Source organism: Cavia porcellus, unplaced genomic scaffold (genome assembly GCF_034190915.1).
Source record: "Cavia porcellus strain 051 isolate PalLab524CR breed Dunkin Hartley unplaced genomic scaffold, mCavPor4.1 scaffold_1, whole genome shotgun sequence".
In the NCBI taxonomy this organism is placed as follows: Eukaryota; Metazoa; Chordata; class Mammalia; order Rodentia; family Caviidae; genus Cavia; species Cavia porcellus.
In genome coordinates this window covers 129,986,496-130,058,584 of record NW_026947484.1, presented here as the reverse complement: position 1 = coordinate 130,058,584, position 72,089 = coordinate 129,986,496, and the positions used below count along the sequence as shown (strand labels likewise).

At 43.0% G+C, this 72,089-nt stretch overlaps 1 protein-coding gene across 3 annotated transcripts; it reads right to left on the bottom strand.

Annotated features, from left to right (window-relative positions):
- Nucleotides 1-35,601: 35,601 nt before the first annotated feature.
- On the bottom strand, nt 35,602-52,898 carry Csf1 (colony stimulating factor 1). Of its 3 annotated transcripts, none has more exons than XM_013143085.3 (9): nt 52,616-52,898; nt 49,399-49,521; nt 48,222-48,284; nt 46,559-46,729; nt 43,190-43,337; nt 41,164-41,294; nt 40,576-40,628; nt 40,193-40,251; nt 35,602-37,692 (listed from the first exon to the last, which is right to left on the bottom strand). In XM_013143085.3, the coding sequence occupies exons 1-8, from the start codon at nt 52,652-52,654 to the stop codon at nt 40,206-40,208; spliced, it is 774 nt and encodes a 257-aa protein (XP_012998539.1). In that variant the 5' UTR covers nt 52,655-52,898; the 3' UTR covers nt 35,602-37,692; nt 40,193-40,205. The 3 variants fall into 3 exon arrangements, with proteins under 3 accessions (XP_012998539.1, XP_003479261.1, XP_012998537.1); XM_003479213.5 differs by having other exon boundaries at nt 41,164-42,167; nt 52,616-52,888; XM_013143083.2 differs by lacking the exon at nt 52,616-52,898 and having other exon boundaries at nt 41,164-42,167; nt 49,395-49,521.
- Between the last annotated feature and the right edge of the window lie 19,191 nt (nt 52,899-72,089).

Here is a 72,089-nt window from a genome sequence, read left to right as displayed (position 1 = left end):
TTTTAAAATTTTGTTAAGGAATACCATTTGTAGAGTTATACCACATCAATTTAAAATGCATACTGCTATGAGTTTAAAATATGTATATATTTGTATAACATCAAGATGCAGAATATTTACATGATCCCCCAAAGATTCCACTTGCCCTTTACCCTCCATTCTTTGTTCAGGCTCCTGGCAACCATTGACTTGCTTTCTGTCATGAGAGATTAGTTTGCATTTTGTATAAATGGATCACATAACATGTACTGTTTTGTATATGGTTTCTACACTTTACCTAATGATTTTGATATTTGTGTTACATATCAATAATTGATTCTCAAAGAGTGTCTTGTTATGAATGTTCTACATTTTGCTCATCCATTCAACTGTTGATACATTTGGGTTGTTTACAGATTTGGACAATGTAACTAAAGCCATTATTAACATTTATTTACAAGTCTATGAGTGGAAATAGACTTTAATTTCTTTAGGTAAATAGGAGTGCAACTCCTAGATAGGTGTAGGATAACTTTGAAAGAAATACTAGTTTTTCAAAATGATTGTACTATTTTCCATTCCCAAAGTGAGAATTCCAATTACTCTGTAATCTTACCAGTTCTTGGTATTGTTGATCTTTTATTTTTATAGTGGATGTGTAGTGGTGTACTAAATATTTTTAAATATATATTTAAATATACATACATAGATAATTACTTGCACCTTGCCCCCCGCCCCACATCTGTAAATAATAGTATGAAAAAGTTGAATGTTAAACTTTCTTTCTTTTTGACCTTGTTTTTTTTATCTAAAGAAAAAAAAACAGATAGAAACAATACAGAATTTCAGAAAAATAAACAGTAAGAAATCACCAGTCGATGTTACATACCGTCATCTTAGAAATAGTTGCTTCGAGTTACAAAATTAAAGCATACAAAGTGATAGTCAAACAATGACACTGCAAGCAGTTCTGCTCAATGATCCAACAAGAACTTAGTAATATGGTTATCAGTCCTACACACTTGTTTTTTTTATCTTAAAGAGGGTAAGATTAAACATAGCAAAATAAAACAAAACAATTTATAAGGAAACAATTTAAAAGAAACAAGATTTCAAAGCAAGTCCATGGGAGATCTTCAGTGTCAATCTTTTTTTTTTAAATTTTATTTAGGGGCTGGGGATTTAGCTCAGTGGCATACGCGCCTGCTTTGCAAGCAGGCAGTCATGAGTTCGATCCCTGGTACCGATAAAAACGAAAAAGACAAAAAAAATTTAAAAAAAATAAAAATAAAAATAAATAAAATTTTATTTAAAAGGAAAAAGAGAAAAAACAAAACAAAACAAAGCGGTGTAAGGGTACAAGTAATACAGAACTACAAAAAAAAAAAAACAGTAAGAAATCACCAGTTAATAGATTATACATTATCATCTTAGAGATAGTTGCTCAAGTCACAGTATCAAAGCATACAAAGTGGACATTCAAACAGTGAGACTGCAAACAGTTGTGTTCAATGATCCAACCAAAAACATTAATATGGTCATGTATTTAACACCCCTAAACACACTTGCAGTTTTATCTTTTAGAGCAATTTTTTTCCGTTCTTTTTTGCAACAAAATTTACACATTTTGGGTTTTATTACTCTTTAGTTCTTATTACTTTTTTTTTTTTGGAAGAGAATAAAGTCAAATACGGCAAAACAGAGCTGTCAGTCAAAACCAAGGATAGAATAGCACATGATGTAAAAACAGAGTACAAGGTTATCAACAATGGTTACCATAATGCCTCTTGCTTCCTTAAAAAGAATTGTCTATCTCATTAGGTATTATAAAGTTGAACAAAACAGTAGAGAACAAGACCAATAAAACTTAAGCATTGTAAACATTACAGGACTTCCAAAGAAGATAATAGTCAAACCAGAATGGGCATCATAGTGAATCTTATTGCCTTCAAAGTAGTTGCCTATACCCTCAAACTTGATACTATCCAACAGAACGGAACACAGTCTAATCAGTTAAAACAAGATGGAGTATTACAGGACTTCAAATCAAGTTAATAGGAAATCAAAAAAGTTACTATAATATATCCTGCTAATTCTTTTGATTTTTCCCCTTAATTAAAAAAATCATAAAAAATAACTAAATAATTTTTTTAATGAATAAGGGAGAGATTGAGATAGAAGAGGACATAACAACATAACAATACAGGTCAAAGCATGACAGTTTCAGCAACCTAGTGCTTCACCACCAAATAACCCGACTTAATAGTAGTTACCATAGTGTCTTTTTCCTTGAAATATTTGAATATAACTTCATATACTATAGTTTCAAACATATCAAGTCAGTGTAAAACCATTCAAGTGGATGAAAGCATTGTAGGGTATTTAGAACCAGCTAACAGAAAACGAACAATGGTTTCTATATTATCTCTTTGCCTATAACAATTTTTGTTTATATTATCACATATAATAAAATCCAGCAACATACATCATGATAAAACCAGTGGAGACAGAAGAGCCATAGTTTGGTGGGGCTTCAAAACAAGATGATAGTAAATCAGCACTAGCTATTATGATGACTTATTTTCTTCAAAATAGCTGTTCATTTTATCACAGGCAATAATATCAAGCAGCCAAGAATAAAACCATTCCAATTAATAAGTGAAAACTTTATAAGGCTTCAAGGCCACATAATGGGGAATCATGATTACCATATACTTTTATATATTTGAATCATTACTTACATTAGGGAAACTATTCGGTATTCACACATGTGAGATTGATTTATTTCACTTATGAGCATGGTCTCAAGCTGTGCCCATTTATTGATAAATATCTCAATGTGATCCTTATTTATAGCTGAGTAATACTCCATTATATAGAAATACCACAACTTTTTTATCCATTCCTCAGTTGATGGACACTTGGGTTGTTTCCAAGATCTGGCGATTACAAATTGTGCTGCTATAAACATAGGTGCACATATATCCCTGTGGTATGATGCTTTCATTTCTTCTGGGAATATGCCTAGAAGTGGAATAGCTGGAATAAATGGGACTTCCAATCCCAGCTTTTTGAGAAATCTCCAGACTGACCTCCACAAAGGTTGTACCAGTCTACACCCCCACCAACAGTGTAGGAGAGTTCCTTTTTCTCCACAGCCTCTCCAGCATTTGTTGTTGTTGGTTTTCTTGATCCTGGCCATTCTTTCAGGAGTGAGATGGTATCTCAGTGTGGTTTTAATTTGCATTTCTCTAATGACCAATGATGATGAACATTTTTTCATGTATTTATTTGCCATTTGTATTTCTTCATCTGAGAAGTGCATATTCATCTCAGATGCCCATTTTTGGATTGGATCTTTGAATTTTGGGGGTCTGAGTTTTTTTAAATTCTTTATATGTTTTAGACAAGAGTCCCTTGTCTGAGAGAGAGTTCACTAAAATCTTTTCCCAGTTTGTGGGTTTTCTTTTCACTATGCTGGAGATTTCCTTTGACATGCAGAAACTTTTTAATAAGAGGTGGTCCCAGTTATTGATTCTGGGAAATATTTCTCGTGCGGTTTGAGTCCTGTTCATGAATTCTCTACCTACCCCTATGTCTTCAAGGTTTCTACCCAATTTGTCTTCCAATAGATTTAGTGTTTCTGTTTTAATATTCAGATCTTTGATCCATTTAGATTTTAATTTAGTACATGGTGATAGGCTTGGGTCTAGCTTTAGTTTTCAGCAAATGGAGAGCCAGTTTTTCCAGCACCATTTATTAAAGAGACTGTCATTCTTCCAGTGAACCTGCTTGGCTCCTTTATCAAAGATAAGGAGCTGGAGTGTGTTTGTAATTGTGGCTGTATCTTCTAATCTATTCCATTGATCTTCGTCTCTGTTTTTATTCCAGTACCATGTTGATTTTACTACTGTTGCTTTGTAGTATAACTTCAAGTCAGGGATTGTGATGCCTCCTGCCTTGCCTTTGCTGCTTAGAATTGCCTTTGCTATTCTAGGTCTCTTCTGGTTCCAGATGAATTTTAGGAGTGATTTCTCTAGATTTATAAGTTATGTTGATGGTATTTTTATGGGGATTGCATTGAATCTGTATAACAGTTTTGGCAGAATGGCCATTTTCACAATGTTTATTCTTCCTATCCAAGAGCAAGGGATGTCTTTCCATTTTCTGAGATCATCTTCAATTTCTTTTTTCAGTGTATTATAATTTTCCCTGTATAGGTCTTTCACTTCTTTTGTAAGAGTAATACCAAAATATTTCATTTTTTTGCTTGCTAGTGTTAGGAGTGTGGTTTCTCTTATTTCCCTCTCTGTGATTTTGTTGTTAGTGTATAGGAATGCTATTGATTTCTGGGTATTGATTTTGTATCCAGCTACATTCCTGAATTTATTTATTATATCTAAGAGTCTTTCAATGGAGTTTAGGGGGTCTTCTATGTAGAGTATCATTTCATCTGCAAACAATGATAATTTAACTTCTTCTTTTCCTATCTTTACTCCTTTTATTTCTCTCTCTTGTCTAATTGTTCTGGCTAGTACTTCCAGTACTATATTAAATAGGAGTGGTGATAAAGGACATCCTTGTCTTGTGCCTGATTTTAAAGTAAAGGCTTTCAATTTTTGGCCATTTAATATGATGCTGGCTGTTGGTTTGTCATAAATGGCCTTTATTATATTGAGGTAAAGACCATCTATTCCAATTTTCTGTAAAGTTCTTATCATGAATGAATGTTGGACCTTATTGAAGGCTTTTTCTGCATCTATAGAAATGATCATGTGATTCTTACTTTTGGCTCTATTGATATGGTGGATTACATTTATTGATTTACGTATGTTGAACCATCCCTGCATTCCTGGGATGAATCCCACTTGGTCATGGTGTATAATCTTCTTGATGATTTGCTGCATCCTATTTGCCAAAATTTTATTGAGGATTTTTGCATCTGTGTTCATTAGGGAGATCAGTCTATAGTTCTCTTTTATAGTTGGGTCTTTCTCAGGTTTTGGTACTAGAATAATATTTGCTTCCAGGAATGACTTAGGAAGGATTGCTTCCCCTTCAATTTCATTGAATAGTTTAAGGAGTGTCGGCATTAGGTCTTCTTTATATTTCTTGTAGAATTCTGCAGTGAATCCATCTGGGCCTGGGCTCTTCTTTGTAGGTAGGGACTTAATTACATTTTCAATTTCATTAATAGAGTTTGGGTTATTCAGCAGTTTTACATCCTTTTGATGTAGCTTTGGTACTTCATATGTTTCTAAGAATCTGTCTATTTCTTCTGTGTTATCAAACCTTTGAGAGTAGAGGTTTTTGAAATAGGTGTTGATGATCTTCTGTATTTCTGTAGAGTCTGTAGTGATTTCACCTTTTTCATTTCTTATTGCATGAATTTGAGCTTTTTCTTCCCTTTTTAAAATAAGGTTGGCTAGGGGCTTATTGATTTTATTTATTCTTTCAAAGAACCAACTCTTTGATTCATTGATTGTTTGGATTGTTTTCTTAGTCTCTATTGCATTGATTTCTGCTCTGATTTTTATAATTTCCTCTCTTCTTTTGGCTTTGGGCTTGACTTGCTCTTCTTTTTCTAGCTGTTTGAGGTGTAGCATCAGGTTATTTATTTGTATTCGTTCTGTTTTCCTGATATGGGAACTCAGTGCAATAAATTTTCCTCTGAGGACGGCTTTCATTGCATCCCACAGATTTCAGTAAATTGTATCTGCATTTTCATTTTCTTGTAGGTATTGTTTAATTTCTTCTGTGACCCACTGATTAGTCAAGGGTGTGTTTTTCAGTTTCCATGTGTTTGCGGGATTTTTTGCAGTATCTTTTATCATTAATTTCTAATTTCAGAGCGCTATGATCCGATAACATGCAAGGGATGATTTCAACTCTTTTGCATTTGTTTAAACATGTTCTGTGAGCTAATATATGGTCTATTTTAGAGAATGACCCATGTACTGCTGAGAAGAATGTGTATTCTGATGTTGTTGGGTGGAACATTCTGTATGTCTATCAAGTCCATTTGTTTGCAGGTGTGATTCAGTTCTGTTATTTCTTTGCACATTTTCTGTCTGCTTGATCTGTCCCTTGGTGTCAATGACATATTAAGGTCTCCTGTTACAATTGTGTTACTGATAATTTGAGTTTTCATTTCTGTTAATAGTTGTTTTATATAACTGGGTGCTCTGGAGTTTGGTGCATATATATTTAAGATAGTTATCTCTTCCTCTTGGAGTTTTCCCCTAACAAGTATGTAGTGACCTTCTTTGTCCTTTATGGTCATTGTTGGTTTAAAGTTCACGTTGTCTGCAAACAGAATGGGTACTCCTGCTTTTTTTGGATTCCTGCTGCATGAAGTATTGTTTTCCATCCTTTGACTTTCAGTCTGCAAGTATCCTTCTGGGTTAGATGGGTTTCCTGTAAACAGTGTATGGTTGGATTTTGTTTCTTGATAGAATGTTAAACTTTCAAGGGGTTTGGGTTAATCAGCTTTCCATTACTATAACAATACCTGAAAAATTAATTTAAAAAGAGAAAGGGTTTATTTTGGCTCTTAGTTTTGGAGGTTTTAGTCTGTGGTTGGTTAGTCCCATTGCTTTTGACTCTGTGGTAAGGTGGTTTATCATGGTAGAAATGTGTGGTGGAGCAGGCTGCTTACCTCATGGGAGTTGGAAGCAAAAGAGAGAAAGGAAAAATACCAGCCTCCCTAAACCCCCATCAAAGTCATGCTCTCATCTCTGAAATGTCTTTCTGTGCCCCAGTGTTTCTGAGCTGATGTCTAAGCTTTTACCATCTTTAGGAAGCATTTCAGATCCAAACCATGGCAGGAAGAGTATTAATTTTCTGTGGCCATGTATCAGATTACAATAGATTTAATGGCTTAAGACCAAGTACAATTTTTATCTCGCTGTATCTGTAGATCAGGAGTCCAGGCATGGTTTGTTGGGTGCTCTGCTCTGTCACAAGGTGACAATCTTGGTTGCCACTGAGTCTATATTCTTCTCTGGGGCTTGGAATTTTCTTCGGTATACAGAATTTGGTTCTATCCCCACACTGAGACCCAAGGAATCCATCTGAGGGCCTGAATTCCACAGCAATGTCCTGCATGAGTCCAGCTGAAGACCTAGATCCCATGACAGTGCCTCCTATGAGTACAACTGGAAGCATAGAGCCCACAACAATGACTCATGCGAGTCTGTTTTACAGTACACTGAGAAGGCCCAAAGGTCAGTGGTGGAAGCTAGAAAGTCCATGCCAGCTGGGAGAAAGGATCTGTGCCAGTAGATTGAGGGTTCTACACTGGAGCCAGGAAGCAGTGCTCAAAAGCATAACAGCATCCTCAGTTACAATGAGGTCCCGAATTCCTCCTATGATGAGAATAGCTGAGTTCATACCAGGAAGCCAGCGTGACAAGCTTCTCCTGGAGATTAAACAGCACACATCTTGCCTTCCAGAACCAGAAAGTGATGCTCAAAGTAAGGACCAAAGCTCCACCAAAGTGAACCGCAGCCACCGTTAGCAACAAGGTCCTGAGCTCCTCTGATGGTAACAGCCTAGTGCTTATCAGGGAGGTCAGCATAAGAAACTTCTCCAGAAGTGCGGCTCCAAAGAACGGCTCCAGGAGGACAGCTCCAAACAATAACACTCTCTTCCTCTCCAAGTCTCCTTTTTATGCTGGCAACAGTCCTCAGGAGGGTCATCCATGCTCAGTGCCACGCTGATTCAATTCAGCTGATGTTAATTTGACCACCGTTTTTTTTTTTTTTAATCTGCAATGTAGTTGTTGCACAGATAGTCAGTAAAGCTTAATAGTTGTTCCTTATTAGATTTTCACAATTAGATGTGATTTTTTTTATTCTCCCATGAGAAAAGCCATGTAGTTAATCTGAAACTCTGATGTCATACTTACGGCAGGTGCAAGCAGATGCCTCTCCTCAAAGGTGAAACAGATTCTTCATTGCTATTCTTCTTAACGGGATAGTAGAAATGGTGGTAATAACTATTTGGGAAAGACATAAAAATATATGATGAAAAATAGTACTTCAGAGGAATGATTATACGCTTAAATGTTCCAAGAAAATCATCCCCTAAATGACTATAAATAATAAATGAGTTCAGCAAAGATGTGAGCCAAAAGAAACCCACATAGAACAATTATATTTCTGTCAGTGAAATATAGCTGCTTATTAATAAAAATACAAAAAAAGAAAGATTCCACTCATAACCACAAACCAAAAATAAATTGCTTGAAGATTTTCCTTGAGCCACAAGATTTAGTCCAAGAAAATTATTGAACCATAACAGGAAAAGTAAAGAGGACATGAATAGATGGAGAGGTATACCAGATTGTTATTGGGGAAAAAATCCAATGAATGTGTTTAGAGTAAATAGATTAATGGATTTAATGTACTATCAGTTAAGGCCTAAGCAACTGTGTATAAAAACCAAATAATTTATATCAATGTTACATATTAGGAAAACATAGGACTCTGCCACAGGACTTAAAATGGATTACCAAAAACCACATTTATCAAAACTTTAGTTTTCTAAGTAGAAAAAAAATCAGCATAACAAGTCCACTCATTAGAGTATAATGTTTTAAGCTTGCAAGGACCTACTCCAAATTCAAAACTATTCTTGAATGGCAAAACTCCTACTATGGTATGGATTTGGCTTGTTTCACAAGGTTTGATGTACTCGTCACTTGGCTCTCATGGAGCTGATGTTGAGCTAATGGCAGCTTTAAGAAGTGGGTCCTGGTCATTGAAGATGCTGCCTTTGAGCAGGAATAGAGGTCATGCGTGCATCTCTCTGACTTCTTGCTTGTCAGTGTAATCACTTCTTCACACACAGACTCCTGCCGCTGCAACCCATTATAATGTGATACACATGGGAGGGCCCCTGCTTGAAATGAGCTGATGCAAGAGCCATGCTCGAAGCCTCCCAAGCTGTGAGATAAATAAATCTTTACTTTATAAAGTTGCCTCACACATTTCTTTATAGTGACAAAAAAGCATAACTAGCCTTCCAATTACCTGGCCAAAGTTCAGACTCTACCACGACACTACCCCAGCTTAAGCAACCGTCACTTCTTGCCATATTACAACCAGGGTCCTCCTCACAGATGTGCCCCTCTGTTACTCTCCTGTGGTCCTTCTTAGCTTCAGAGCCACAGTGGCCCCTGGCAAGATTTTAAATCAAACCATGCTTTCCTTTCGTGCAAAATCATCCAAAGGCTTCCCATCTCCCTCTGAGTAACTGGCAAAGGCCTTGCCGTGTATGACTTGATCTACTCCTTCCCTCAGCTGTCCGACCTCCTCTCCCCTACCCCTGCTGTGGACGCCCTGAGCTCTTGCCCTGCCTCTGGTACACTGATAATGGAACTTGATGTGTTTGCACACTTCTGTTTTTTCTACCAGAGCCTTCTTTCCTCCAGACATTTGCATGCTTCTCCCCTTCCCTTCCTCAGTCTCAGTCAGACTTATCTCCTCAATGAGGGCCTGTTAAGCCCCCTCTAAAAACTTCAGCTTTCCACTTCTGTAAGCCTCCTTATCACGCCTTGCTATCTTGCTTTGTACTTACGTTTCCTATTTTTTTTATCACTTTTTTTTTTTGTCTTTTTTCATTTTTATCGGTACCAGGGATCGAACTCATGACTGCCTGCTTGTAAGGCAGGTGCTTATGCCGCTGAGCTAAATCCCCAGCCCCACGTTTCCTATTTTTAAAACTGTTTTCCCATTACCAGAATTTTACCTCCAAGAGAGTGTGTTTGTTTGTTTGTTTATAGCTTATCTTTAGTGGCTAGAACAGTGCCTGGAACACATTAGGTGCCAAGTTCATATTTTGTGGAATAAATTAATGAGTGAAATTGAACAGAAATTCTTGTAACACAGCTGTTTTATTTTATAAACTTAACTTATGAAAACAGTAATGCAGAATGATTTCACTGCTTGTTTGAGCATTAGCACAATAGTGAGGAAGTGAATAACTTAGAATAATACATGCCATCTTTAATAATATCTTAGTATTTTTTTAATTAAGGAAAAATAGCCTGGCCATCTCATATTTAAAGAGGACATAAATATCTTTAAAATATATTTTTAAAGAAATGAAAAATATTTTAAAGGTAAGATAGAAAATATGGATATATCTAGATTGCTATGATGTTTATAGTTGATACATATTACACAAAGCTGTAGAAATTAAAGATATGTGAAAAATATTAGAAGTTTATTTTAGAATAGGAAAGATCTGATAGAAATGTGTAGTGAGTGTCTTGGATTCCATTTTACAAATTGTCAAAAAGTGGTAGTTTATTCCCATATAAAAAGGAAGAACAATAATTTCATAGAAAAGTACATAGCTTGAAAACAAAGAGCCAGACATGGTGGCACATGCCTATCAGCCCAGCACTTGGGAGGTTGAGGCAGGAGGATCACTGTGAGTCTGGGGGGAACCTGAGCTACACAGTGACATAGTGAGTTCAGGGCCAGTCTGTACTACATAGTGAGAACTTATCTCAAAAAAAAAAAAAAAAAAAGCATATGCAAACATCTTAATGTTATCATTCTAGAACTATTAAAAGGCAAACAAAAATAATAAACTTCATGTTAACAGAACTGTGAGGAAACAGAAACTTACATGTTTCTGATGACAGGAAAGTCTGTGGAATCTCTTAAACAAACAATAAAATGATATGTATCAGAAACTGTTAAAATTTTTCATATCTTGTGGACAGTGTATTCCACATCAGGAAACTTATCTACAAGGAAGTAAATAAACCAAAGCAAACCAAAAATAATCTATTTTCTACTCTGTAGAAAAGTGAAAAACTGGAAAAAATGCAAATGCCAAGTAATAGAGGAATATCTAAGCAAGTTTTCTTCAAAAACATGTTGGAGCATTAAAAATGACAACGCAGGACTTAACACGAGAGAATATAAGTGTCAACATAGTTGATCTACCACCTGATACATTCAACTTGAAATGTTATTTTTCTGTAACAAATTCAAGAGGGGACACTCTCGGAATAAGAATTTGAATCTTTGGGAAAATATACAGTCTGGAACTAATTGTACAAGATGAAAAACCACCTTACACGACGTCATGACACTCATCAGACTGAAAAGTCTAAGAAATTCCCTGTGAAGCCTGAAGCTTACAGTTAGGATTTAATTCGGCCTCATGGATGCTGTCAATCCTGCCTCATGGACACCCTTGCCTTGCAGGAAGTAGAAAGAGGACAGCTGGGCAGGCAACAGAGAAATAGTCAGAGGCTGAGTCCAGCTTCACAGACCATGGGTGTCCATTGAGGAGTAGAAACAAACGATCTCAGAGGCCCCACGCTTCTGGAAACTAGATAACGAGGGAGCATTAGGCCAGGGAGGTGTCCTCAGGCCATAGGAGTGGCAGATATCAGAGACGGACACACACCAGAGTAAAGGTTCAGTATAGGGGAACTTGGTGTGACCCCCAAACCCTCTGCATATGATGCAGGATGCCTGAAACCCCTAATTAGAACACATGGCAAGCTGAAGGGCAGCTGTAATTTATTTGTTCAACTCATATTCCAGGTCAGCAGGAAGTGGTGAGGTTTTGCCTACCAGTGTACCAGCCTGCTTGGATTTGAATTCTGACTCTTAGCTTTTATTAGCTCTGTGACCTTAAGCAAGTCAGGTTTGGTTTAACTGTATTTCCCCAGGGAAAATGTAGAACCACAATACCACCTACTTCATGGTGTTGATGTGAGGATTAGATGTAGCAAAGCAGGGAAAGCTTCTACTCTGGAACTCCAATAGCTCTTAGCGCACGTTATTCTTATATATTCAGAGTGTCTTGCTCATGCAGGAAAATGCCTAAAACCATGCCTAAGAGACTTGGAAAGGACTGACTTGTGTCAGCATTAGGCCATGGAGGTGTCCTCAGGCCACAGGAGTGGTAGATATCAGAGACAGAACACACCAGAGTAAAGGTGTTATTAGGAGCATCAGGAGTATAAATTGGTATCTGGGACATCAGGACTTTGTAACCAAAGATTACTGAACCAGTTGAGATTTTAACCAGACTCTTAATTTGGAAGGAGGGAGATGGAAAACCTTCAACCTATTTCCTCTGGCGATTATGGGCTAGTGAGGAGGCTGGATATCCTGAGCCTTCACATCTCAGATATGCTGCCAGGCAGATTGTGCTTTATCAGAAGCCTCTTCACAGTCAGCTTGGGGTCCCTTGCTGGAAGCAGTTCCCCTTGAATTGCTTCTAGTGAGGCAAGGCTGGTCCCACTGCAGTCATGGAGCCACTGGGTACTAGACCATGGATACCTTGAAGATCCCCGCGGTGGGGGAGGCAGATCCAGTAACATGCTCAGGAATTTAGGCAGTGGCTGTGCTTTTTTTTTTTTTTTCTTTTTCATTCCTGGTGATAGCCTGACCATTGGCTGAGGGTGGTTGGTGTCAAAATTAAATCCTGATGTTCTTGCATTTTCCCTGGAAACAATTATGAATTTGGCTGTCTGGATGGAAGATGAGCAGGCAAGTGGAGAGAAAGCGTGAAGGGATATGGACTGGAGGGAGAAGTATCTCAAGGGCATTGTTTTGAAGCTTCAATGTGTCATGCGCTGGTGTCCTCCTATATGTTCCTGAGAAAACTTTCATTAAAGACTGACATTTAAAACCTTTTCTTGAAGTTAAATTTCTTTAAAATACTGTGCTTATTAAGAAGCTTTTGCACAGCAAGAGAAACCTCCAACAGAGTAAAGAGACAACCCACAGTGGTGGGAAAATTTTTGCCAGCTGTTCTTCAGACAAAGGAGTACTATCTAGAACATATAAAGAACTTAAAAAAAAAATCAAACCCCTCCAGTTTAAAGACCCAATACAAGACTGGCATCTGAAATGAATATATACTCCTCAGATGAAGAAGTGCAAGCAGCAAATAAACATATGAAAAAATGTTCAACATAGCTGGTCATTCAAGAGATATTTGTCTTTTTTGTTTTTATCGGTATCAGGGATCAAACTCATGACCACATACTTGTAAGGCAGGTGCTTATGCTGCCCCAGCCCCTAAGAGATGCGAATTAAAACAGCACTGAGATTCCATTTCACTCCAGAAAAAATGGCTATTATAAAAAAAAATCAATCAGGGGCTGGGGATTTAGCTCAGCGGCATAAGCACCTGCCTTGCTAGCAGGCAGTCGTGAGTTCGATCCCTGGTACAGATAAAAAAAGTTTAAAAAAAAAAAAAGAGCAAAAAAAATATCAATCAATAGCAAGTTCTGGCAAGCCTGTGGGGAAATGGGAATCCTTCTTCACTGTTGGTGGGAGTGTAGACTGGTACAACCACTGTGGAAATCAGTGTGGAGATTCCTCAAAAAACTAGGACTAGAGGTTCCATTTGATCCAGATATTCCTCTTCTTGGTATCTTCCTGAAAGAATTAAAAAGCATTATAGCTCTGCAATATATGCACATCCATGTTTATAGCATGACAATTTTAATAGCCAAATCTTGGAAATAGTCCAAATGCCCATCAACTGGTGAATAGATAAAGAAGATGTAGGTTTTTAAAATATACAATGAAGGAGTGGGGACAGCCTTTCCATGTGAGTCAGCACTATTTGTGGTCTGTCAGGGGAGAGAACAAGGCCTCAACCAAGAAGCAAGCCCCCTCTGTGAACCAGTGTTAGGCAGGGCTGCCTTGGGCAGGGGGACTGCCAGACCCCTTCTGACATGCTGGCTAGTAAACAAGAAGAGCCAGTTCTGCCCTCCTGCTCTGTAACTGACTGCTGATCCAGAGAAACACAGGCTGTGATGATAGCTATTGAGGTGAAATGCAATTTGATGCTTGTGGTGTTTTGGTGTTTCACGGACCTTGCAGGTCTTGGCCCAGTGGTCTGATCATCTGTTCAGAGGATAGCGGTATACAGTGTGACATCTAGGGGGGGATTTAAGGGTGACAGCCATGGTTGATTCCCTATTGTCTTGTTTTGAAGTCCTGTATCATTTTCATATTTTGTTGGATTGGGCTTATTTCTCTTTTGTTTTGTTTGATTTTGTTAAATCCAATGGCAAGAGCAGCTATTTCAAAGATAGCAAGATATATTATGGTAGTCATTTTGGATGACTACCATATCCAGTAGTAGTCATTCGGATGACTACTATTGTCTTGTTTTGAAGTCTTTATTGCATTCATTGTTTTGTTTTTTATTGTTTCTATTCTATGCTGTTCTATTTGATTTTTACTCTCTGAAGATATCTGCAACTATTTTGAAGACAATGAAAGGCATTATGGTAACTTGTTGATTTCACATCGAAGTCCTGTATCACTTACACTAGTTTGTTTTGATTGGTTTAATTCTGTTTTATTTTCCTTGGATTTATTCTCTTTAAAATAAAAAAAAAATAAAATATACAATGGAGTACTACTCTGTCACAAGGAAGGGTAAGTTCAAGACATTCTAGGTAAATAGATGCACCTTGAGACCATACTCTTAAGTGAAATAAATCAGACACACATGTAAATACCACATTGTTTCTCTGACGTGAGAAACCAAAAGTATAAATAAGGACCAAAATGTGTAGCAGGTATTTTAAAATAGGAAGAAAATGTTCAAATAGGGAGGGGAACAACAGAGTGGAAAGGAAAGAAGGGAAAAGTTAAAAAAATGAGAAAAGGAGGAAAAATGGAAACAAAACTTTTAATAGGCCAGGGAGGAGGAGTTGAAGGGAAGATAGGGGACTGGGATAAAGAAACAAATTATATCAGGTATGGGTACAAATTCTCTATGAGAACAATGATCATTGTGTATGTCTAAAAGGTATCAATAGCATTTAATTGAAAAAAAAAGATGTGCTGAGATAATCTTTAAGGCAGAAGCAAGAGATGTCCATAGATTCAGTTTTGTTTATTCAAACAATAATTATTTAAAAACTGCTCACTTATGTGAGGAGCTATGTTAGGAGATGCAAATATAAAGATAAATAAGGTGCAGTCTTGCCCTCCATTGCTCACAGGGTATCGGGGTTGCAGGCAAATGCACAAATAAAAGGGACATGGTGAGTGCAGTGATCACTGGGTTATACTGAATAAAGCCTCCCCAAATGCCTAACTCTGGAACCTCGGAATGCTATCATATCCAGATAGGCCCTAAATATAATTACAGAATCCTTAAAAAGAGAGATTTGACCGCAGAAAAAGAAGCTGATGTGATGAGAGAAGCAGCAATTGGAGCACCTTGAAGTGGAGGGAGTGGCTGCATGCTAAGGAACGCAGGAATCCCCTAGAACAGCCACAATGAACCTTTCAGAGCTTTCAGTGATAACAAACCGCCTTCGGTATCCCATGTACCCCTACTGCTCTAGGAGCCAAAAAGCCCAGGAAACAGATTCCCCGCTCAGAGACTCCAGAAGAGAGGTCAGTTCTATCTACACATTGGCTTTAGCTTAGAGGAACTGACCTTCAGAATTGTAAGAGAACAAATCGGTGTCATTCTAAGTTTCTAAATTTGTGGAGTTTGATACAGTAGCAAGAAGAAACAAATACACAAGTGCTTAGAGCATTGGAGGCCATAGAATAAAGTGGATGCAGCAGACACACAGTATATGCAGGCCTCAGAAGGGAATCCAGAGAGCAGGTGCCTTTAAATCCTTCGATGAGAGAAGTTAGGGAGCCCTGTCAAAGCCATCTGAGGTTAGGAGAGGTGAAGGTATTATCTGAGATCATATGTATTTACTCACTGAGCAAGCCTTTGAACACCTGCTCAGAACCAGGCCTAGTGTTGGGACTGACAGGGCTGTGAAGATTATTAAGTAGAGTTCCTCGTCCTCTGGGTACTGACAGTCCAACAGAGGAGACTTGGCATAAAAGTCCTGGCTTAGCATCTCACTGGACCAGTTATTTTAACTTTTGGGTTCAGATCCTTTCGTGTAAATAATTTAGAAAGCTACCAATACTGGCTATTGGGAGCACTTTCCCATAATTCTAGTGCTCAGAGAGGCTGAGGCAGGAGGATAACAAATTTGAGCCCTGGGCAATGTGGCAACTTTGCAAGATCTTGTCTCAAAATAAGAAATATAAACGGATAGGATTTAGCTCAGCAGCATAAGCGCCTGTCTGGGAAACACGAGGTTGTGAGTTCAATCTCTAGAATCCAAAAAAAAGAGGGGTGGGGGATGAATTTGTAGTTCAGTGCAAATATGCTGGCTCAGTCCTCAATACCACAGCAAAATAGCTACTTAACCGATGTGGGGTTTGAGTGATAAAATATATGCAAAATTGTTTTGCACTCTAAAAAGCATTATAGAAATAATGAATAATAATATTATATATGGGTACAAGAAAACTAAAACCAGCCCCTAAATAGCTTTGAGGCATGGGAGAAAGAAATAAATGGCATTTGAGAAATCTAGGTAGAGTGACAGAAGAGACCAACATGTAACCAGGAGGATAGAAAAAGCTTTCTGGAAAATAGTGACTCTGAAAGGTGACAACCTAAGTGGTGAGAGCTGGAGGAAAGGCATTGTAAGATGTAGACATGACTGCTGGGCGATGGAGGGTAGATTGGGCCTTGATTGGGAGGAGGTTACCTTCCTCCTTTGTAAATGACCTTGAGTCACTGGGGGCTTAGGACTAACAGTGTTGTGGGGGTTGACAGGTTCAAAGGATTGAACCCAGTCTTCTCATAATCCTTTTTTTGCAGGGGCATCTTTTTGAAAGAGTCTCACTATGCACTACAGGCTGGTCTTCAACTCATTTTGTAGCCCAGGTTGGCCTCAAACTTACAGCAATCATCCTGCCTCAGCTTGTCAAGTGATGGGATTAGTGTACCACCACATCTGGCTTCATAACCCTTCTTACTCTTAAATTATTCCTTGGCTTCTCTGCTTCCACCCCTTCCACCCTGAGAGCAGAGCAGCTTCCCCACTCCTCATTAAAGGGTTCTGAGGGGAACCCAGGACGACGGGATTCGAATATGTGCTCATTTCCCAGCAGCACTGTTTCAACATCAGGCCAGAGTTAAGGACTGGACTTTGTTAGTGTTTTTTTTTTCTTTAAAAAATGCTGCTCAAGTTAAAAAAAAATTATGAGAAAATTTCTCATTGTCAAACCATGCAAAGGATGAGGAGACTAGTCTCTGGGAGAGATATTCTGTCATTGTGAGCCAAAAAGCCAAATGCTGTTTAAAGTATGTTCTATTTGGACCTCTGCTGATATTACCATATCAAATTATACTGTGTTGAAAAGTTGGTGGAATATGTTTGCACTGAAGCACAAGGCTTGGCCAGGGACTTGTTCCTGGTTAAAAAATAAAGAGGGTAATAATTGGTCTGGAAGTTTATTGGTCTCCTTCAAGCCCACAGAGGTCAGCTGAGTGCTTCTCTATGCAGGTGGGTGCTGCATGCTGGGTCCTGGGCAGGCCTGATGGTGTGGGGGGTTGGGAGGTATTTGAACTATGAATGAAATCAAAGTGTTATAATTTTTAAGGAATATTCCAAAGTCCATTTCATGCCTCTGAGCCTCTCTGTATTCCTCTATAATCATTAGCTAGAAGAACTGTCTGTTTTTCTGGCTCTCTTCCTTCCTCATTTCTTTCCCCTGCATAAAAATCTTTTATTTTATATCTCTGAGGATAGTTCAAATTTCAAATATTTTTCACTCATGTTAGAATGTACTAGAAAAGCAAATATTTTGATAACCAAGCAACAACTCCTGAAATATTTCTGTGTTCCTCAAATAATAAAATAGCAAACACTTGCACAGTGACATTTACAGATAAGGAAACTGAGGCACAAAGAGTTTGAATAGCTTGAAGTCAGTTTGTTAAGAATTTGTGGCCTAAGTTTTAGCTGAGAAATATGATCGCCAGAATCGCCTGTCATCTTTCTCCTACTTCTCAGGTGCACATAGGTTCTTTCCTGCCTGGCTAGGTCTAAAATCTTTGTACATGCTTGTCTTTCATCCCCTCATGGGTGGAAACATTGTCATAGTCATGCTGCTGAATGCTCCACTGTGCCTGTCTTGGACCTGGTAGAATCTCAGTATATAATTTGGGGTTGATTAATTAGCTAAAAAAGAAAACAGAAAGTTAAAGAACAGAGGATATCCAGAAGAAACTGCAATGATATGCGAAAATGTCCGTAATTATGCTATTAAGTAAAAAGTCAACATGAAACTATCTACAGTATATTAACCATGTAAAAATTCTAAACACACTATTAAAATAGTATAAGGAAATACAACCGAATGTTGACAGTGGTTATCTCTGAATGGTAAGGTTAAGATTTTAATTTTCTAATTGAAAACATTCTGTGTTTTCCTGTTTACCCATAATCAGTTAGTGCTACCTATATAAAAAGAAAGTTTTAAAATAAATCACTCACATAAAGGAAAGCAAGAATACCAAGGCTGAGACTGGTTGATTGAAGAGTTGCCAAGCTGATTGGTGAGAAACTATTGAGTGAACTCAGTGAATGAAATTTGCATATGTGACATTGTTGCTGCAATCCAACGCTATATATGTGGAGACATATGTTTAAATGATTGCTTACAGTTGAAGAAACATAAAGATCTCTTTTTGTATAGTTCACATGGTCCTTGGACTTTGAAAGAAAACAGTCCCAGAAAAGATTAGACTGTTACAACTGCAAAGGAACCTCAAAGATTTTTAAATCTAATCTTTTCTTATGAATCAATCTGATTCATAAGAATCAGATATGAATCTTATGAATTATCTGATTTCTGTTGTGTTCAGGGCATCAACCTAAGTTAACCTAGACCAGGAAGAAGACAAAGATTGAAATCAGAAATGGAAATCTCATTTCTTTCTCTGTCCTGGTCAAATATGTAGTCTGGCACTGCTGCCCTGGCAGAGGGACCTTAAAGCATGCTGCTACAATAACCTGCTGTCTTGGGCTAACCCTGCTAGAAGTACTTGTCATTATCCCAGTGTCCATAGGATGCCATTTCTGTGGCTATGTGATTTGGAGGAGGGTCCAGGACAGTGAGATTGGACTTTCTCTGAAGCCTGGTCACTGAGCCAAGTGGTCTGCTCTCCTGGCCTTTCTGATGAACTGTTTCCATTCTTATTAATGCCTTGTGACTAGCAGGCTGTATTTTGCCACCAAAATGACCATTTAGAGACATTAAACACTGTGCCCAAATAGCAGTTGACTAGCAATTTGTTCTTTGGTCACGCTGCTTAGTTTGTTTAAATCTTGCCTCAAGGTGGCATTTTGTGGTTCTTTAGATGACTTGAGAAAAATAAACTACAACTTTACATACAGAAATAGAAATTTTACAAATATTTTTGTGTATTATAAAAATAATATAAATGCATTATTAAAAGTTGAAAAATATAAAAAGGGTAAGAAAAATCCTTCATAATTCCAACCCATAATAATAATGTCTACAAACACAATTGTAGAGATCCCTTCTAGTCTTTTTTCTATTTGTTAAGCTTATGGTATATATATTTTCAACTCTTATTTTTCCTTAATATTGTTCAATAAACATTTCTTTCGATGCTATTTAATATTCTTTGAAAACTCTGATCAGTAATGGCTGCATAAAATTCCATTGCGGTGGAGTGACATAACTCCTTCAGTATCAGACATTTAAGCTATTTCTAGCTAGAAAGAAAATGTCATGAAAGAAAAAGGAGGCAACCTGATCAGAGCATGTAACCGCACCTAGGAAACAGTCTTGTAAAAAGTTGAATCTGATGCAGTCTCTAGAGCTAATTTCTAATTATTAGGAAAAACAGATATTACAAGAACATATTAGTGACTCTGTGAATCTCTTTGAATTTATCTTACTGCTGCAGTTTCTAGATTCTGGGAAACTACAAGACTAATGAGCCACATGTTTTGTTTTGTTTCGTTTGGTTTGGTTGGGGAAAGCTTTATTTTAGCAGATAAACTGCCGAGGGGGAAGGAAATGGATTGAACCAGTAGATGAAAAGAGGCTTAAGAAACATCAACCAACAGCAATATATGAATAATATTTGGATTCACGCTAAAAAAACTCTAAAAAGATTTTTAAAGACAATTAGAGGAATTGAAATACTTGAATATATGATTATAAAACAGGTGAGGTAGTTCCCAAAGTTATCCCGGCACTTTGGGAGGCTGATGCAGGAGGATCACAGGTTCAAGCCTAGCCTGAGCAACTTAAGGACTTAAAAAAAAATTTTTTTTATAAAAGGGCTGGGGAGGTAGCTCAGTGTGAAGGCCTAGGTTCAATCCTCAGTACTGACCCCAAAAAAGTATTGTGGTTGTTTTAAAAAATGAATCTTTATAGTATTTTAAAGACATAATGCATTTTTTACAGTGAAAATGGTATTTTTAGGATTTGGCTCAGAATAATGGGTGGAGAAGTAAGAATCAATGTGTGTGGGGGGGGGTAGCATGGGTCAAGATTGGCCATAATCATTGAACTAGAGCGCTGGCTATGCAGGTGTTCATTTTACTGTCTCTTTCCTTTGATTTTTCCACAAGTAAGAGTCATAAAAGCTAACAAAGGAAAAGGAAGCCAGCATCTCACATAGCCAAATTCTGAACTGAGCCGCAGAGGAAGGACTCCCAAATAAGTCAGGCCTCATTCTAATCCCAGCTCTCACACTTACTGGCTGAATGTCCTTGGGCTGCTTACTTATCCTCTCTGAGCCTCAGATTTCTCACTCCTTACACCGACCAAGTTTGTTTCATGGAGTTATGGGGAAGAACCATGATTGTACATGGGAATGTCCCTGTGAAACTGGGGAGTGCTGGGTATCTTATTCTAAAGTATGAATAGAACATGGGATCAAAGGGCAAGGAGGATGCATAACTCTCCTCCTCAGGATTTAAGCCTCCACATTTTTCACTGACTGCCAGAGAGAGAGGCTTTCATAGAAAAAAAATACTCTGGTGAACCATTTTAATTTCTTAGTCATTTCTTTTGTTGTGTAACATTTTGTGTTGTTTTCCTAGTGGTTGCTATAGCGATTACCACTAACCTCTTAATTTACAAGGATCTAATTCAACTCCTCTTTCTTCTTTACACTGCTATTACAATCATGTATTTATGCATTTTTGCCCATTTAGATAGGTATATTTCTATGATTATTATTTTATCAATTTTCTTTTACATTAAATAGAAAAAACCTTTACAATACATTACCTTTAGTAACTTTATGTTTTCATACAGATTCAAATTATTATCTAGTGTATTTTCACTCCAGCCAAATCCCTTGGTGTTTTTTGAAGGTCACATTGGTTTAGTGACAAACTCTGCTTTTGTTTATGAAGGAATATCTTAATTCCTCATTTGTTTCTGAAGGCTAGTTTGCTGGTTATAGAATTCTTGACTGACAGCTTTTTTTTTCTCCTTTAGCACTTTGAATATGTTACACCCCTGTCTCCTACCTTCTCTGGTTTCTTATAAAAAATCAAGTCAGTCTCATTGAAGATTCTTTGTATTGGATGAATCACTTTTATTTTGGTGCTTTTTTTTTTTTTTTTTACCAAGAGGCAGGATAAATATTTTTTAAATTTTTAAAATTTTATTTTAAAGAGATTAAGACAAAAGAGGACAGAACAAAGCAGATCAAAACAGAACAATGTAAGCAACACAGTGCTTCACCACAAGACAACCCAATATTAACAGTAGCTACCATAATGTCTCTTTCTTCGAAATAATTGAGCATACCTTCACATACAATAGTATCAAACATAACAAAATAGTATAAAGCCATTCAAGAGAATGAAAGTATTACAGGGCATTCAGGACCAAATAACAGAATATGAACATTGGCTACTATATTATCTCATTTTCCATAAAAATTTGTTTATACTATCACACATATTAAAATCTAATAAGACACAACATGGTAGAACCAATGGAAACAGAAGAACCAAAGCATGGTAGGACTTCAAAGCCAGATGATATGAAATCAGCAATGGCTATATAATGTCTTATTTTCTTCAAAATAGCTGTTCATACCATCACACATAATAAAAAAATTGTTTGATTTTATTTTGTTGCTTTTAAGAGTCTACTGTTTGTCTTTTAAAAGTTTGATTATGGTATTTCTTGGTGTGGATCGCTTTGAGTTTATCCTGTTGATAGTTGTTGAGCTCCTTGGATTAACATTTTACATCAAGCTTAGAAAGTTTTCAAACTATTTCTTTTTTAAAAATTTTATTTAAAAAAAGACTAAAAACAAAATATGGGTAGAAATAATATATACTTTCAAAGAAAAAATAAACAGTAAGAAATCATTAGTTGATGATTATGTATTGTCCTCTTACAAATACTTGTTCAAGATACAAAAGTGGAACATATAAAGTGGGAATTCAAACAGCGAGACTGCAATCAGTTCTGTTCAACTGTCCAAATAAAACTTAGTAATATGGTTATCAATCCTATACACTTAAACATACATACGGTTATGCATATCTTCATTTATGTTGGGGCTGGCGATTTAGCTGAGCGGCATAAGCACCTGCTTTGCAAGAGCGCAGTCGTGAGTTCGATCCCTGGTACCGATTTTAAAAAAATCATCTTCACTTATGTTGAAATTAAACAAACCAAAGCAGGCTAAAACTGTAGATTCCAGAAGATGACTACAGGATTGGAATCATAGAGAAATATCTCATTTTAACTTTCTCTTTGCATTTGGTTTCTTTTTTAAAAAAACTTTTGCTTTTATTTCTTGATTGTTTTTTCATAAGTGTTAACATGATTTTAGCTTTTTTGTTATGCTTTATTCTTGTTTCTGTTTTTCCCTTCTTTCCCTCTTGCCTTCTTCATTAGTTTCCTAAAGCTTGAGTAATCTTCCTTTGTACTTCAACTTTGTTTCTAATCTTTTATGTTTCTTTTATTTCTCTGTTTTTCCTCTTTTTCCCTTTTAAATTTTCTCCTCTGAAGGTATAATTGCTGCATTGAGTGAATATTCGCTGTGTATAATTTTCTAATTTGTTTTAGGTTTTGTTGTATAATTGTAAGTCCTGTACCTATGATTAAAGGTGGAAAATTAACAGTTGTCACAGTTTGTCATTTTCTAGACTATACTTGATGCTGTCATTATTGCTAATTGTGTTACTTTAGCCAAAGTGACATAGTTGTCATGATTATTTTTTTTCCTGGTAGGTCAGTACTGAGATTGTCTGAGGTCACATAAACAATACCAAAGAATTGAGTACTAGGCCTAACAAGCAGCAATGTCTCTTCCTAATAAATTGTAGAGGCAGGATCTTGGGACAGACTCAAAATCCAAAAGCCAGCTATGCCTCGAAGACATCTCTAAAAAGTAGTCATTTCCGGGGCTGGAGATTTAGCTCAGCGGCATAAGCACCTGCCTTGCAAGCAGGCGGTCATGAGTTTGATCCCCGGTACCGATAAAAAAAGAAAAAGACAAAAAAAAAAAAAAAAAAGTAGCCATTTCCTAGAGAAGTCTTGATACTAGTGATAAAGCTATTTATGAAAAGCAATTTGTAAGCATCAATGCAGTAAACAAACTAAAAAGTAAAAAATGATAAAACACAGATACAAGTTGCAACTCCAGACCTCCAATACACCTAAGGTAAATCTAGGGAGCACTGAGGTGTAAGAAATGCAAAGCCGCCCAGCTGAAATTTCTGAAATGATAGCAGTGGAAGTAACAAAGGAGATGAATGAATCTCTAGAAAAAAGTCAGAAATAATTATACAGATAATCTAAAGAGATGAGGACCATAATGAAGGACATAGTTATTAAATGTAGTGTAGATACAGCTAATAATAATAGAAGAGCTTAGAAAAGTGATGGAAACCATAAATGGTCAACATAGAAAAAAGTTGGATTCCATAAAATGGATTCAAACAGATATCCAGGAAATTTTACTGAAAATACATGCAGCAGAATCAACCAATGTGAAGATAGAATATCAGATCTAGAAGACAGATTTGTGGTTATTGATCATCAAGTGTAAGAATTCTTCAAAACAGCAAAGCACCATGAAAAATCAAGCCAACAGCTGTTAAGTGATTCAAAGAAGAACAACAAAAGATTAATCAAAATCAATGAAAAATCAGAAGAAAACACAAAGAATACAGAAAACTTCTTCATAGAAGTAATAGCAGAAAACTTGCCAGCACATGAAAAGAATTTGATATAAAGGTAAGTGAGGTATATAAAACTTTGATTAGCCATGATCAGAAAAAATATATCAAAGCATATAATTGTCAAGATTCTCAAAATTAAACACAAGTACAGAATATTAAAAGCTGTCAGAGGAAAGAAACAAGTCATCTACAAAGGAAAACCCAACAGAATCACAGCAGACTTCTTAACCAAAACCATTAATTCAAGGAGAACTGGAAGTATTTTAAGCCCTAAAAGAAAACAATCTCCAATTCATATTGATGTGCCCTGTAAAATTATATTTCAAAATTGATGAAGAAATAAGATACTTCCATGATAAAGAACAGCTAAAGAAATTCATGACCACCAAACTAGAACTCCAAAATTTCTGAAGGATAGTCTAGAAAAAGACAACAAATACAATAATACCATGAATCCTAAAAGAATAAATATATCATGCAAGGCAAGCAGTTACACAGACCAATAAGAAAATAATATGACAAAGATAAATCAATACTTATCAGCTGTAATTTATCAGTGTCAGTGATCTCAAGTCACCAGTCAAAGGAAACAGATTGGCAGAATGGATCAAGAAATAAGATTGAACAATATGCTGCATCCAAGAAATACATTTAACTCTGAAACAGATTCATAGGCTGAAAGTCAAAGGATGGAAAACTATACTTGATGCAATAGAAATCCAGGAAAAAAAAAAAAAAGCAGGGGTAGCTATTCTAGTTGCAGACAAAATGGATTCCAAGCCAAGACTGATCAGAAGAGACAAAGGAGATCACTACACACTTGTTAAAGGAACAACCCAAGAGGCAGATATAACTATCAAAAATATATGTGCACCAAATACTGACATACCCAACCATATAAAACAAACACTAATGGATATGAGAAGTCAGATAAACACAAACACAGTTGTAATAAGGGCCCTCAATGCATCACTGTCACAAATAGATCAACTAGACAAAAAAAAATCAATAAAGAAATAATAGCGCTGAATCAAACCTTTGAACAAATGGACTTAGTAGATATCTACAGTGTTCCACCCAACAACAGAATACACATTTTTCTCAGCAGCACATGTGACTTTATCCAAAATAAGCCACATACTAGCTCATAGAATATGCTTAAGTAAGGGCAAAGGAATTGAATTTATCCCATGTATATTATCAGATCATAATGCAATGAAATTGAAAATAAATGGTAAAAACTATAAAAATTACATATACAGATGGGAACTAAAATAACACCCTCTTGAACAACCAATGGGTCACAGATGAAATTAAAGAAGAAATTATACAGTTTCTACAATTAAATGATAATGCCAGTACAACATATTAGAACTTATGGAATGTAATGAAAGCAGTCATATGAGGGAAATTTATAGTAGTGACTTCCCAAAACAGAAAAAGAGAGCAACCTCAAATAAATAACCTAATATTGAGCCTCAAACTTCTTAAAAGAGAAGAACAAGCTAAACCAAAAGCACATATGTGGGGGGTAATTATAAAGCTCAGAGCAAAAATTAATGCAACTGAGATTAAGAAAGTAATACAAAGAATCAAGGAATCAAAGTTTGTTCATTAAAAGAGTCAATAAAACAGACAAACCCTTAGCTAATCTTATCAAAAACAGAGAAGAAAAAGACCCATATCCATGCAATTAGAAATGAAAATGGTGAAATCACAATAGATCCTGCAGAAATCCAGAAAATCATCAATACCTACTTTGAGAAACTGTACTCCAATGAGAGGGAAAATGCAGAAGAAATGGACAGTGTAATGGTTAATACATTGTGTGAACTTGAGAAATCTAGAAGCTTAACTAAGTAACTCAGTTCTGCATCCTAGTATATAGAGGACATGCTCCTACTCCTCTAGGATGTTGTTCATTGCATCAATTTAAAAGTTTAGAAGTTTAAGTGATTCACCAGGGGACCATGGCCCTCACTTGTAAACATCCTGAGCCTGTGCAAGAGGAGGGCATGGAGATGATGTGAGTATTACACCTACCAGGGGAGGGTGGCCTGTATACAATATGAGGGAAGAAAAGAGGTTTGCTCTCTCCTTTTTACTGTTGTTGCTTTTGCTATCTTCTGCCACCTTGAACCCCTAGGCCATGCTACCCTACCTTGGATCCAGCTGATTATGGACTGAAGTATCCATAAACTGTGAGTTTCAAAAAACCCTTCCTTTCTTAATTTTGAGCATTGGATATTTTGTCTCAGCAATTAGAGAAAAGATACATATGAATTACCAAAGCTGAATCAAGAAGATATAAAAGTCCTATGTAATCTAGTATCAGACAATGAAATCAAAGAAATAATTTAAAAACTACCATCACCACTGCCACTGCCACTACCACTACCTACAACATGATGGATTCACTGCTAAACTCCACAAGAACTTTAGAGATGATTTAATACCACTACTCTTCAAACTCTTTAATGAAATTGAAAAGGAAGCAATACTTCTAAACTCATTTCTAGAAGAAAGCATTTTCCTGATACCAAAAACAGAGAAGGATCCAGCAAAAAAGAGAATTACAGGCTAATCCCCTTAATGAAAATAAATGCAAAAATCCTCAATAAGATATTGGCAAACAGAATGCAGCAAATCATCAAGATTATACATCATGAACAAGTAGGATTCATCCCAGGATGTAGGAATGATTCAACATATACAAATCAATAAATGTAATACACCACATTAACAGAACTAAAGACATTAACTACACGATCATCTCAACAGACACAGTAAAAGCATTTGACAAAGTCTGTGTCCATCCATAATAAAAAAAAAAAAATCCTTCAGACAGTTGACTGTAAGGTCTTTATCTCACGTGATAAGAGCTATTTATGACAAGCCAATAGCCTACAGCACACTGAATGGTCAAGAACTGAAAGCTTTCACTGTAAAATCAGGACAAGACATGGATGCCCAGTATCACCCCTCCTATTCCATATAATTCTGGAAACATTAGCCAGAGAATAGATAAGAAAAAGAAATAAAAGGGATATTAGCAGTGTTTTAGTTCCTTTTCTCATTGCTGGGACAAAATATCTGATGCCTCAAATCAAAGGAGGAAAGGTTTATTTAGTTCATAGCTTGTAGAGGTTTCAATCAATAATTGGCTGGCTCCAAGATAGATTGGATGGTAGACAGGCACTGCAGAGGAGAAATAGTTCATACCAGGCAGAAGGTAGGAAAGCAAGCAAGGGGCCTTAGCAGCTTCTTTCTGCCCCTTTTATATTCTAGCGAGGTTACCAGAATCAGGGTGATGCCTAACAAATTTAATTTAATTTAGTATTCACACACATTTAATTTAAGCATCACACACTCTAGATTGAGCCGTCTCTGAGAAAGCACCACCTATGACTATGTGAGGCTTTTGGAGGACATCTAAACACAAGTGATAACAAGGAAGAAGTCGAATTATCAGTATTTGTGGATGACATAAAAGACCTCAACAATTCCACCAAAGGATTCCTGGAATTAATAATCAAATTTGGCAGCATATAATATAGAAAGTCAACACTCAAAAATCAGTAGCATTCTTATATATGAAATATAACAAATTCACTGATAGAGAAATTAGGGAAACAATAGCATCAAGAAAAATGAAATACTTCGGAATCAATCTAACAAAGGAAGTGAAGGACCTATACATTGAAAGCTAAAGTATACTGAAAAAAGAGATAAACAAAAAAAAGGATGTCAGAAAATGGAAGGGTATACTCAGTCTTAGATACACAGAATCAACATACTTCCAAAACTATTATACAGATTTAATGTAATCCCAATCAAAATACCAATAGTATACCTCATGGAACTAGAGAAAATAATCGCATAATCATACTGAACCAGAAGAGACCTAGAATACCAAAAGCAATTCTGGGCAAGGGAGGAGGCATCACAATTCCTGAATTGAAGTTACAGTGCAAAGCTACTGTGGTACTGGCAAAAAAAAGAACAAAACACAAAAATAAACAGATCTGAAGATAAATGGAACTGAATAGAGACAACTCCAAGTACCCTCAGGTATCTTATCTATGTTGTACGCTAGAAAAATAGCTTCATTCTATTTGTATCATAGCAATACCTGTAACTGTATATGTGTTTTTCCTTCCCCCTCTGGATGACCTAATTGATATGTTAATCAACACTCTCTGTAAAGAATTGTAAAATCTTACCTAATTGATATGTTAACCATTGTTGCCCTCTACAAATAACAGATGTGGTGCTAAAGTAAGGTAACTAAGGTTGTTAATTGCTGTTAGACTTCTCTATTCTTTGTTACGGAAAACAAGATTTCTTCTTATCTAAATTTGCTTGTTTGCAGGGAAACTTGCTTGTTAGCACAACCCTTACCTGATCTTGCTCTTCCCAAGACATGTAATTGCCCGTGTGACCAGCAGCTGTTTGTGGATTTACAAATAAAAGCTCTGACTTTTAGCTGTCAGGGGCGCAGTCTCCAAATTGGCTCCTGGAGGCTGTGTCACCAGGCCTGGCCTAAAATAAAGCCTTTGCTCCCCAATTAATTTCTTGCTTCCTTGGATTTTATTCCAGGGTCCGAGTTATCACAGTCTATTCCAAAGGGGCCACTTCCCCTGGAGGAAAGATAACTTCTTTAATAAATGGTTTGTGAAAACTGGCTTCCCACATGCTTAAAACTGAACCTAGACCTATATCTCCATCTTGAACTAAATTTAAATTGAAGTGGACTGAAGATTGAAGAATGAAAACTTCATCTGCTGAAAGATAGACTAGGTAAGACTCTAGAAGATATGGAAGTAGGCACAGACTTTATGAACAAAACCCCCTAATTTCAAAAGAAATATTACAAAGAATCAAACCTGGAATTACATCAAATTAAAAAGCTTTTACACAACAAAATAAGTCACCAATGTAATGAAAAGGCACCTCACAGAATGGGAAAAAATTTTACCAGCTATTCCTCAGACAATGGAGCACTACATAGAAAATATGAAGAACTAAAAAGAAAAAAACCAAAAAATAACCACCCCAATTTTAAAGACCCAATTCAAAATCGGCATCTGAAATGAATTGCACATCTCAGATGAAATACAAACATCAAATAAATGTATGAGGAAATACTCAACATCACTGGTCATTTGAGAAGTGCAAATTAAAACAATACTGAGATTCCATGTTACTCCAGAAAAAAATGGCTATCACCAAGAAATCAACTAATAACAAATGCTGGTTAGGTTGTGGGGAAAAGGAATCTTTCTCCATTGTTGGTTGGAGTGGTGACTGATATGACCACTATGGAAATATATATGGAGATTTCTCAAAAAACAAAAACTAGAGATTTCATTTGACCATCTGTTTCCGTTCTAAATATTTTCTTGAAAATTGAAAACATCATGCCACGGCCACGTATACATACCCATGTGTTTAGCAGTACAATTTATAATATTTATATCTTGGAAACATTTGCCTATCAGAAGATGAAGGGATAAAGAAATTGTGGTATTTATATACAAAGGAGTACTACTCTTTCATAAAGAAGGATAAACTTGAGTAGTGTGTAGGTAAATGATTGCTCTTCAAGACCACAATCTTAAGTGAAATAAATCAGACACACAAGTTTCAAGTTTAAGTATCATCTTGTTTCTTTCGTGTGAGGAAATCAAAAGACAAATAAGGAACATAATGGAGGATAGATACTGGGAAGTAGGAAGAACATATGCAAATGGGAAGGACAATAAAGGAGGGAGAAGAGAGGGGAGGGAAAAGAGAATGCAAGGGAAAAATGGTAACAAATCCTTTTGTAAATGGGAAGAGGATAAGGGTTGAAGGGTTGAAGGAAGGGAATACGAATGGGAAAAAAAGAAGAATTAAGGTATATTATGCACTGGTACAAATTCTCTACAATGAATGTGATCAGTATGTATGACAAATATGTTCCGACTTTTTAAAAAGTTAGAAAAAAAGAAGAAAAATACTCAGAGCATAGCAGCATAAGTCTTGAGCCAAGTTAAGTGGAAGCTTACAGCTCTCCTTTGAGAGAATAGACGAGAGAGGAATCCCTGCATGTGGATGTGAAGCTCATTTCATGAAAAGCAACACTGAATGAACCCTCACAGTGCAGTCTGATAATGCTACCCTTTTGTGGCTCCCTCAAATATCATGGAAGAGGAAAGTCTCTTCCCTCGCCCCCAAGGCCCTCTGGTCCCCAACCTTAGACATGTCTACCCAGAATCACTAGAGAATGCTAAATCTGCAATATTATCTTCAATAATCTTGATCCACCTCACCCATGTATTGTTGCTGGCCCAAGCCTGGATAACCTCCCCTGAAGGTCTGGCTGGCTGTAGGAGAGCAAATTTTTAGTCTCTTTATCAAAGGTCATAATCAGGCAACATAAAGGTAGCAGCTGGAGGTGTCACTTGCACTAACCAAGGGCTTCAAGGTCACCCAAATGTATGGGGAGAAAAGGCATGGGTCACAAAGGATCCAAGCCAAAACAAGCCAAAATGGAGGGGCTGATTGTCAAACAAGACCTTCTCCAGAGGCCTAGATAGTGGGCACACTGCACAGGATGGATCCTCTTCTTTCTTGGTTGATTCAGTGTTAACAGAAGCACCAAGAAAGCAACATTCTGCCATAGTCATCTTTTGCCCATTTAGAATCTGCAATCCTTCTGAAGGGAAGGACAGTAGTAGGGTCTGACACTCTGTCTGAAGACTGTCAGATTGACCTGAGCTGTCCCTTTGTGCAAGAGGCATTAAGAGCCTACTGGAGTGCGATATTATGACAAGAGTTTGGGCTTGATTACAGCTGAAACTAGGTTCAAATACAGGCTTTGGCACTTACCTGCTACTGGGAACTTGGCTGAGTTATTAAGTTTCTCTAAGCCTGCTTTGAATCTGTCAAACAGGACATTAGCACTTAGCTTGCAGGGATGTAGCAGGATGGAATGAGATTGCATTTTTATAGAGTGCCTCACACGTACCAGGTAATCAGTAAACAGTTTTCTACTCTATCTTGTTGGCACTCTTGAAAATGAGAAAGAATGACCATTTCTCACTGCTTGTAACACTTCTATGTCTTCTTTTGCCTTCATCTTCTGCATTGATCTACATTTCTCAGGTCCCCTGTTATAAGCTCTCACAGAATCTGTATCTACATTCATGTTTTATGATAGATACTTATTTGTGTGATTGCTTAACTAATACCTGCTTCCTCCACTGTCTATTTTTCCTACATTTTTAAAGTCTAGAAATGGGAAAGATGAATGAGTGAATGTATGAGTGATAATGAAGCTCTTGCCTTTGTAATCCACATTAGGTGTGCAGGCATGAAGGGACTGCAGTGGAGTAGCAGGGGGCAGGTGTCCAGGACCTCAGGGCAGGGATGTGGCCTCTGGACCACAGTAGCTGGAATCTAACTTCGGATTCTTATCTAACCTCCCTTCAAGAATTTGCCTAACAACTATCCTGACACAGTCTCCTCCATCACCCCCACCTATGACTTTCTTTCTTTCTTTCTTCCTTCCTTTCTTTCTTTCGTTTTTGTTAAATTAAAAAATTTACTTAAAAGCATTCAGAACATCAATAAAAAGCTTCAGTATTTTTTTCAATTATAGAGTAATTTTCTGTTAACAGATTTATTTTGTATAAGCCACATCAGAGCCAAATTAAAAGGGAAAAATAAAAACCCTGCCAATCCCCAATATACAATTAATTTGTACTGTGTATCAACCCAACCTACTTTAAATGTCTATACCAACTTATGACTCTCATCCTGTAACAACCAGTGTAGAGGCCACTGAAAATACAGAGAAGATGGGGCTTTCTAAAGACTCATTTGGTAGTGTGCTATACACAAAAAGAGAACACTCTACCACTGAGAAACAAATCTTACACAGCCTTACATTTAATCTTTTTTTCTTTAAAAAGAGAAACTTGAGTGTGGGGAATAGTTTACATGCTTTATAGATGAGAAAAAATTGTGCTAGAACCCACTTAAATATTATATTTTTTCTTGAGACAGGGTCCTGCTATGTTGTCCAGGGGCCTTGAATTCTTGGGCTAAAGTGTTCCTTCTACTTTAGTCTCCCCAGTGGCCAGTGTGACCAGTGGAATCATCTTCTTTCTTGTCTTTTTCTTCCTCCGTCTCCTCTTCTTGCTTTTTGCAGCTCTCTTCCTTTGTTTGCCTGTATCAGGCTTTCCATTAGCTCAGCATACGGCAATATCTTTTCTGCATTTTTCCATCAGCTGAGCAGCCTTCTGAAGGCAGCCTGTCACCTGCAGCAGTATTATTCCACCACGTTTTACAATTTTGTTTGTGAGAACACCACCAACGGATAGGCAGGAATGCTCTCCTTTGATTAGGGGTGAACTGAGGACAGGACAAGAAGGGTGACAGAGGCCTCTTGCATACCTTAAGTTCCTTGAACTTCTTTTTGCTTTCTCTGAGGGAGTTTAAGCTTTTGTTTTTCTTTCCTCATGGGCCTTTGCTATGTCTTCAGGTTTTCTTTTCTCTTTTGCAGTCCTGGCATGACACCTTACTGAGAACTTCTTAGAAAACTTTGGAAAGTTGATGCATTGACTCTTTCTTCTTGTGCTCCTCATGGCAAGTTTGTAGAAAGAATATACACAATGACACTTTCTCCTCAGCTTTGTAGGCTGTCCTCTGCCCATGTTTCGTTGTTTTTCCTTTGTGAGGCACAGAGCTGCCCATTCAGCCCTTGCTTGCCCTGGAACTGTCCCTACAGAACTCGAGGTGTTGCAAGGGCTGCCATCCATTACCTCTCCTGACTCCCAACCGCCCACTTTTGGAGATGAGTCAGTGCGGATGCTAGACGGTACTATCAGCATAAGCCCACAAGCTTTCCTGTAGTCCCTAATTGAAGATCTGGCTACAGTCTCTGCAGGGGCAGAAAGCAGGTCTCTCTGTGTTCAGCCTCTTTGCTGCGGGGCTTTCCAGACTGGCATAGGTCACCCTGTTCGCTCAGCAGTCCCAGCATCCAAGCCAGGATGTTTCCTGCTCCCACTCCCTGAAAACACAAGAGGCAAACCAAGGGACAAAAGTGCTGCTCTGGCAGAAAGGACATCACTGGGGCAGGGGAGGAGTGCTGGCTGGGAAACTTAGCCTCTTTTCCCCACAGTGCCTAGTTACTCTCCACCTCCAAATAATTTTAGAGCCTTGCTCAGGGGCTCCTGGGATGCCCACCAGGCTCTGCCCAGACCCCAGAGCACTCATCAACCTCTTCTGTGCCATGGCCCACTGCCTGCACGAGGTTAACCTCAGGCTTCTTCCTGGTTGCTTCTGATTCACTTTCCTGCTTCTGGCCGGATAGGGGTTTAGAGGTTTGGCTGGGCCCTTCTGCTTATACACTCCGAACAGGAGTTCCTGATCCTGCACATCAATCTCCTCATCCATTCAGGCTTTGCCACCTTCCACAGAGATCAGCCAGACCCTGGAAGCATCCTCATTCCCCACTGTGTGCCCACAATGAAACTATTTGGCATGGGCACTGTTGAACCACCTGGCAAGGGCAGCATCAGAGCACATTTCATTTACTACAGCCCTTTGGAGTCCACTAAGAGCCTTTGGGTTTATCATTTTATTTGAATGTCAGTTTAAGTACATTTGGTGCATATTTTAAAAGTAGTTCTACAGAGGACAAGAAAACTGAGGCTCAGAGGCTAGCATCTTACTAAAGATCACACAGCCAGGCAATAAGACATCAAAGTCAAGGACTTAAATTCTCATTCTAAATCCCGTGAATAGTGCTTTAAAGGTCTGATGCTTCCTAAACAGCATCTGCAGCAGGTCAAGCCTGAGAAAAGGGCTGCCGAGAGTCTCTGGGACTTCTGGGATTTCTGGAAAGGGAGATAAGGGGTAGGATTCTGTTTTTGTTTGTTTTCCTGCAAGTGTTGCTTAAAGGCTTTAAAATATACCTCCTATGCATACATGTCTCTGATCGAGCAGAATTCTAACCTAGTTCTGTCAGAAGATAGAAAGATCTGTTTGCTTTTAATGCTTGCCCAGCTTGGTCATTGATTGTAGTTATTAGGTATTAATTCCATTGGTTAATACTTGTAGGAGCCCTAGGAGATGGCATTGATGAAATCTGGTGAGAATTTGCATTACCACTCTTTAATCATGTGTTCATGACCTACATTTACTTAGTACCTCTGTGTGCCAGGGTATGCTCAACCACTGGGATATGAAGAGGGGCAACACAGTCTCTGCCACATTCTATGGCCTGAAGGGACAGAGGACAGGAGGATAGGTGCTAGGTCTAGAAAAGCACAGGGGAGGAAGGACCAAAACTTGAGGCCTGGGGCCTTAGGGGCCTGAGTCAGGCTGGGGAGGCTTCTCAGAGGACGAGAACTTTTGAGTCAAAAGCTTGAAGGAAAAATGTTTCTTCAAAACTCTCTCTTTTGGGTAGAAGGAGAAATAGGGAGGGATGAGGTAGGAGAGCAAACACACAGGAAAAGTGGACTGAGACACCTGAAAACTTAATGCTGGTCCTATTTCTACATCCTTGGTCCTCTAAATGCAGGGACCCAGGCTTTCAGGTAGCACTGTCCGGTAGCACTTCTGCAGTGATGCAAATATCCTACCTTTGTGCTGTCCAGCATGGCAGCCATATGTGGCTAGTGAAGCTGAGCAGCTGGATACTTATTTTTATTTGATTTTAATGAATTTAAACTTGCAGAGAAGCTATATCCAACAGTGTGGTTAGGATGCTTCTCACCCTGGATCCCATTTGAGTCACTTGAAATGTCTTACAGAGTCTAATGCTTGGTCCCTGCCTGAGACCCTGGTGTTCTGATCTAGTTGTAGGGCTCAGATATCAGTATTTTTCAGGACAGATGATCCAGAACTTTGTCCACTGCATCTCAGAGATGGGGAGGTCCCTCTTGCCTCAGCTTTGCCTGAGGTGTGTATTTGGGGCACGTGGACTTTCAGTTGCTTTTCTCTCATAACATCCCTTTCCCCCATCAAAGGCCACATCTTTGGTCTCCTCTCCACTTCCAGGGGGAGGATCAGGCCTGGAAGTCCCTCACACAGAGGGCAGGCTCATCCCTCACTAGCCTTGTCCCTTTCCCAGGGTGGAATGAGCGCTCACCTCGGCACCCGGTGAGTACCTGGCCAGCTCCTTCTCCCATGGACCAGAAGGTTCAGTGGTCAAAGCCTCCTCCTTGCAGGCCCCTAGGGCCTTTGGATAGAGCCCAACCAGCCATTTTCCCAGGCTGGGCGAGGCAGGGCTGGAACAAGGGCCAGTGGCCAGGCCTGAGGTTTGGCTGCTTTTTGCCAGATTTCTTATTACACAGATACGTAGATGCATGTTTCGGACAGCAGCAATACATGAGGTTTTAGTAACAAGTCTAAAACTTGGGAGAGAGCTCTCCTTCCCCATGTACCCTGAAAAAAATTTTCTGAGCTGGGGCTCACCCAGCAGCTTATGCCTGCCCACCCCTAGATTTGCCACCCACATCCCAAAAACAACTTTTCCCAAGACTCACACGTGGCAGCTTGTGCACTTCTTTTATTATTAAATATATAAGCAGCTTCCTATTTTTTAAATAGATATTTAAATGACCTTATATAAAATAATTCACCACTTCCAAGTATAAAAACACACTCTCACAGTTCGTGAGCCAATGTTCCCTCTGGGCTTTCTCAGAGGGAAGTAAGGGATCCTGTGCAGGTAGCCAAAACGGGGGCACCCAGAGGAGCATCTTCCACTATGGTGTCACCAAGTGCCCACAGAGAGCTTCTGCAATGGGTTGAATTTGCTGTTTTGATTTTTTAAATAATATATGTTTGAAACTGATGGGTATGGGGGAATATCTTTTTATCTGTTTTCTATCCTTCCATTTTAAAATACATGTTTTCTAGCATGGAATATGGAGTCTGTGACTAGAAGGATGAGCCCCATAAGAAAGTTCTCAGCTGCCCTTCCCTCAGCTGTCATCATCAGGATGGGGCAGTGGGCCAGCAGACCCTCACTCTCTGGCAGGGAGAGAAGGTCACAACCAGGGAGGGCAGGATCTCTCAGTGGAGGGCCCAGGATGGCAGAAGAGGAGGGACACAGCAGCATAAAGGGACTGAGGGTCAAGTGACAGCCCTGTCATCTGCTGCCCAGGTCTCAGAGCCATGGCAAGGGCCAGTCCAGGAAGCAGAAGTCCTCAGAGTAGAGTTGGAGGCAGGTGCCTGGTCTAGTTCCTCTCCAGCTCTGGCTTGCTTGGCCCAGGACGGTGGGCATGGGGTTAGAGTTGGAGGGTGTCATTGCTGAAAGGGGTCAGGAAAAAGAAGGACCAAAAGAGAAGGAGAGCTGGGGCCATGCAGGTGGGGCTGGAGTGCAGCCCAGCTCCAGGGCTCCTGATGGGAAAAATCTGTTTAGCTGCAGGTGTCTGCTGGCAGCAGACAAAGTAGACTGGACTGAGGGGTTGGGGTGCAGATGTCTCCCCAGGCTCAGAGGCATATCCATACTTCCAAATCGCTCTCAGTCAGAGCTTTCCCTGTACCTGTCTGCCTCCATGGCCTCCCCTTTCTCTCCCTCCCACTAGTCACTTCCCACTTGGGAATGTCAAAGTGCAAGATGCAGAAATCTAGGTGAACACACAGCCTAAAGACCAGCTTTGGCTGGTGGCCTGGGTAGTTATTACACCTGCTCCACCCGAGGAGTCAAAGGCTGGGTCAAGAGAAAGTTAGGGCTTAGGGGCTCCCTCAGTTGACAGGTGAGGCCAGCTCAGTGCAGGAAGCTGGGGAGAGGCTGGAGAGGTCGGGGATGTTTGGACGGATGCTTACTCATGGGGATGGATGGGGCAGGCTGTTCAGCAGGCAAGTTCAATTTTCACAGTGCAATGGCTTCCTTCATGAGGGGAGCTTCTGCCCAGCCTCCAGGAGAAGCTCTGGCAGGGGCTGGAGGGAAGGAGGTGTACAGGCCAGAGCTAGGTCTTCCTCTTGGCATCATGAGTCAGGGTAGGCAGGTCCTGAGGGCAGAGCTGGCCTCCTCTTGCCACCTGGCCACCAGTGGAGGGCACTCAGGTGAGTAGAGGGTGTAGATCCTTTCAAGCTGTTAGTGCACACAGCCAGAGGCCTCATTTTTTCCTATCTTTGGGGCTGCTCGTCTTTATAGGAAATCAGGCTGATTCTGCCCCACCCTGATCAAAGACGCCTCTCTGGAGACAGGTCCCTCTGCGTCAAAGATGACATCTCTTGGCAACAGGTGGCTCCTCAGCACCCACTCTTGTCTCCCACGTGCCACAGGTGAGTGGACTCCTGACCCAAGTGCTGGCATGGAGAGGAAGAAGCAGAGGGTGCAGACCCTGAGAGAGAAGGTCCTGAGCCAGCTCGCTAGCCTTCCTCAAGCTCACGGAGCCTCCAGGGCCCACAATAAATAGTGGCAGTGTGCAGGGCGTCGTCTGGCCCTCTCTCAGTCGGTTGAAAGTCTGAGTGTCAAGTCGTAGGAACTCCAGCCTGGCTGCTCTGGTCCAGTCCTGGCAGGCAGGTGCTCAGGTGGTAGAAAGGCCACATTTCCAGAAGAGCTGGGGAGGGTAGTGGCGGACAGCCCCATCATCTTCTCCCATGGAGAGACAGTCCTGTGTGCTCAGCTGTAGGGGAGAAAAGGGGATGCTGGTCAGCCGAGTGGGAGTGTGGAGAGGGTCGCTGAGGACGTGGCTTGGAGAGGTATGGCATTCCTGTGGGCTTCTGGCGGTGCTGCAGGCAGGATTTCCTCCCATCTCTTCCCTTACCCTCCCAGCCACTCCAGACACCGCAGAGGGAAGAGGCAGCTTTGCCTGGCAGTCAGCCAAGCCTCTGGACAGACTGGCCTCACCTCCTACTTCCTCCTGGGAACCAGGGACCACAGGAGGAGGCAGTAGGGCCTGGGGGAGGTCAGGGTGAAGTAGGGGGACGAGTCATTGCCCAAGCAGAGACGCTTGGGGGGAGTGGTGCAAGAATGCGTTGGTGTTTGCAGACCCTTCCTCGGACAAGATGGGCTCAAATGTCAGATGAACCAATAGAGATGCCTGCTATTTCTAGCAAAGAATTGCATTTGCACCTTCACGCCCTTCATCAGAAAGTATCTTAGCAGATGATATCGAGGCAAAGGTAATGGAGGCCAGAGGTGCACAGTTTTGGGACAAGGAAATTTTTGCCTGTCTCATATATGCTACCCCTGAGCCACTCAGTCACCCAGATGGGCCGAGGTATTTGCCTCTCGCATCATGCGTGGGAGCCAGGGCCCTGCCCTCTCTCCACCCCCCCTCCCCCTTGTCCCCTTGCCTAGCATCCTTAGAACGCTTTGTTCCCAGAGCAGAAATCCCCTGGACTCCATCCAACAGTTTGACTTTGAACTCTATGTAGTGCCTCCCTCCCTCATGTCTATGGCCCCACTGGTCAAGTCTGTGATGGGTAAGGAGGGAAGATGGACCCACAGCTCTGGCTCTCAGCCCATTCCCATGATCTGGAGGGGAGAGAAGGGGAAACTATAGCTGAACATGAGCCATAATGGCATAGCCAGGTCACAGATTCCGCCAGGGCCCAAGAGGGAAAAAGGACCAAGAGGGCATGCTCCAGATTGCTCTCCGACCTCCAGTTCCCTGTCAGTGAGGTGCTGGTGTCTGAGTTCTCTATAGCCCTATGTCCTTCACAGATGCTTCTGAGTTTTCTGCTCTCAACTCCCTCATCAAAGCACTAGTCTGGACCGCTGGTGCCTGACAGAGGGCCACCATAGGTCACCTAGTGAGCCAAGTGGGCCTCACTGTGGCCCTTCCCTGTGGCCCTTCCCTGTCCCCTGTCCAAGTGAAATCTTGGCAGAGAAAAGAGAATGGAATGGAGAAGGTTCCGGGCAAGTATGGAGTGACCCTCTCTGTGCTAGAACCTGGAATGAAAAAAAGAAATGCAAAAGAAGTGGAAGAAAGTCCCATCAGGTGGCTTAGAAACTTCTTAGCAGTGCAGAGTGCACATATACACATAAAATAAGACTTTAAAAAAAAACAGCAACCAAATATATGCAAACAAATGTAGGATTAAGAAGATGCAAAATAGAAGAGGGGTGTGTGTTAAAGGAGCAACCAGAGGGTTGGAGAGACAGTCAAGAAGGGTTCCTGGTGGGCCATTTGTGGGATGGAGTTGAGAAGGAACAACACCCATCCCATCTTTATCAAAAACATGGGTAAGGCCAACAAAGGCACTCATCAACATGCAGGGGGTCACAAAAATGACAGAACTAGGAGTGGAAACATTCTCAGTTGCCTGGAGAATGGGCAGAAGGGTGCTTTGAGCAAGGGTGAGTATAAACTGTGCTTTAGTGAAAAAAAAAAGAAAAAAATTGTGCAGGTACAGAATGGAGATGGCTGGCTGGGTAGAGGTTCAGGGGAAATAGAATTAGGGTTCTTAGTAGACCACAACTCAGTATATGACAACAATGTGATGTAGTTATTAAAAGCTAATGCAATCAATCTGAGTGAGAAGAAAACTGTCCAGACCAAGGAAGATGTACTCTAAGCTGGACAGACAATATCTGGAGTACTGTCTCCAGCGCTAGGTACCGTATTTTCAGAGGGATATTGACAAACAAATGTGTCCCAGATGGCGAGGGGTCTGAAACCATATCATGTAAACAATATTTGAAGAACTTGGCTGTGCTTTAAATGTCTGAGGGCTTCGTGAGAACAGGAAGTAGGAGCCGTGAGGAAGGGGCAGGAAAGGCAGTTTTGCTCCCACGAGGAAGGCCTTTCTCTGAGTTAACTGAAGAAGACACAGGCTGTGGCTAGGTGAAGAACTTGACAGGGACTGGACAATGTGTCAGGAAGCTGGCTGACCCCATGTTGGAGGATGCGGGACCTGTTGTCCCTATCAGGGTGGTCAAAGGTCACAGGACCTCTGAAATCCCTCTTTAGACTCAGATTCTATGACACTATGATTCCAAAACCTGGAAGGTAGAAATAACCTTGCCAAATGTAGAACATCTAGTGTGAGGTACATGCGAAGGTGCCTGCTAGAGGGACTTGGAAACCAATGGAAGAGGGGCAAGTGTTTGGGCCTCAGGGGAGCTGGGGATTCCAGCAACAGATGAGGGGTAGAGAGAGATCAAAATTAGAATTTTACCTTAGGATTTCCTCTATACTGGCAGTTCCGCCTGTCTGTCCTCATCCGGGATCATGGAGCTGCAGGCAGAGCATAGGACCAGCATAAGACTTCAGCAGGAGCACAGGAGTCACCCCTATAGGCGTATCCTCAATCCTCAGACAGGATGTGCTCCTGCCCACTCAGATTTAGAAGACCTAGAACTGCCCACCTCTAAGAAGAAATCAGGAAAAAGCTCCAGCTACCTAGGAAAGAAAAGAGGCCCTTCCTCCCCACCTCCATTCTGATCTATAGCTCCATTTTCTCAGAGAAATTAAGGAAAGCCTCCCCTACTCAAGGATAAAAGGTAAAAAGATCTCAAGTCAGACCTCCAGTGCCTCCCTGAGCCCAACCCAACCTCTCACCTGCTGTCTGGGAGCCTTATGAGAGAATCCACTGTCAGAGGCTCTTGATGATTCTGGAAACAGAAAAGAACAGACTTGCTGAGAAGTGTGTATGGGGGGGGTGATAGTGGCCCCATTCCCAGCCATTAAAGTGTAAGTTACCAGAGTCCTCCAACTACTCAAAAGTTGGATCATGCAGAAGGCAGGGAAAATTCCTAAGGCCTCTTTTTGCTAAGGACACCCACACCCCTGTCCCTACCCCTGCAGCCACATCCAGTGAATCTTCATGCTATGGCTCTGCAGAGATCCCATGTACAGCACTGTTCTCCTCTTTCCTCCTCCTGCCCAGTTGTCATCCTGCTTTTAGCCCCCAATTTTTTTTCCTACTTCCTTATGCTTGGCCCTTCCCATTAACTTCCTGGCTGGAACCTTCCTGATTCTTGAAACAGATTTCCGTTTCTATTTTCCATACTTTGTGCTAGGTCAGACCCCACTGCTCAGCATCTGAAGAGCCCGGGTGGAACTCAGGTTATCCTCCAGCCTACAGTCACACCCAGTCTGAGCTCTGCCTCTGTGAGTGCCTTCCTGTCTTCCCCGGGGCCTCCTTACCCTCCGCCTCCGCCTGTAGAACAGCAGGCCACCAACGGCCAGCAAGACCAGGATGACGCTGGACACCAGCAGGTAGAAGACGAACCCAGGGAGCTGGGGGTTGAGGGTTCTCTCAGACTGCCTCTCATGGCCTGTGTCAGTCAAAGGAACGGAGTTAAAAGAGGCCAGGGGCCTGGCTACCCCCTTGCTCGCTTGTCCTCCTTCCAGCTCTGCAGGGCTCCTCCGGTTCCTGGTGATCCTCTTGCCCTCCAGCTCTCTAAGGGGCAGCACAATTCCCCAGGAGTGGCTTCCAGGAAGCTGTGGCTGAGCAGAAAGGGTGGCAGGATTGCTGAGGCCTTGGGGTCGAAGTGACGAGGTCTGGGTAGAGCCTGTCTCCTCACCCTCTGTGGGCAGGAGAGATGCATGGTCTGTCTTCTCAAGAACATCATGCTTGGCCTGGCCAGTGGATCTCACAGGGTCCACCTCAGGCAAGGGTGGCTGTTGGTCCTCGGTTGTTGGGAGCATAGAAGATGCCGAGAGGAGGTTGTTGGGTATGGCCTGTTGTACCTGGATGCTGCCCTCTTCTGGCCTGGAGAGGGAAAACTCTGCCCCTTGAGGTACGGGACCCTCACTAGCCTCACCAGAGGCCTCTTCCAAGGCCCAGGCAGTGTCCAGTCCAGAGTCAAGAATGCCTTTCACCCCAGAGCCGGGGGTCCTGGCAGAAGGATGAGGCTGTGGTGAACCTCCAGTAGGTCTGTCCTCGAGGCCTGGTGTCTCTGGTGACTCGAGGCTCTGGCAGGTGCTCCTGGGTGGTCGATGTTTTGCAGTGCCTGGGTCCACTGTGTGAAGGAGCTGCTTGTTGGGCAAGAGGGACCTGCCCTCTGTCCCCTCAGAATCAGCCCAAGTCAAGCCAGTCTTAGGGACCTTGGAGGGGATGAAGGGCTGGTGAGGGGAGACAGAGGCCAGGTCACTGCTAGGGGTGGCTTTGGGGTACAGGCAGTTGCAATCAGGCTTGGTCACCACATCTGAAAGAACCACAGAGAGGGGGAGAGAGAAAGACACGGAAGAAATAGAGTCACCAGCCTCCAGCACAGCTTCTCCAGGGGGCCAAGAGGGGGATGTGGGTATGGCCGTTTCTCATCTCCTAACTCAGCCTGAGGCTGAGGAGGAGGGGACAGATTGCAGCAAATGCTCATGACACAGGACTCAGACGAGGAAGGAACAGTGAACAGCGAATCACGGGCAGAGTGCAAAGAGTGGCACAGATGTACAGACTGGGATCCAGGGTGAAGAAAATCAAAGGACAACTTGTACTGGGGTTCCAGCTGGCAGAGGCCAAGCCAGATGTGAGCAGCAGCCAGGAGATTGAGCCATGACCTCCCAGACTAACACAAGACACAGAAGCACCCACGACTGATTTCATGCACAGACAGGAGCCACATAGCCCATAGGCACCAACAAGAGCAGGCTGATGTGGAGTATGACCAAAGCTTGAGGTTTTGGAATTGAAACAATGAGACTGGACTTGGCCATTGGCCAGTTGCAGGACCTCAGCTCGTGCCTCAGAGAGCAAGGTTGAATGAAGTACGGCACTGGCACAGGACGCTGAGACGAGGACACACAGAGTACAAAGTGTGAGCCAACGACAGAAGAGTTTGATGTTCAGACTTCAAATTCAGCCTTGTCCCTTGAGGGGACTCCCAAGGCATCCTGGGGAGTTGTGGAGCCAGGGTATCCTGGTGATTCACAGACACCAGATGGGATGTCTGCTCTTTCCACAGAACCTCCATAAGTTTGGCCAGTCTGCAGAGCTGGAGATGGGTATCCCTTCATGCCTATATTGCTTTACCCCTAACCTCACAGCCACCAGTTTCTACATGCAGATAGACATAGGCATGCATACACACATGCTAGAAAAGACCCCAAGGTACACGAAGCCACACATGTCCACGAAACAAGCACTTCTACACACACAGAAACACATGTAGCAGCCAAATCCTCCCAGCCCCACATGCCATCTTCCACTTGCTGGCCCATTGGTGCTTACCTGGGCTGGAGCACTTAGCAAAACTGTCACTGCAGTTCTTGGTGAAAATCTTCCAGTCCTCTTCAAGGAGATTTTTTGTTTCATTGAAGACATTCTTGATCTTTTCCATCAACTGGAGGGGAGTCTCATAAAAAGTTCGGACACAGGCCTGGAAGGAGAGCAGGGCCCCCTTTGGTGAGCATGACTATTGGCTTAATGTAACTATCATGTTTGTTAAATTCCCTTGGCCTTTCTTACGTCAATCTTCTTTTCCCCCTTTGTCTGCTTTCTCCCCTTCCTCTGGTTTGCAGCAGAATCAGCTCTGAGGTTATGGAGATATGGTATTTATTCATGAATCTACCCATACAAATTTATGTGCCAGGCATCTAGTTAATTACTGGGTACAGAACAATGAACAAGAGAGATATAGTTCCTGCCTGAGCTGGACACTGAGTCCAGCAAGTCATTGGCACTAAATAAACTGTTACATCTGCAGGGAGCTTTATGAGAAAGTGCTGAGCAATCTAAAGGTGTATAACAACAGAACTAGATGAGGGTTCAGGGAGAAATTCCCCAAGGAATCAACTAAAAGATGAAAGAAACATTAATCAGGAGAAAAGGTAGGGTTTGGAAGAACCACTCTGGTAGTGAGAATGGATTGTGCAAAAGTCCTGAGGCAGAAAAGTGTATGAAATGTCTCAAGTTGTCAGAAGACTGAAATAGCTGCAGTATTACAATCTAGAGGAAAGTGGCAATAACTGGAAGTCAGCCACATCCTTGGTCTGTAGCGGCTTTTTGAACATGGCAAAAATTTAATTTTATCTATAGAAAAAAGGGAAACTTCAAAGAATTTTTGGGGAGGTGAACAGTGTAACACAGAGACTTGAGTTTTAGAAAAATCATTTTGTTTTGGTATAGAGAATGGAATAAGGGAGCGAGAAGGGATGGGGTCCTTTGCTGGCATTGGTGCATTTTGGAGGATGGGCCGAGGTGCCCCACACCTGTCTGCTGAGTGGCTTTCTTCTTTTCTGCTCCTGGGACCAGTCCCCTCACTCAGAGGAGCTGTGTTTCCTTCACCTATCCAGCATCCGCTTCACTGTCCTTTGCAGGCTCCTGACTTCTAATGCTGAAATTCCTCAGGCAGGGCTCAGTTCTGGTCCTGCCTCCACTCTCACACCACGTCAACACATGCATGCTCACAACTTCATTATGACCTACTTGCCAGCAGCCCCCAGGCACCAACTTTTTCCTTAAACTGAGCTATACGGAGAAGAGCTATGGGGTTTCCTAGGCTGCAAAGTCTTTGAGGATATCACCACCTCCCTCTGGACTGCACAGAGTAGGCTTGTGATAACTGTTTACTAAATAAATGTATGTGTGAGATGCTTTGGTCTAGCTACAGCTCTCAGAAGCTAGGTGACAATAACCAAACACACTGTCCAGTTTGGGCTCATTTCCTCACGTGTGAAGTGAGGGAAGAACAGCTCCCTATCAAGCTTCTCCTCAGAGTGCTCTTGCTTTTCTCCTTGTTAACCAGGCTCCTGCACACTTCACCTCATGCTTCACAGGGGTGTAAGGATTTTCGGCCAGAAGCCCTGACACCTGACCTGTCTCAGCAGAGAGGTACACTGTCTGCCTGGGAGCGCTGAACCCCTACCTAGACACACACGGGACCAGCTCCTCTGGTTTGGATGGCTCCCTCCCTGCTGGGTCCATTCTCAGCATTCACTGGCTGTTCTGTGGACCAGTGGGTGTCTACCCAAATGAGCCCAAGAAGTTTTCTCTTAATCAGGGGCAGCACAGGTTCCTAAAATGTGGATTCCTGGACTCACTTTTGGACCTGTAAAACAGAATCTTTAGAAGTCTGTGCTTGGATTCTACATTTAATTTAATTTATTTTTTATTATTTTTTTCCGGTACTGGGAATTGAACTCAGGACCTTGCACTTTGGGACCCTACACTTTAAACCAGCTCCCCAGTGATTCTCAGATACCTTAATGTTGGCCCACCACAGATTTAATATCTCTTATTGAAGAATCTTTTTCTCCCTCAACCACACGTGCCCTCCAGCCACATCTCTTCTGCTATCTTTCAGACTCAAGTTTCTCCACAGTGTTGTCTCCGCTTCTTTCTGTTCACTCCAGTCTGCCTCTAAACAGGGACCTCTGTGTTGCCAAATCAAACAGATGCTTTTTAGCTCCTATCTTGCTTGATTTCTCCACACCATTTGAAAAGCTGGTGGTTCCTTCGTCCTGACACCCAGACACACAGCCCTCTTTTCTTGTTCGGCCCGTTGCCACTTTAACATCATTGAAATATGCAGGTGCTCAAGATAAAACTAATCTGCCTTTTCCCTTCTCTCCTCCCTTCAGCTCTTCTACATGAACTAAGTCAGGTCCACGCGCAGCCCACTGGGATGCGTCTGCTCACTTCTGCTTTCACTGAACCATCCTCACCCAAGCTGCCACCTGCTCTGCCTGGACCTGAGCCTCCAGCTGGTCTCCCAGCTTCCATTCCTGTTCCCTGGAGTCCATTCTCTGTATAGCAACCAGAACAGTCTTACAACGTGATATTAGGTTGCTTCCCAGTCCATGATGGCTTCTCTCAGAATGAAGACAAAAATCACACATTTTTGACAGCCCAGATGGTCTAGTTCCTTTCTTTTTTTCTCCCTCTTTTCACTTTCACTCTATTGCTCTCTAACTCTTACCTGTCTTTGGAATCCCAGTTACTATTTCTCATTTGGAAGTCTTTGTCTCTGTGCACTGTCACTTAATTTAGAGTTCCCTGTTGCTCTCTGAGTCTGGGGCTTACTCTCTCACCTCCCACAAGTCTCCCCTTGCCTGGTTTACTCTCTCTCTAATGCAGTTGTCACCAAGCTCTATCTACATATTTTACTTGTATGTTTCATTAACTTGTAATTTTATTGTACTTGTACAATTTTATTAACTTGTCATTTTACTGTCTATATATTTTATTGACCTATCCACTGCCAAATGTAATCTCCGTAATTGTGGGGATTTCTGTGTTTTGATCACAGCTGTTTCCTGATGTCTAGGACAGCACCTTGTACACAATGGGCACTCAAGAACGATTTGCTAGATGCATAAACAACCCTGCTGGTTTGTAGTTGCCATTGTTTAACAGCTGCCCACCCCCACTTGACCCTAAGTTCCGCAAAGGTGAGAACCTTGAATTTCTTGTTCTGAGGACATCTTCCCAGCCCAGCACTCTGTCTCCTGCCAACAAGTCCAAAGTAAAGGTTTGCAGAGTAAATGAATGAGTAAGTGATGGATGAAGAAAGGTGAGTGAATGCACTTTGAGCATGTGGGCTAGTTCCTCTCTAGCTATCTTTCACTCTATAGCGCTCCAGGTCCAGGACCCGCTTACCTTATCCTGCTTTTCATAATCCTTGGTGAAGCAGCTCTTCAGTCTCACAGACAGTGTCTGCAGCTGGATGATGGCCTTGGCATTAGGAGTTTCATCTCTGAAGCGCATGGTGTCCTCCATTATGTCGTCCACCAGGAGAAATGCCTTCTTAAGATAGCACACAGGGTCTTTCTGAAAATCAGGAACCAAGAGTTTATGGCCCGGCAGGTGGGACGTGGGACCAAAGCTTTTTGCTAGATTCCTGCAATCTGAGGTACATGGAGGACTGCAGCCTGGTCTCCTCTCACCCCTGGGGAAGACACGCATCACGTTAGAGATGAGGAGAATTCTGCCTTCAAGATGTCTTTCAGTCTCACGTGGGACCTAGCACTATGGCGACTGAACTAAAGTGAAGAAAACATCGATTTGTGATTAACGAGATCTTTGGAATTTTGGAATACAATGTTTTAATTAGGATAGATGTGCATATAGAGGGTAGGGTTCAGATCCCTAGTGCTACTTCTTCTCAGTGTGCTTTCACAGATATGGCACTTGCAAATCCACCAGAAAATAGGGGTGCTGAGGACTATTCCATGGTCCAAAGAATATCCTCAGTGTTTTGTCTCTGTGCCATGATGCTAGCTACTTTCTAGATACAAACTCTATTCTAGCTCTGTTTCTTGCACCTCACCCACTGGATTTCTAGTAAATATCTGAATGAGACAGAGAAAGTGAAGGAATGAAATACTGAGACTGTTCTTTGGACCATCAGCTGGTTTTCAGTTTTTTAATAGAAGGTTTGGTACGTGGAAACTCAGATGGAAGCCAATTTTGGGCAGCATGGCTGTTCTGTCCAAGGTGCCAAGATAAAGAGCCATGGCATAGTGGTGGACTCCCATCTACAGCGAGGAGACGGGTGTCAGCAACGGCTCAGAGGCATCGAGGAGCAGGGAAGAGGATAGGAAATGGATGTGTATGAGGCTGTGCAAGGAGACACCTGACTAGATAGCCTGTGCTTTCTCGTGGAGGGATGAGGAGGTGAAGAATCAACCTGGGGTTTCACAAAGCTCCTCTTATTTGACAGGTAGGAGTGGGGGGTGTTCCAGACTCAGGCCAGAGAAGCTCCTGAAATTGTGGTAGTGCCTGATTTGGGGAATCAGATTGTGGGGAGACAGAGCCTAGAGAGGCTGGGAGGCTGAATCAGCCACATCTGCTGTTTGGCTAGGTGTAGATTAGGAAGATGGGCTGGATCACTTCCAATATTGCTGACTTTCTGGAGAGTGGAGATGACATCGATTTCTAAAGTACATGATGTGAAAGGAGGTTGTCTGTATTTCTTAGGCCCTAGAGATAAAGTGCCTGAGCTCTCATGAGGCTCTGACCACTTACTAGCTATGCTCCTTTAACCTCTATGAGGATAATAAACAATGAACAGGGACTACCTAGTGCCACTGTTAGGCCTAAACTGGAAAAGTGGGTAACCAGAAAGCTCTGTTATGCACCATGCAGAAGGGAAGAGCAGAGAACTCGAGCCCTGAGTCCTGCTCAGCCCCACCTGTTGTCACCCCAGACTGGAGTACCCAGGGATCCTCTAGGGTTTCTGTGCCTTCATGTTCCTACATGCCCCCATCCCTGGGAAAAGCACATAGGTTGACACACAGACTGGCAAATAGCTGCCACTCACCAACTGCTCCTCATCTGCAAACTCAAAGGTAATGTGGCACGAAGTCTCCATCTGACTGTCAATCTGTAAAGACAGCAAGCCAGTAATTGCAGGGTATCTGCAGCTAATCTAGCCTCACAATTGTTAATGATTCTGTTGGTCTGATTAAACTGAGACATGGGCTTCTTTGGGGCCTAGCCACCATAGTTTCTGGATGGACCATGGTTTGAATTTCATCTAGCTCCTCTCTACACCCAACCACACCTGGAAAGACAGAGTCAAAGCTGGGGGGAAGGCCCATGCCTTCCATATGCCTAGAGGAGGCAGTGGAAGAGCAAAAAATCTTTTCCTTTTACTTCACTCTCCATGAAATTGCAGACGCCAGTGTTATAAGGAAGAATCTATGAGAAATATATAGGGCAGTATAGGATGCAATCTTTTTGGAGGTAGTGAGTATCCTGTTATGGCAGAAATTCAAGCAAGGGCTACCAAGTTCTGGAAATTCAACATCTATAGGGGCCAGAGATCGATGCCCTTAAAGCCCCTATTAGACTTTCAGAGCAGGAGTTTATGTTCTAAGCCTTAGAGAATGCTATGGCCTTTGGTCTGCCTTGCATATCTACAGCAGTTGTATGCAAGAGTGGTGGAGGGGAAAGAGAAATGTAAGGCCCAGCCCAAGGTCCTAAGTTCAGGGCCCTGGAGCTAGCCTTAGCCAGTAGTGTGCTCCCTGCCTGACTGGCCAGAGAGATGGTAAATTCTCTTGTGGGGAAGAACAGAAGCCATGACAATACCTTGATGCTGCCTGGGTGGACCATGTTTGGAACTGTTGACAATTCCAAAGACATGGGCTACTTCATGGCCCAGATTGTGAGGCCATCTCAGCCTCTGGGGCAAGAGCCAGGGAAGTAAGGGTAGAGGACTAGTAGTTAGGCAGAAGCCTCCCCTCCAAATTTGGGTGGGGGCCCTGATGCCAGGCTGATGGTATATCTGGGAATCTAGGAGCTAGATACATCTGAATCAGCAGGCAGATGGGGCTGTCTTCCAAAGGAGTTATTCATTCCCTGAGCCAAAACAGGCCTTAGGAGCCCTGTTAGGCATGGCCTAGGTAGCCCTCATTCCTGCAGGCCCTCTTCTTTGACCCTGTTCCTTGGCTCCTGCTTCAGTTTCCCCAAAGGAGAAGGCATGGCCACATACTCACTAGGTGCTGCAGGGCCTGCAGATGTCCATTCCCAATCATGTGGCTGCAGTGCTCTGATATCTCCTCGGCAATACTCCTGCTCACCAGGGGTAACACCAGCAGCAGCCAGGGGCACAGCCATGCCTGTGACAGAGAACATGTCATTTCTCCCCAGCTTGCACTTTCCCCAGCTACCTTTATACCCTACTGAGGACAGAAATCAAAGATCTCAGACCTATAACATTACAGGTTCTGATTCACACCCTAGGATACACATCCTCAAACTCAGATTTCCCATGATTTATTATCAGCCAAGGTACAAACTTGTGTCCCCTCCTTAACAATCAAACTACAATCTCTGAGGAGCCTTCCCCAATGAATCCAGGACAACCACAGATTGATGTGCATCAAACTTCTAGAGACGACACAGTTGGTGCATTTACTAGTCTAAATTCTAATGGCACAGAAACGCTTCAAAAACAGGATTTGCTTCTATTCATTATTCTACCCCTGCAGTCTTAACACTAAATTAAGCATCTGGTGAGCTCCCTCAAGTTCATGTATGTACCAGCTTCCAGACACAAGTCAGAGATTTTTCCTCCAGGGCTTAGTCCTTCTTTACACCTGCTTCTCCACAGCTCTGACTCTGCCACTGGAAGAGCCAGGGAGCCAAGTTCAGTTTCATAGGGAACACATCCCATGCCAGAGACCTTCTGGAACTCTGGGGATATGTATCAAAAAGAAGCCTAGTTGATTAATAAGAGCCAGCAGATCCAGCCTGGGACCATCCCTGGCTGGCCCTTACCTATCTGTCCCATCAGGCTGTGCATCCAGCTAGCCAGGCACTCCAGCTAGCAGAGAAGCCTCCTGTCTTTCAGCACTTACCTGCCTCAGCACCTGCCCTCAGGTGACAGCACTGGCTTCTGACACTGTTTTTGACCTTCTTTGCATCTCCATTAGTCCTCCGCACAAGGCCCCCTCACCCCTATTTCTAGTCTTAGGGTTTCCTTTCTCCAGCCGGAGGCAGAGGAACCCTTGGACATTTTCCCCTCCAGCTAGAAGTTGCCCCCCTGGGAGTGCCTAAGCCTCCTGGCAGCTGATGGCCCCAAATTCAGGGAAATGTTGGCATGGTGGGATGAGGGCTGGCACTTTCTGGGATCTGGGCTTTGTCCCAGTAATCCAGATGATGGGACACTATTACAAATCAGTAGTACATTGAAAAAAATAAGAGGGCCTAGAAGCAGCTCACAACAATATGCCGATTTATATCTAAAACCCAAAGCTTTGCTGTTCTTACAAAGCCAGCTCTTGCTGAGCTATCAGGGAAGCTACAGGGATAAGGGATATAATGAGGCCTCAAACTCAGACAGAAGTCGATAGCAGAAGAGGAAGACCCTAGTATTCTAAAGCTGCAGGACCTTTGGATTTTTCCCAGCCAGAAGTGCCCACCTGCACAGAAGGTGGCATTTGGTGGCCCAATGCACTTAGCACAAGACCTGTGAGGGCCCTGGCTTGACCTGGGAGGGAGACCGAAAGAGGGCAGGATAGTCATGGACTGCAGAGTACTTCGGGCTCTATAGTTAGAGAGGGAGCCCAGGATGGGAACAGCTGCTCGGGCCTTTAGACATCTCAGGATCAGGACCTATTACAGGCAGCTGCACCATGACTCTGCCCCTGGCGGGATGACACTGAGGATCTGAGCCCCAGGTGCAAGAGGTAAAAATGAAACTGCCGTTAGGGAAGAGGATGCCCAGGAAGACAACCCCACTGAGTGCTTTTCAACACACAGATGTTTAACAGCAAGGTACGGGCAGTGCTTAACCCATGAGATGCCTGGTTCTGGGCTGCATGTCAGGCATCAGTAGTGGGAGAGTGGTCATCATGTAGGAAGCTGACTTTGAAGATGGCCAAAGGGGGCCATCCTGAATATAGGTCTCAGAGATTCTGCAAGAGAACCTAGATGGGCACCCAAGGGTTAAGGCTCTGGCTTGCATCTGGCTGGACAGGCTCTTCCTGGTTTCCTTCTTCCTCCCACCCACCCTGTGGGAGCAGCCCTAGGAAGGAATCTCTGCAGAAGGCTTGGAGAGATACAGATACGGGCATCTTAGCACAGCTGTCCATCCTCACCTGTCATCCTCGTGGTCTACCTTCTTCAACAAAGTGTCACAGAGACAGCCCTTGTGTCACTGGGCTCTCCACTGCCCCCACCTAAACCTGGCCCTTTTTCTTTCCTCCTGCATGCTCCACCTCTTTGCTCCTGCTCTCACCTCCAGCCCTTAACTCTTTGCCTGACCTCCTTTCTCCCAAACTCATCTCTTGACTCGGTTGGGCATGTCCTCCCCTGTGAACCCCCTCTCTGGTTTTTCTTTTCATTCTCCTGCAGGGTTCCTCAAAAGTAAACACATTATGGGGTCACTTGCTGTTTATTTGTAACAGAATTTTCTAGGAGCCGCAGTAGCTACTGCCACTGTTGGGGCCAAGTATCCCCTCTACGGCTCTGAGCAGCCCCTGTCCACAACTCTACAATCTTCCTTACACTTTTCTATGTGAAGCTCAGATCTCACAACTTATTGAACAAGGTTTAGCACAAAAGAAAGAAGGAAAAAAAGAAGAAAAGAGATTCGGGGTTAGTCTTTGGCAGCTGTGGGACCAGATCTTCCTAAAACACACACAAGTGCCCAACAGCTAATGCCTCGAGGCTGGAACAAGTAGTTGCTTGCCCATCTCCTTTGCTCGGCCAGCAGGTTGCTCCCAGCAACCCAAAGCTGGATGACCCCTGAACTTTCCCCAACCAGAAGTGCCCACTTTGCACCCACCAGGGCCTAGAAGCACGTGCACTGTTGGAGAAGGCTGCCCATGGGAACCGTGGCGCCACACTCAGTGCTCATCTACTCTATCTAGAAACAGGCAGGGCATCCTGACTGACACAAGGCCTTCACCCGCGACTGCAAAACCCTCTCTCCTGCCTGTGGGTGGCTCAGTGTACCCCTCCGTACAATGGGGATTCGCCGCCTTCCCTTTCCCGGGGAAGCCTCACAGCCCCAGAAGCAGCCACACGGCTGCGATCCAGGCGGCCCGCGCCAGGAGCCAACGCGCAAAGGCATTTGAGAGAGCCGGGCCTGAGGCCGCGGCGGGAACTCTCGGGTAGTAGGGAGGTCGGCTCCAGGGGGCAGCGCCTGGCAGCCCGCCGCCGCGCCCCCATCCTCCCGCACCGGGCCCGCGCTGCGCCGCTGCTTACCATGGAAGGGCAGCGGCCGGTGGCGCCTCGCGCGGTCATATGGGCAGCTGGGTGCCGGCCGGGCGCTTCGGACACCCTAATCTCTTCCTCTCTCGCTGGCTGTTGCAAAGTCCGCGCCCAGGCCGAAAGCCGTGCTGCTGTCCCGGATTGCAGAGAGCTGGGCTGCAGCACAGAGAGGACCGGGCAAACTTTCACTTTCCCCGGGCCGAGCTTCGCTGGCCAGCGCTCGGCACAGCCTTTTAAGCGGGCGGCTCGTGGGGCATGTGGTTTATGGGAAATCACCCTGGCCAGGCGCCAGACGCGCGCGCGCACAAACACGCGCGCGCGCACACACACACACACATACACACGCGCGCGCGCACACACACACACACACACACACAGTGTCAGTTTCTCGCTCATACACCCTCTGGAGGCCCGCAGAGCCACCTCCCCACAGCATCCCCTCCCCCAGCGCCGGCTGGTTGTCCCCGCTCGCTGTCTTCCCAGTCGCGGTTTTCTGGGCTCCAGTCTGCAGCCTCAGGCAAAGTAACACCGGCATAACCGCCCTCTCCACCCTGCGTTTCTCCGCGCCCTTTCCTGACACTGCCTTTCTTCCGAGCTCTCCAGACCGCTGATCCCGCGGCGCAATTACCCTCTTTCTAAACTTGTCCCTATGTATTGCCCTCTGTGACTGAAAATCTTCAAACCTGAGCAGGAAATGCACAGAGAACTGAGCTAGAAACTGGAAAGAGTAGGCAAACTAGCAGAAGACGGGGTTTTGCCCTCGGGGACTTTGAACCTCTGATGGAGCCTGAGAGAGCCTGTGTACAGGCAGCCCCTTGCCTTGTTAGGCAGCTCCAAGGAGCCGGCCAAGCCCCTTAGCGGTCCTGTATTCTGGGGAGAGTGGAGAGACCTGGTCAGAATTGTGTCCTGTGGAACTGGAAAGTTCTGCCTGCTGTGCCAGGAGACATTTGAGGCACTTGACCGGTGGGCAAAGAAATGCTGGCTGGTGCCTCTGCTCCTTTATGGCTGTCAAACCAGTCGCAGATTGGAAAAACTGTACTTGGGCCCTAGATTTCCCTTGATGCGTTTGGAAATGCATTTACTGAGATGGTGGATCCCATTTTGTCTTTACTTGAGAATAATCTAAATCAATATATTAGGCTGAACCCGCTAGTTATAATGTTAACTGTCAGAAACCTTTTCTTTCTTGAACTCATTATGACTAAATGTGTTTCAATTCCTCTGTGAGATAGTCACTTGTATCCTCTGGGAAATACATGTGTTGTCTGATCTCCAAGTGTCATCTTTTGTCATTTACACGTGCTTTGCTCTATGTCCAAGCATTACTTTTACCTCTTTGTGCCTCTGCTCAGCCTGATCCCTCTATTTGAAAGGCTCCTTTCCTGAATATCCTTAGTGCAAATTCTACATCATGTAAGGTTGAAATCACGTCTCATCTTTTAGCAAAGTCTTCTGTAACTCCACAGGAAAATCAAATGGTTCTTTTTTCCTATGTTCCCAGCTAAACTTGGCTCATTCTTCCATAGTCACCTTGAGTTGACATCCATTTAAAGTATTTAAGGTTAAAAAAAGGTTTTAAGATGATACTGATGGCTATGCTGTTCATATCCCTGGGCTGAGACTTACATCAGGTGGCTCCCATTACATTTACCTCCGAATCAACTGTACCAGTGTACAACAGATACCCAGTTAATGGTGGCTGAAGGAGTGAAAAATTCATTTATTTGACCAGTGTGCACTAAATGCCTGCTAGGGGCCAGGCACTGCACTGGACTCCTGGGATGTGGTATGATCATGCTGACATGGACCTTGCTCCTCTGGGCTTGTGAGTGGTTAGAAGCTAAAGTACACGAGTCAGGGATGGTGCTCAGAGCCTTCAGGGAGGAAGATGGAAACAGAAGCTCACTCCACCAGAGGAAGGAAAGCAAAGGCTGGTTTCCGGCCTAGCCTGTGGAGTGCTCTTTCAAGTGATCTCCATACAACAACTTAACATGTTGACACCATAATTGTTAAGACTGATAAGAAGTCATATGAGAAAGATAAACCTGCAGACTTGATGAAAGCAAGGCCGAGAATATTTGTTCCCTCTGTCACCTGTTGTACACTAGAAAAAAGAGCTTTGTTATATTTGTATTATACCAAAATACCTGTAACTGTGTATGTGTTTTGTTTCCCCCTCTGGGTGACCTAATTGATATGTTAATCAATGCTCTACTCTGTAAAGAATTGTAAAATCTTACCTAATTGATATGTTAACCATTGTTGCCCTCTACAAATAACAGATGTGGTACTAAAATAAGCTAATAGGGGTTGTTAATTACTGCTAGACTGCTCTGTCCTCTCCTAAGGAAAACAAAGGTCTTCGTCATTAACAGTTTTCCCCGCTCCATGCCCGTGATCCCCTTACGTTGTAAACTGTGATATATACTTAAAGGTGGCAAGTACAGAGGAGCAACAGACACAGCTTTTGCAATCTCCAACTGCACTGTGTTGCTGGGCCCAGGATAAAATAAATCAGCGCTGCTTTTTAAAATATGTTTTTGCCTCATTTTTTAACCTCGAGCTTGGGGGCTCCTTTGTGGATTACAAGATCACCAGCCCAGTCCTGTCTCAGGCCCACTGAGCTGGAGGTAGACCCTAACTTTGCCTTGGAAGAGGGTAGCTGGCTTCTACTTCAGTGCTAGTTGTGGAGCCCTCCTTTTCCCTCTACTGAAATCTTTTACATATAAGGGTTTGAACCTCACTGTATCACTGACAAGCTATGTGTAACATTGGAAAACCTCTCCCAGCTTTAGTGTCTACAAAATGGAGACACTGATTTCTCTTTCTCACTAAGGTGTTACAAGTCCTGAATGAGATAATTCTAGTGAAGTATTTAACAGAGCACCAGTGTTACTATTATCTGTTTACTCACATGGGTCTTATTATGATTTCATAGTAGTGTGGTGAACTTAGAAGTTCCAGTGCCAAAGTTTACTCCCAGCTCTGCAACTCATTTGATGTGTGACCATTCATATCCTTCAATCTTTTTGAGCTTTTTTTCCCTCATTTGTCCAATGGCAATGATAAGATCTTTCCTCAGGAGTGACTGGGCTGTGAGGTCAAGTACATGACCTAGGGGAGACTGGCGCCATGAGCAACACAGACTAGGTGATTAATTAGGAAAAAATTCTTTGGAAGCCTGGGCACTCAGGGAATCCCTGACCGTGTGGACTACAGGAGACAAGCAAGGCCTTGGAGCAAGTGCTTCTCTAGTGGGCCTGTCAGTAGTCGGTCCCATCTTTGTTCCCTTAAAAGAAGAGAGTATGAGTCTGCTTGATCCTGGGTAAGCTTTACTTCTAAGCACAGGGAAATTGAGGCTGGAGGAATAATATCACATGCCCTAAGTGGCTGTCCCAGCATCATCCCTCTGCTCACTCCTGTGCTGGGGTTGACTCCCTTGTCACCTTCCCGGAACCCACCCCTTGTTCTGCACACGTCTTGGGTGGACCCCAGAGCCATGCCCGTAGGATGGTATCCATCTGTATGTGGCTTCATGCAAGCCCATTTGAGTGCATCCAAGGGCAGGGGGTGACAGAAACACAGCATTAAAACATTTTCACCCCATGTTGCCTCAGATGAGGAAATAGAGACTCAAAAAGGGTAAGCCGCCAGAGTCACACAAGAATTGGCAGAGTCTGGAGTAGGGACATGAGTAGTGAGACTGGAATAAGAGCACTTGGGCTCCATCTGCATCTTACCCTGGTCAGATCAGCCGTTGTTCTTCCTGCTGACTATTGGTGCTGACTATTGGTAGAGTCATGTCTGGGGCCAGGTCCCGCGGGAGCCATAGAAGAATTTGGAATCATCTGAGATTTGGAGTTTCTGTAATTTCCTGATGCAGTATCATCAAGGAAGCAGCTCTCAGCCGACCCTGGCGGAGAGCAGAGAGAGTATGGAAGAGACTTTGCATGCCAGGGAAATGAACCAAGGGAAGGAGGAGAAATTGAAGAGAAATGGAGATGGATGGCAGGAAGTGGGAGGAAAACTTCATTTTCTGGTTGTTTAAATGCCATTTTCTTGAAATTATTTGACAGGCAATTTCCTCCCAAGGTTTTTCCTGGGGAGTTGACTTCTGTCACACAGTTTTCTCTCTGCCTCTTTTCTCTCCTTTCTCCTTCCTTACTTTATCCCTTACCAATCTTTCATTCTTTCTCCTATTAAAGTGACTTTGGGGCTAGGGATTTACTCACCAGGCTAAGTACTTGTCTGGCAAGCTCCAGGTCGTAAGTTCATTCTCAGCACCAAGAAAGAGAGAGCGAAAGAAAGAAAGAAAGAAAGAAAGAAAGAAAGAAAGAAAGAAAGAAAGAAAGAAAGAGAGAAAGAAAGGAAGAAAGAAAGAAAGAAAGAAAGAAAGAAAGAAAGAAAGAAAGAAAGTGGCCTTGTGTCTCTTTTAAAGTGTACCTAGGTAGGCAGGAATGGCCTTGGAACTCAGGGCTGCTGAACTTGGAGCAAAATACTGGAGTCCCAGTGCTCCTGGTGAGGTACTATGGAGAGGGCCGAGTGTGATAAGGCCCCTGACTAACCAAGTTAGGGAATGGGTGTCTGATCCTGGATGTCCCAAACTGCCCTGTCAGGTCTTTGGACCCACACACTGCTGTAACCATGTCTTCTCCTTTTTCATAGTGTGAGATTAGCTTGAAGCACCAATGGTGAGACCCTTGGACTGGACTTCTCCACCAGCTAAATGAGAATCTACTGGCTCCTGGGGTCCTGGTGAAAATTTTGTTTTACACTACCAAGAGCCAATAATTGATATTTTTAAAAAATTACTGATATATTGAGCACACTCCTTTTCCTGCTTGAAGGAAAGTCAGCTGTCTCCTCCACCCTTCATCCCATCATCTCCTACCCCTTCCTTCCCCAACATTTTCCAGGGGCCACAGAAACACCTGCTGGCCTTGTGGGTGTCTACCTGCAAGGGTCTGTAGCTTCAGTAGTCTCATTGTGTGTCCCCCACCCCCATCTAGGGCAGGCTTTGCTGGAAGGTCTGTCTGCTTCAGCAGCCCAGCCACTAATCCCTGGCCCTCGCTGCCTGCCCTTGCCTAACTGGGCTCTGTCTTCTGAGCCAAGCAGGGCTGTGTCCTCATGTACTCAGAGCTGCTAATCTAAGACATTAAGAAATCATCCACAATAAATTCTGGCTTTCTGAGTGTTCTCTCTGTCTCCAAAAACCACAACTGAGGGCCCCTCTAGAATGAAAATTTCTTATCTTTTTTGGAAAAAGAGAATCACAAAGATGATTTATCTAGTTGGTGACTGTGTAGTAGTGACCATGGACACCAAGCCATTTCCTATCTTTGGCCTCATGTGGTTTTGGAGCAAATGAGACAGAGAATTACCTGGAAACAGGAAGTGAAAAACTTCATCTGTTAATGTAATAAACAGTTTTGAGTTCCTGATGCCTGCTGTGCTTACCCACAGTCGGTTGAATTATGTGTGCTCTCTGCTCATAGCCTACCAGGGGCAGACGTACTAAGTTAGGACTGAAAACTCAGGGACATGTTAGCAGAAGCAGCACTGGCTGTTTCAAGCTAACCTCACACTATAGAAGACATAATTACAGCAGTGTGGGGTCCAAAGACCTGACAGGGCAGTTTGGGACATCCAGGATCTGACAGCCATTCCCTAACTTGGTTAGTCAGGGGCCTTATCACACTTTGGCCCTCTCCATGGTACCTCACCAGGAGCACTGGGACGTCGGTATTTTGCTCCAAAATTTTGCTCCAAAATATGTCCGAGTATCTACAGTGGCTTGGCTTCCAAAGTCCCTGGAAGGAACTCAGAAGTGTGAAGCAAAGAAGAGACAGAGCTGGAAGAACTAGGTCTAGATCCAGCTGGGGGACAGACTCTTCAATTCTACCTCACGTGATTACAGGCTGGCCTTTGCCTTGACTCTTAATGCTTGCTTACTCAGTGCCACTTGGGAGGTCTAACAGGAGGCTTCTTATGTGGGGCCAGCTGAATGGGGATGGAGAAGCCCAGGATAAAAGTGTGCGTAGAAAAAGGACATCTTTCAAGATTGTTCCATGTGGGCTGAGGATTTAGCTCAGTGACATAAGCACCTGCCTGGCAAGCATGAGGTTGTGAGTTTGATCCCCAGTACCAAAAAAAAAAAAGATTGTTCCATGTGAAAGAGGAGACCTGGGGACTCTTACTCCTTCCTGCTCATCTCTGAGGCTGCCCAAGCCTCAGATCAGGATTCCTGATATTTCCAGGCCCTTTAGCCTGCCTTCAAATCTTCTCTCTATCTTCTACTTCTGCCCAGGCAGTAAGAAAAGCCACAACAACATCTCTTTTAGGTAGAATACGGCAAGTGAGAGCTCTAGCTCTGCTCCTAAACTACCTGGATGCAAATCTCTGTTCTGCCTCCTGTTAGCTCCGTGACCCTGAAGTACTTATCTTTTTTTATGTTTTACTTTCTTCAATGATGATGTCAGAATAACAGTGGTACCTTCTTTCCAATCTTGCTGTAGGGAACAGTTATTTATATAAAATGGTTACACCATTGCCTGGAATATGGTAGGTGCTATATAAGAAAACAGCTGTCATTATTTAAGGGCTTGTGAGGTCCAGAGGGCACTGGGCCAGGCAAGGAATAGCCTATAATTATGTTAGGGTACAGAACAGAGGAGTCTGTATGCTACCTGGATATGGAAGCCTGTCTCTTCTTTGCTTCACCCTTCTGGGTTCCTTCCAGAGACTTCGGAAGCCAAGGCATCATGAACAACCCAAACTCCACTAAAGGAGGGCCCAGAATGCTGTTCTAATACCAACTCAGCCTTGTCCTATCCAAGGACCATTGTAGGTGGGGGTGACACTGCCAACACTGAGTTAACTCAGGAAAGCACCCTCCTCTGGATCTTATAGTGGAGACAGTCTCCATTCCGGGGGCCAGAACATGTTGGGGAGGGTGTTTATTTCTGGATCCAAGAGAGGTGAACAGAGTCTCTGCTCTTCCTTCTTGGTTTGGAACTTTCAAAGTCGCTGAGAGGAGAAGGAATGCAGTGCTCCTGGGGACCTTGCTCCCTTTCACTAACCACAGTTGGCCCACAAAACCCACAGCCTCCAATCGATCCATTCATTAGAAAGTCTCCTGATTACTAGAGCCTAAGAACAACTCTCAGCTCTTCTCCGTCCCCTGCCAGTTCTCAGTGCAGAACTGCTGGCCCCAGAGCAGCTGTTTGTTGGTCCTGAAGCAATCTCCTTCTTTCTCCTTTCAGAACTGGAGACTGGGGCAGAGTCCAGGCAGGATCACCATGTGGCACAAGGGATTTTTAAGGTTGTTAGGTGAGAACTGTGTTCCTGAAATTACACTCCTATGATACATCAATGCTCTGCCTTGTGCTAGAAGCAGTTTACAGAGCTGAACTGGATTACTGAGTCCCTGCCATAATGTACCAGTTAGAATACAGAATTTGGGTACATCTTTTATTCACTGGAGCATTTGAAAAGTCATATGAACCTGCCAGCCTTGGTTTCCTCATCTGTAAAATGAAGATCATTATAATTTGAATTTCACATGACTAATGATAGGATCAAATTAAAAATTCAGTGAAAAATACTCTGCAGCTTGAAAAAACATATGCCAGTTGTATGGTGTAGATCTTAAATGTCCCTCTAAAGTCTCATATATTCAGACCTGTGGCTCATTTGAAAGAGATATACCCATCAGTGGATTAATCCATTGATGAGTTCATGGCTCAGTGTGCTGGCAGAAGGTGAGGCCTTGTTGAAGAAAGGTCACTGGGGGTGTGTCCTGGAAAGTTGTAATCTTTTTCTGGTCTGGCACTTCTTCTCTCTCTCTGATTCCTGGCTGCCATGCTATTTTTGCCCTGGAGCCAACCAATCATGGACTGAACCCTCTGAAATGTGAATCCAGATAAACTTTTCTTTCTTTAAATTGCAGATGATGAGTATTTTGTTCCAGCAATGAAAAAGCTAACTAATACACCAAGTTTGCTTATCATTAGTAAAAGATTTAGGATTTGAAACCAACGTGTCTCTATTTAGATTCTAGATCTTCGGCTTTCTAGCAGTGAGTCTTAGAACAATGCAGGAACTCCTTTTGAGCTCAGTTTTCCTCATAGGTTAAGTGGAAATTGCATTAACTGTCTCAGAGCATGGTAAAAAGCCTGGTTTATAACCAGGCACTACTTGCAAGTGGGTGCCAGTGAACGCCAGCTACAACTTTACACTGAAATTATCATAGCAGTAAGATGTGAAGAGACTCTCTACAGAAAGCAAACCAGACTTGTGCACACATCTTGTGTTCTATCTAGCGGTAACTCCCAGTACTATAATCACTTAATAAATATTTGCTGATTGATTGAGGATGATTGATCCTGGACCCCAGTGTCAACTCCCTTGAAATACTAGAATTCCTGCAGATCCCCAGGTCCTGCCTGATCCTAAGTCTTTTCTACAAAGATGGAACAACTTTGCAAGGAGTCCCCTGGGTTCCTTTCATATCCAGTTAGGTCAGATATTTGAAGCTCATAAAATGCTATTTCATTAAATTGTGTTTTCATTCTTACAAGAAGAATGTCATGTCAAAGGTATTTTATTATGTAAAGAGCAGAAAATGTATTTTTAGAACACAACAAGAAAAATCACATCCTAGTTCTTCCTTGAATTTGAAAAGAAAATAACAGACCACATGCCTAAGTTTTTCAGTCACTTTTTTTTTAAAGGAGATCTCATAGCTGATTTTGGGGGGTTCCTAGACTGTGGGCTCATGTTATCGTAGGCACACATTTTTGCAGAAAATTGAAAAACTTCTAGAATCATTATCAGTCTCCATGAAAATTACTTCCCTCATAATATAATGTATATTTATTAAGTGCCCACCCATTGCAAGGCTCTAGGCACTAAGGCTAAAGTCAATTAACCAGACCAGTCTAGCCCCTGGGGACACCTAGAGAAGTACTTGTGGAGGAGGCAGACTTGTAATACATCATGCTCACACAGTGCAGTGGTGCTGCATGAGAATCAGGAGGTGCTTAGGTGGGTAGAGAGCGAGGAAGGCTTCCTGGAAGAGGAACCCCTGTACCTGAGTTGGGAGAAATATCTTATCCCGTCTGGAGATGGGGAAGGAGCATTCCAGAGTGAGGTAGCAACGTACAGCAATTGGAGCTGGGAAAGAAGATCAGAGGGAGTGGAGAGGCCAGACTGACTTCATTTGTCACTTGCCTCTGGTCACTCATGTGACATTCAACTTTACCTTGAGGACCACTGAGGAAGCAGAAGTTGTGGATAGGACCCATTCATTTAGCAAATGTTTTCTAAGCACAAGGCACAGACTAGATTTTGCAGGACCATGAAGAGGTATCTCATGGACTCTTGTCCTCAAGATTTGCAGCATCTCCTTAGGAAAAGAGGGGTTTGGGGGAGTGTGAGACTTAAATACACTTGCTAGCTAAAGAAAAGATACCCACAGAGGGATAGTTCAAGCAGATGAAGAGACAGGGCCACTGCCAGGATGCAGGCAGCATCCTGGGAACAGGCAGGGTGAGATGCAAAGAGATTTGTGGGGTCAAGAGAGGGGAAATTTTGCCTCTGAGTAGAAGTAGGGTTGGCAGAAGGGGGGGGTCAGGAGTCTAAACCTGCTAAAAGTTCAGATGATTGGTGGGGATATCAGTGGTGATTCATGTGGGGATAAGAGATGTTTACTGACTCATTTGACAAATAAGGCAAATGACTAGTGAGCACTGAGAATGTGTCACGGTCTCTTTCTGCCTGGCCTGCTGTCCCTCTTTACCCTTCTTGTCATTTCATTGCGAGCATGCTTTTTTTTAGTGTCCCCCTTGGGAGACCTTTGCATGCTCTCCCATGCTTCCTCCTCCTCTGGCCCCAACATACTTTGGCTCTTTGTTCTTGTTTTTTGTGTTCCCCTTTTTGGTGTATATTTCTTATTCCTTTTCATACTAAACAAACTACAATGGTTGAGGCAGCATATGTCTCCCATAGAAATCATATATACTTGGTGTTCAATCAAGTATAATAGACAAGTAAATAAGTGAGTGAAGTAATGGATTTCAAGAGCCCAGGTCATTTCAGATGCTGGGAATGACTTTCCTCCAACCCTGCTTCTATGCCGAGCTCCACTCACCCACCCACTGTGGCCTGCCCCAGGATGCTGCTAGGTCACATGCTTGTCGCAGGCCCTTTGCACTTGAGTGTGGTCATGGGTTTTGACAGCATGCCAACACTGTAGGGACAGAACTCACTTGTCAGTGAATGCAAGAATAAGCAGAACCTGAGGCTTTGTCCAAGTCACCCAAAGACTCCTGTGACCTGTGTACTTCCTTTTCTTGGTTTCTTCTTGCTCTGTTGTAGCTTACGTGGTAGAGCAACCCTGACGATGGGCACTGCCAACCACACCATGGCCTTGCCTCTCACTGCTGACAGTTCTACATGACCAACAGTAATGCTACTACTTCGTCTGATTCCAGGGTTTCCTCAGTGTGGTCTCAGCCTCCTTCTGTGGTCCTGTCTTCCAGTGTACACTCTTAGTCTCCAATAATGGAGGTCTAAGTTTTACCCAGTGTTTAATTGCTGAGATTTTAAAAATAAAATGGCTTGCTATCAAGAAGTTTATAGTCCAATGTGACTGTAGGGGGGTAGGACAAGAAAACAGCTGATTGTGCATCCCAGTTAGTGTTACAGGAGAGGAAACCCAAGTCACTACAGGAGGCCACAAGATGAGGGTTTAGGGACAGCTTCCAGGGGATCTTCTAGCTCAGCCAAGATGAAAAGAGAGGGAAGGTGAAGGTCTAAGCCATCCCAGGTACAGGGAGCTTCAAGGGCAAGGAGATGACAGGAAGAGCGGCCTGATGCTCCTGAGTGTGGAACAGAGGGTTGGAGGCAAAGAGGTAGCAAGGCTGGTCACACTGGTGGCAGCATGACTCCGTCCTCCCTGGGAAGTAAACTTTCCTAAAGCCAGCTCAGCCACCACCTCCTCCAGGAAGAGTTCTGTCTTCCCAAACCATGTGACCCTGTTCTCACGCCTATCCCATCTGCACCCTTCTCATAACCCTCCTCATGGTCCAGCTCATTTTAGGTTTATGGCAACACCTGCTCCACCATCTTCAACGGGCTGAGAACACCACTGGAGCAGGGACATGGTACTTTAATGCCCCGCACAAGTATTTGATGAAGACCAACTATGGGCTAGATTTTTAGATACTTGTATACAACATAGAATGAGACAGACTGACTGAAATGAAACACCCAGATCACTCTGTCTCTTCACGAGGTGCCCCAGTGAGTCCTCACGAGGTTGCTTTAAAGGAGTGGGGAATATCAGCAAATGGAAGGCAGCTGTCTGTCAGGTACCACTTACTCTGTGACTTTTGGTAAACTGTGTAACCTGTTCGGTGGGGAAAGAACTTACTCCTCTCTCTAGGTATTGTTATGAGCAAATGTGCATCAAATGTGGAAGTGCTTGGTAAACCTTAATGTGGCTGCCAAAGACCACAAGCTTAGGCACAGGTGCTTTTCCACTGCTTCTTGCCATCAACATCTGCCTTCGCTGTCAGACTAGGCCTCTCTATGTGGGCAGCTGCCGGATTCTGTTCTGCTCAGCTCCTCTTCCAACTGGCCCCCATTCTCCTCCAACTTTTTGCATTTCTTACTAGCAAGCGATAACCTCCAGTGCTTCTAGGAGGCCTCATGTGTGGGGCTGTCATTTCCAAGACTGCAAATTATCCTCTGACTCTAGAGGAACTAATTCTTGGTTTCTTTAACCTCTGAGTTGAACTGTGTCCACATTTCAACTTAGAAGAATGAGCAATTCTCATACATGTTCGAACAGTGAACCTTTTAAAAATCAGGGCATTTTTTGGTTGGAACTACAAAAACAATTTTAAAAATAGAATGTCCAATTTCATATGAGCCTTACCAATACTAAGTCAGAGAACCTAAACCCTTGATTTTCATGTAGACAGGTCGTAGCAGGTGTCAAATGCTTAAGAGAAATTTTGAGACCCCAAGTCCTAAGTGAAGAATATTTGACACTTAGTCTTTAGGTTGAAATATGAGGGTGTCTTTATTTTCAAGGCTTCTGCTCCATGAAACAGGGATTGGGAGATCAGGGTCTCAGAGTTTAACCAAGCCTCAAAAACTACTCTGAGTTCTAAAGGGCTTTTGGCTTTCCAGTCACCTTAGATTTCTTTATTTTCCATTTTCCGAGTGTGTGTGTGTGTGTGTGTGTGTGTGTGTGTGTGTGTGTGTATTATGTGTTTTCTGCGGATTGAACCCAGGACCATTACCTGAGCTATGTCCCCAGCCTTCTTTTTACTTTTTATTTTGAGATAGGGTCTCACTAAATTGTCCAGGCTGGACTTTGACTTGTTCTCCTGCCTTAGCCTCCCAAAGTGCTGAGATTATAGGTATGTGCCACCACACTTGGCTTTCTGTCCTTTTTACAACTATTCTCATGGTATCTATGGCAGTCTCACCCCCAGCCCTTTCTGTTCATGCTTAGAAAAGCCGTGGAACATGTTAACTTGTTAGGAACACGAGACTTGAGTAGCACTGTCTGGTTTCATATCCAACCTTTGTACTTATTATCTATGTAACCCAAGAAAAATTTTCTGTGCCTCAGTGGACTTATTTGTAAAACATTGTAAATAATGGCACTGACCTCAAATGGCACTGGTAGAGATTAAAAGAGTTGACACAGGGGCTAGCAGGCCTTTTCGGTAAAGGGCCAGACAATAAACATTTTTAGTTTGCCAGCCATGCTGTCTGTCCTTGTCACAACTACTTAACTCTGTCATTATATCACAAAAGCAGCTGCAGACAGTACATACACGAATGGATGTGCATTCTAATAATATTTATTTATAAAAACTGGTAAGGAGCCAGATTTGCCTGGAAGCCCAGAGTTTGCTGATCCTAAAGTTAGTCCATGAATCAAAGTGCTTGGCATGTAGTGAACACTCAATAAATGCTAGCAGTTATTACTCATTCACAAATAGATGAAATACTGAACACCTACTCAGTACCAAGCACTGGTTTGTGTGCTGCGGTGCAGCCACAGCAACAAAGAACAAACTTTCTGTGTGGACAAGACCAAAATAAACAAAGAAATGAATAGAGAAAATACCAGGTAGTGGTGAGTATTACATGAAAATAAAAGCAGAGGCAATGATAGTGATGTCGTGGTAGGCTACCACAAAGGGCTGGCTAAGAAAGTCCTCTCGGGACACGTGACACTTAAACCAAGACCAGAATGGCAGCAAGAAAATTTTAGGCAGAAGACAGACCAATCCTAGCTTGCACATATGCCCTTAGCCCAGCTACTAGCCAGTGGCAGAGTCGGCAACGCCCATTCCAACTTGCACCTCAGGGTGCTGAGATGGCTGTGGGGAAGAAACCCCTCTCCTTTCCTTGATCCTTTGCTCCTCTCCTACAATATATCTCTTTTCTCAGTGTTCTTCTCCTCAGCCTTGCCCACCTCTCTCTACCCTCCCTGCCTGCTCAAGGTCCTCAGCCCAGGCACAGCAATGTTTCTGCTACTCACATTTGTCTCTAAGTTCCAAGTTTGCTACAGTGGCTACCCTCCACCTTAAATCAGAGAGAACTCCCTTGCCACTGTCCTGCAGATGACAAGGAAGCGCTAGGTTTGGCTTTCTTTCATACAGGGGAAGCAGAAGTCCACATATAGCTGTTAGACACAGAGCCCGGAATTATAAGTTTATGTCCAGTGTCCTTTGGTTCTATGGTTCCTAATCTCTTTGCTGAGTGCAAAGGCATGTAGATTCTGGATCCTGAGCATGATCCAAGCTCCATCTTTTCCTTCTCCCCACCCCTTTGATCTGCAGTCTTCTCTTATTCACTGAACATTCTAGCTCACAAAGAGTTCTGTGAGATGGCTTAGCCCAAGTAGACCACACACATGACTCTGCTTTCTATGGAGAACAAATTTTGAACTCAGTTTCTGGAGTTGGAACCAACTTGCTGAGATGATAAGCACAGTGAGTTAACTCTTGTTAGCTTCCTTGTCAGAGTGACAGTTTTCCTGATCTGGTTCTTGGTTCTAGTACACACTTTTCTTGGAGTCTATACTCCTCTGTTCCTTCCTTAAATTTCCACTTTCTATAATTTTTTTTGTGGTACTAGAGATCAAACTCATGGCCTTGTACATAGTAGGCAAGTGCCCTACCACTGAACTACGTCCCCAGCTCAATTTTCACTTTCTTAAGAAATCTCATCACACTTTGTCCCCAACTGTTCTGCTTTTACTGGCCCCAGAATCCCTCTAAAAATATGTGCCCCAGAACTAGCGCTGCTTCCTTTGGCCAGGAACAGAGGCTGAGACGGCACTGCCTCTCTTCTTTGTGTCCTTTGCTTCTCCTCATCTGGCCATGAAAGGGTTTTCAAGGCCGCCTGACTCACTGACAACTGGTGTTGCTATGGTGGCCGTCATGTGCCACACTGGTCCCCAGTGGGTAGGTGGTGCTGTGGGTTGGGTTATAAAAGTTCTCCAGTCCATCGAGGAGGTGTCCACTCCACTCATTGTTGTCTTGTGTTGCTGTCTTGGGGCCCAGGAAGCCGGCTGGGGAAAGGAAAGTCTGACCTTCTCTTCCTGTCAACAATGATGTTCTGCTGGGATATGGCCCTTCCAGGGATGAGTCACCAGGAAGGGCAATCTGCTTCTGCCAAGTGGAGGAGGAAGCACTGGCAGGCGTGGGGCGCTTGCCTTCCATAACCCAGGGCCACCAGGGCTTGTGACTGAGTAAGGATCTGCCAGACAAAGAGAGGATCAGAATAAGCTCTCCATTAACTCCCAGAGTGGGGTTAGTCCCCAGATCCCTCCTTTCTCCCCTAATTTACCGTTCAGTCTTCAATCTGCCCAAGACTGATGTCCCCAAACATGGTTTTGATGATTCACATTTTTATTATAGTCCTCTATAATGCTTGTAATAGAAAATCCAGATGCCTTCGTTTGACTGCAGCTACCTTTCTTACCTCAGCATCAGTCCCCTCGTGCCCTCTGCTCCTATCACACTGACTGCCTGCACTCTGAATGTGACATCATGCACATGACTCCCTCCACACTTTTGTTTTTACCATGCCCTTCCTTGTGCTGGGATGCCTTTTCCTTTCCAGATGCATGAAGACACTAAACCTTGTTTCCACTCTCACACTGTCCATAATAGTTACTGAGCATCGTTGATGTGTCAAACACTTGCCATGTACTGAAGCTCCTGCCTGCAGGCTAGAAAAGCCCTCAAGGACCTGCCAAGCATAAGGAGACCCAGACACACATGCTGGCAACTTGAAAGGAGCCATGTGACTCAGGGTACTATGGGAACACCTGTAACATCTCACTGTGCCTAGAGAAGATCAGAGAAGGGGGCTGGAGGATGGAACACCTCTGCAATTTTCACTGAGGCATTAATAGGAGTAGGGCTTAGGTAGGCCAAGAAACAGGTGGGAAGGAGGCAGAAGTATGTTTGGACTAGAGGAAACTGAAAGGAGGAAGACTGAGGCGATATACTGTGCATTCTAGGAACTGAAAGTTTGTCTATAGTAGAGGATGTTAGCAGGGCAGTAAAAAGGATTGATTTCTCCCAGGTTTCTGACTAAGTGGTCCATGTACCAAGAGGACCAGGTGTTGGGGTAGGAGGACTATCAGTACAAACCTGGATGTGTTCAATGGAGCTCCCTGATGGGTATTTGAAGACAAGTGACTAGGTGAGAAGACAAGGCTGGGTCTCCAGGGACAGATCTGTGTTGGAGGAGTGCATGGGGCCATTGCCGGGAAAGGATGAGACGCCCCTCTTCCATGAAGCCTCCCCTGATACCGCCAGCCTACTGCAGCTGTTCTTCTTTGATGGATCCCATGCTGCCTTGCATTCAATAGCTTTTCTCCACGAATGACCATCTTCCAACCGAAGAAGTCAGTTAAGGTATCCTTGTCATGGCACTCATGACAGAAGTGAGAGCCTTAGCCAGAAAGGGCAGAAATTTGAGAACTATGTTAAGAGGGTACTGGTAGAACTGTGATTGCCTGGGTGCAAGCAGTGACGGGCAGAGAGAGAAGAGATCTGGCCATTTGCAGCTTACTAGAATGGTTGACAGATCAGACTAACAGAAGAGGAGAGGAGAGGGTTTGGGGATGAAGAGAATAAACTTATTAAACTGTGGACACACTGAGTCCACAGTTGTGATGCCCAAAAGACCTCTGCTGGAGGAATCCAGTGGGCATGAAGTTAAGTGTAGGACCTGGAGTTATACTCTCCCCTCTCCAGTCAAACTGTCTTCTTGGTGAGTTTGTTTCTCATATCAATATCTTTGCACTTGCTCTCACCTTTGCCTGGGCTGCTCCTTCTCTAGACACTCACATGGCCCCTGCACTGAAATAACTCAGGTTGCTAGCTAGAGTTGGCCCTTTACTCGCATCACTCACCATTTACTTTCCAATATGATATCATAACATTGTTGATGTGTTTTATGTCTCTCCTCACTAGAATGTGACACACACCCCTGCCCCAAAGGGCAGGAGTTTAGTCTGTCATTCACTTTCACTAAAAAAGTCTTAGAACAACACTGAGTAGGTATTCAGTCAAGGCTGTTGATAGAAGATACTGGAGTAAATAGGGAGTGCGATACTGCCCTTGTGGCAGATGGGAAAGGCAGGGGGTGGGGGAGTGACAAACCAAGAGGCAAAATGGGAGGACAAGATTTCTAGTGTAGAACCTGAGCTGAAGTCCCTATGCCTAAAGCTGCGAAAGGAGCCCTGGGTAGGGGATTAGATAGGAAGAGCGTGACCCTTGAGCCTAGACCTTGTACAAATGCCTGCATTTTATACCTTGTTTAGAAGCCCCAGATAGTGGTACAGTGACAAGGTGTCCAGAGAGTGCAGATTCTAACAGAAACAGGGGATATGAGAGCAGCTGTAGACTGAAAATGTCCCTTGGGGCAGATTCCTGAAAGGCAGGGACAGACCCCAGACATAATGGACAGTAAATGCAGTGACTGAATGAGAAGAGAGATGATGCAAAGCTGGAGCTACATGGTAGGTTTGGGGAAGGTGGTTTGAGAGCAATCAGTTCAGATAAATAATGACCACAGCCTCCTAACTGCTCTCCCCACTCCACTTTGGCAGGGAACTCTCTGCAGAGTAATCTTTCAAAAGCATAAATCAGCTCATGTTACTGCCCTCTCAAAACCATTACTTAGAATAAAACCCAAACTCCCTGGAGAGTGATAAACAAGGCCCTAGGGAATCTGGCCCTGCATTCTCTGATCTCATTTCTCCCATGCTACTTGGTGCTCCCTCTGCTCCAGCCTCACAGAATTTATTGGCTCTTGAACCAAGCTCCTTTCTGCCTCAGAGCATCCTTCTGCCTCAGAGCCTCTTCCAGCTCATCACCTGGTCTTGTTCTTACTATATTCAGGTCGCTGTTCAAATGTCATCTCCTCTATGCGGGTTTTTCCAAGCATCCAAAGTCTGTCTTACCTCTACACTATCTTACCTTACACTATCTGGGTTTTGTTTTGTTTTGCACGGTAGAAAATTAGGCATGTTGTATATTATATGATTATTATTTGCTTGTTTGTTTTTGTTCATTTTCTCTATCCAGGTATAGGCTACAGAAGGCTAGGGTTTTTGTCTGTTTTATTCATGGTTACAAGCTTTGCATGTAGTACATCTAGCTCCCTGACCCCAAAATATGCTGAGTAGATGTTTGAATAGATGAATAACAATCACTAAAGCTAACTTGCAGAAAGCCCTTACAAGACACCAGCTATGCAGAGGGGCATCCCCACTGGGCAGAGAAGCAAGCCTGGGCTTGTCGTAGTTGAATCACTTGTCCCCAGCCAGAGCCAGAGCCCACGGCAGCTGCAGGCAGTGAACATGGTAAGGAGCAGAGGCTGTGCTGAAGCTCTTCACCAGGCACAGTGGGAATGAGTCTGGCCCTCCTCTACTTGCTCCTAAATCCAGGGGTGAATGAAGGAAGTGAAATACCAAGGAGGAGTTTAGAGGAGCCAGGTGGAAAGGGAGGTGAGAGAGCCTGCTGAGGCTCCCTGCTGAGGCTCCCTGCTGAGGCCTGAGGAGCCCTGGGCAAAGTGAGGGACAGGAGCACCCTAAATCCTAAGCCTCAAAGGGACACCTTGGGTCTCAACAGTTCACTTCTGTCTTCAGGGGATCAGTAGGGGCTTGCCACAGAAGAGAATGACCCTTACTAATGAGGCCCTGACCCTTTTGGAAATGTCTCTCCAAAACTGTCCTCCAAGCAGCTGGGAATTCCCCACTTCCTGCTAAGAATTGTGTAGGCCTCTGGGGATTTTCCTCAGCGCTGGAATTCAGGATGGTTTCCAGCTTTTACCATGTCTTTATCCTCTGCATACCAATGCTTCTAGCCCCCACCTCTCTTTGCAAGAAAAAGGTCCACTGGACGCACACACCTCCTGTAGCCTTCCTGGAGCAGATTTCCTATTCATATTTCCTCAGAAGCTGCCTGCTGAGCTGACTGGCAGACACACTTAGGAAACAGGCCCACTTTCTCTTCTCTTTGAGGTGGATAACTGTCTAATTACTTTCCTTATTGCTGAGACAAAATACCCAACAACCACAGATTAAGGGAGGAAACATTTATTTGTGTCACAGTTTGATAGAGGTTTTAGTTCATAGTTGGCTGACTCCATGGCAGGACTGCATGGCAGAGAGGCATCACAGAGGAGAAACAGCTCATAGAGGCAGAAGCAAAAGCAGCAAGCAGCAAGAAAGACAGAAGCCCTCTTTCTGTCCCTGATAGTCTATCCAGGTACGTGTCTTAGGGCAGGTAACACACACCGAGGGTGGGCCTTCCTATTATCCACACCCAGAGCTATGTCAAACCAATCAGAGGACTAATTTAGTAGGCACATACCCTTCGTCACAGCATCACATACTCTAGATCCAGCCACCTGTGAAAATACCCACCTATGGCTGCATGAGGCTTTGGAGGACATCTAGACACAAGGCATAACTCAATTGCTGCTCCCAAGGTAGGATGGAAGAAGTAAAGATGTGCAGAAAGGAAGTATAGTTGTAAGGCAAGGTTATGCATATCTATACTCCATATGTTTAATCTCTAGCCTTATGACCAGGTATTGCAGAAACCCAAGATTTAGCTTATCCTCTTCTCATATCCTAGTTTACTATCTGGCCAGAAAACTGGCAAAGACAGATTGGCCAATAGACTACATCCCTCAGGATTGAGGAATAGACTAAGAAAAGGTGAGATTTGTCACAGGGACTCAGGGGCTAGACTTGCAGATACCTAATGAGTAATTAAGAACAACATAAAGCTTGGCATTTCTGCATTCATTTTATATATCTTCCTTGTTAACTTAAAACTGTGGATCAGATCCCTGTTCTGCTCTGACGAGATATGTTAATCAGCTATGTTCAGCTATGTTAATCACTTAA

Coding starts and splice junctions, on each gene's coding strand:
- Csf1 (XM_003479213.5), bottom strand. CDS start 52,654: ATGACCGCGCGAGGCGCCACCGGCCGCTGCCCTTCCATG. Junction 48,285..49,398: donor TGCAGGCCCTGCAGCACCTA/GTGAGTATGTGG, acceptor CTGTCTTTACAG/ATTGACAGTCAGATGGAGAC. Junction 40,252..40,575: donor ATAAGGCTCCCAGACAGCAG/GTGAGAGGTTGG, acceptor CTCTGCCTGCAG/CTCCATGATCCCGGATGAGG.